Genomic DNA, 72,089 nt, shown 5'->3' with positions numbered 1-72,089 from the left:
AAAATTGTTTTTGTTTTTCTAAGCATAGTAACAAACTAAACCCACCTAACGACATATTTTCTGTCTTACGAAAAAATTGGACAGTCAAAACAGGACAATGTATTCTCCAATTTTAGTATATGTGCTGCTGAAGCAAGCACTGACTATGTATTCTTATTGTCAGAATTACAGATTCCAGTAAAAACAGTATTCAACAGTGCTGGTTCTAGAATTTTACTTATTTTATTAAAGTTAAGTCCTCCGTGCAACAAATCGGAATGATTAACTAAAGCTAATTCCGAGCAGAAAATGGAAAGTGATGATACAAAATATTAATAACAATAAAAATAGTTATAAGTTTAAGGGCAAGCTTACTATTCTTGAAAGAATTGTAAGTTCTTCTTTCATAATGAACTCTTTTTTTTCTGTTAAATTCTTTCATTGGTGCATTTTAGGTATACATTACATCCATATTCATCATTGGGAACTTATACCTTTACAAGATGCATCTTGATTCTTATTTTTTCCCCATTCCCCTGCCCTTCATTCAGCCCCTCCAGGCCTCCCTATTTGTAAAGGCTTTGTTTCCAATTATTTCTTATCTCATATTTTTCTCATATTTATAAATTATTAATTTTATTGATACATTTTAGGAATACAATGTAATGACAATTCATCACTGGAAATTTGTACCTTTACATAATATATCTTGGTTCTTATTTTTTCCCCACTCCCATGTGCTCCATTCAAGCCCTCCATCCCTCCCTATTTACAAAGACTTTCTTTCCATTTTTTAATTTCCTCATATTAATTCCATTATCCTCTTTCCATTCCCCTACCCCTCCCACTTCCCTTCCCTTTGCCCCTTTTCTTCCTATTTCACATTATCTTTTATAACTTTTAGACCTTATTTACACTTTCAGTTTCTCACATTGGAGAAACTATTTGGTATTTACACATGTGTCCTATTTATTTCACTGAAGAGTATTGCCTCAATGTGCATCCATTTAGCTATAAATGTTTTTAATTTCTCATTTTTTATGGTTGAGTATTATTCCCTTTTATTAAAAAAAAACCCCACATTTTCTTTATCCAGTCTCCAGTTGATGGACAATTGGGCTGCATCCAAGTTTTAGCAATTACAAATTGTGCTGCTATGAACATGGGTGCACATATATCACTGTGGTATGATTCTTTTAGTTCTTTGGGGAAGATACCCAACAGGGGAATAGCTGGGTCAAATGGGACTTCCAGTTATAGTTCTTTGAGGAATCTCCATACTGATCTCCACAGTGGTTGCACCAGTCTACACTCCCACCAGCAATGGAGCAGGGTTCTTCTTTAAACACAGGCCCACCAGCATATATTATTGGTTGATTTCATGATAGCAGTCATTTTTTCTGGAGTGAGGTGGGATCTCAGTTTTGTTTTCATCTGCAGCTCTCAAGTGACCAGTGATGTTGAACATTTTTTCATGTGTTTATTTGCTATTTCTACTTCTTTGTCTGAGAAATGACCATTCATTTCAGATGTCCATATTTGGGTTGGGTCTTTAAATTTGGTAGGTCTGATTTTTTTAAGTACTTTATAGATTCAAGACAGTAGACCTTTGAGGAACAGCAGGTGAAAATTTTTCCCACATTGTGGGTTGACTCTTCACGTTGTTGGTGATTTCTGTTACTTTGCAGAAGATTTTTAATAAGAAGAGATTCCACTTGTTGATTGTTTGTGCTAGTTCATTGGCAACTGAGGCTTTGTTCATAAAAGTTTTCCTACACCAATGTCTTCAAGAGTTCTTCCTAAACTCTCTTCCAGCCAGTTTCGTGTTTCTCTTTTAATATTTAGATCTTTAATACCTTTATACTATAGTTTAGTACATGGTGGGAGACATAGGTCTAGTTTTAATCTTTGGCAAGTTGAAACCAAATTTTTCCAGAAGCATTTATTAAAGAGGCTATCTTTCCTCCAGTGAGGGTGTTTGGCTCCTTTGTTGAAGATGAGCTGTCTGAGTGTGTCTGGAGTTGTTTCTGCATCTTCTAACCTGTTCCACTGGTCCTCAGGTCTGTTTCTATGCCAGTACTGTGTTGTTTTTATCACAGTAGCTTTGTAGTATGGTTTCAAGTTGGGGGTTGTGATACCCCCTGCCATGTCTCTGTTACCTAGAATTGCTTTTGTAATTCTGGGTCTCTTCTTGGTCCAAATGAATTTTTGGATTATTTTCTCAAGGTCCATGAAGTATGCTGGTGGGATTTCAATTGGGATTGCATTGAATCTATACAGCAGTTTTGGAAGTATGGCCATTTTCACTGTGTTGATCCTTCCTACACAGGAGCAGGGCATGTATTTCCATTTTCTGATATCATCATCAATCTTCTTTTCAGAGTGCTGTAGTTTTCAGAGAACAGGTCTTTGATTTCCTTTGTTAGGTTGATTCCTAGGTATTTCAGTTTTTTGGTTGCTATTGTGATGCTATTGTTTGCTCTATTTCTCTTTCAGTGAGCCTGTTGTTCATGCAGAGGAAAGCTATTGATTTTTGGGGGTTGACCTTGTGTCCACCTACTTTACTGAATTTGGTTATTACATCTAGAAGACTTTTCCTGGAGTTCTTGGCATCATCTATATAGAGAATCATGTCATCGGCAAATAATGAGAATTTGATTTCTTCATTTTCTATCTTTATTCCTTTTATTTCCTTTCTCTCGTCTAATTGCCATGGCTAATGTTTCCAAAACTATAGTGAACAGGAGTGGTGATAGTGGACATCCTTGTTTTGTTCCTGATTTTAGTGTGAAGGATTTCAGGTTTTGACCATTTAGTATGATATCAGCTGTTGGTTTTTCATAGATTTCTTTTATCAGATTGAGGTAGAGACCGTCTATTCCAATTTTTTGTAGGGTTTTTCTCATAAATGCATGTTGGATTTTGTCAAATGCTTTTTCTTCATATATTGAGATGATCATATGGTTTTTGTCCTTGACTCTATTGATTTGCATATGTTGAACCATCCTTGCATCCCTGGGATGAATCCCGCTTGGTAGAGTGTGTGATCTTCTTTATCATCTTCTGCATTCTATTTGCCAGTGTCCTATTGAGGATTTCTGCATCTATGTTCATTAGTGAGATTGGCCTGTATTTCTCTTTTTTGGTTGGGTCTTTCTCTTCTTTGGGGTCGAGGTGATGCTTGCTTCCAGGAATGAATTTGGGAATGTTGCTTCCCTTTCAATATCATTGAAGAATTTAAAGATTAGTGGGAGTAGTTCCTCTCTAAATGTCTTGTAGAATTCAGCAGTAAAGCCATCAGTACCCGGGCTTTTCTTAGTTGGTAAGATTTTAATTATGTTTTCTATTTCTTTGATGATGTTGGGTTGTTTAGTATTTTTAGGTTTTCTTTATTCAACTTTGGTAATTAATGCATGTCTAGGAATCTGTCCATTTCTTCTGTTTTCCATCTTACTGGCATATAGGTTCTCAAAGTAGGTATTGATGATCCTCTGGATTTCTGCTAGGTCTGTTGTAATTTCATCATTTTCATTCCTAATTGCCTGGATTTGGGCCTATTCTTTCCTTTTTCTGATAAGGTTGCCTAACGGTTTGTCAATTTTCTTTACTCATTAGAAGAACAAACTCTTGGCTTCATTGATTTTTTGTATTGTTCACTTAATCTCCATTGCATTGATTTCTGCTCTGATCTTTCAAATTTCCTCCCTTGTATGAGCTTTGGATTTTTCCTGCTCTTCTTTTCCAGAAGCTTGAGGTTCAGCATCAGGTTGTTTAATTGGGCTCACTCTGTTTTTCAAATATGACTATTCACTGTTATAAATTTCCCTCATATGTCTGCTTTCATTGTGTCTCATAGATTCCAATATGTTGTTTTGTCATTGTCATTTAATTGAAGGAACTGTCTGATTTGTTCTTTAATTTCCTCTGTGACTCATTGGTTATTCAAAAGTGTGTTGTTCAATTTCCATGTGTTTATGAAATTCTTGAAGTTTCTTTTGCTATTGATCTCCAATTTCATCACAGTATGGTCTGATAATATACAGGGGATAACTTCAATTCCTTTCCACTTACTTAAACGTATTTTATGAATGAGTATGTTGTCTATTTTGGATTACAATCCATGTCCAGCTAAAAAGAATGTGTATTCTGATTTTGTGGGGTGGAATGCTCTGTAAACATCTGTAAAGTTCATTTGTTCAAGAGTTTGATTGAGTTCTAGTATTTTGTTGTTTATTTTTTGTCTAGTTGATCTATATATTTGTGACAGTGAGGTATTGAGGTCCTCCACTACTATTGTATTAGTTCTTATTTGATTTTTCATGTCTATTAGCATTTGTTTTATATAGTGGGATGCACTATTGTCTGGTGCATATATATTTATGGTTGTCATCTTTTCCTCTTGGATTGTTCTCTTACAAGGATGTAGTGCCCTTCTTTGTCTCTCTTAATTGGTGTTGGTTTGAAATCTACTTGGTCTGTAAAGAGGATAGTTACTCCTGCTTCATTCGGGTTCCTGTTGCATGGAGTATTGTTTTCTACCCTTTAACTTTCAGTCTCTGAGTTTCTTTTTGAATTAAGCATGTTTCTTGTATGCAACATATTGTTGGAACTTGCTTCTTGACCCATTCTGCCAGTCTATTTCTTTTGATTGGTGAACTAAGACCATTAACACTGATGATTACAATTGATATGTATTGACTTATCCTGGTCATGATTTTTTCTTTTTGTTGCATTCTCCCCCTTTGCATTTAATTTCTTGTTGTGCCCAGTGGATTCGTTCATTGGGCTTCCTGGGGTTGTGATCCTCATTGTCATTTGGTAAGATATTGTCTAAAGTTTTTGGAGTTCTGGTTTAGTATTCATGAATTTCCTCAGGTGCGCTTTGTCATGAAAGTATCCTATTTCTCCATCAATTTTGAAAGATAATTTTACTGGGTACATTGTCCTGGGTTGGAGGCTGTTTTCCTTTAGGGTTTGTAGTAGGTCAATCCAAGCTCTTCTTGCCTTGAGTGTTTGTGTTGAGAAATGTGCTGTGACGCTGATAGGCTTTTCCTTGTGTGTGATTAATTTCTTTTCTCTCACTGCTTATAGAATTTTGTTCTTCTGTTGGGTTTCTGGAATCTTAACTATTATATGCCTATGTGTAGATTTTTTTTAATCAAGTGTAGTTGCAGTCCTATATGCCTCACTTATCTCTATGTCAATTTATTTTCTACTTCTTCAGAAGTTTTCTGCCATCACTTCTGTGAACATTTATTTATGTCATCTGCAATCTGTCGTATTTCTTCATTGACTCTGAACTGTCTTATGTCTTTCTTCTCTGCATCGTCTAGCATCTGCTGGATTGATTTCTTGTGGTCCCTTACTATTTTAGAGAAATTTTTCTTTTCCTGGTCGCTAATTGCAACCTTATCTTCTGTATCTGAAATTCTGTCCTCACATTGGTTCATTCTGCTGGGTAAACTTTCAGTAGAGTTTTTAATGTCCTAGAAATGTGTTTGCATTTGCTTTATGGATTCCATTTGTTTTCTCTGTTGGGATTCTATCATGTTCCTCAGCTCCTCTATTTTTTATCTGTCTCCTCTCTATATATATTAATCATGTTTTGCAATATGGGTACAACCTCTGCTGTTATCTGAGAAATTATTTCTGATTTCACTTTTTCTAGATCCTCTTTTGTTGCCAGTTTCGGGAGTTCAAGTGGTTGAGCATCAGAGTGTTCCATCTCATTTCCCTTTGGGGTTGCTTTATGTGATCTGGAAGTCTGATTTTGAGACTTGTTTATGTGTCTTCTCATTTCAGTGGGGGTGCTGGTATGATATTGCACCCACGTGGCTCACCTCCTTGGTGCTGGGTTTGGCTCTGCTTCTTGGTACTAGGGGCAGTGGTATGGTAGCCCAGGAGGCTCTTTGTAAGCACTGGGGCAGCTAGAAACTTTTTTCATATTTTTAAGAGTCATAATGAACTCTTACTCTGTAAGGAAACTTCAAGTTAAAAATCTGTCAATTTGAAGATTAAAATTATTCACTTTGATGATGCTGAAATTCAGACAATAATTATAAGAAGAACACAGCTCAACAAGCAACCTGATGAACAGCGTATTTAGGCATTATTTTTTGTCAGGACCAAACCAATAAAAAATAATGCAGAATTTTACAGTATTAAATAAGGGTGGGAATCAAGGCAGCCTGCACTCTAAAGTCATAAAAAAGTTCATCAAAACTTAATCTAATCTATTCAATATTTAAGATAAACTTGCTAATTATTTAAGTAAATAAGAACATTATATTTCCCTTTTTAAACCTTTCTCTATAGAGCTCCCCCTGCCAAAGCACATGCCAGGATTTGAAGGGGATCATGAGAAGCATGGTCTGAACAGGATACACCAAAGCCCTAAGAGCCACTTCAGCTTTATTTACATTTACTCTAAATTGATCATCATCCTCCTGCTCGAGTTCCTTCTGTAGTATACACTCTTGACAGTCTCTTATTTGGCTACTTTGAAAAATAGTGTTGTCATTTGTGTGAAGGAAACAAGTCATCCTGTCTGTGATTCAGGCCTCAAAAAACAGTCTTCCTTTATGGGAAGAGATAAGACAGCAATACTGTCGGAGCATGCATTGAGTTTCTCTACCTTAATTTTGTATAATTCATTTCAACAAGGGCACGTGGAGCATTTACCACTAGCTCTGTCACATTGGGGGAAAAAAGTACAAGATCAAGTTCTGACTGCCAAAGAATATATAGGGAAGGTCTTTAGGATTGTTCCTCAACTCTGAGCCTCCTATTGTAGATGAGTGCACAACTATGCTACCTTCCAGCTTCTTTCCAAACCATATATATATATTTTTTCTTTTTTCCTTGTATTTTTTCTGTTACTAGGGATTGAACTCAGGATCTTGCAGTTGGGAGGCAAGCATGGCACCACTAAGCTAAATCTCTGGCAAGCTACAAGTAACAGTAAATAGTCAGTAAATATATATATATATATATATATATATATATATATATATACACACACACACACATACAGATAGGCCAGCATTAGGACAGTGATAGTATACTAGTTACATCTTTCTATATCATGGAAAAATCTTATGTATCTCTGCCTTGGAGCCAGCTGATCATGGACTGAAATTCAGCAAATTAAACTCCCCTCCTTTAAGTTGTGGGTGTCATGTACTGTGTCTCAGCCACAAGAAAGCTGACTAATCCAGCATGCATATTTCCGTTTTTGTTTCATGTGTCCTAATGTATTCTTATAAAAGCCATAATCAAAATGGATTATAGCCTACCCTAACAGCCTCATTTTGATTTAATTACCTCACAAATTCAATATCTCCAAATATAGTCACATGCTGAGATGCTAAAGGTTAAGGCTTCAAAATATGAATTTGGGTGTGACACAATTCATCCCATAACACCTTATTAACAGGTATTCAAAGAATATGAAACTAGTCATCTCAATGATCAGCATATATACTCTATCAGAAAGTTAAATCAATAAACTAAGAATTCTAATAATAGTTAAAAGACAACTGCAACACAATGAAACATATAAGGTATTGTTAGAGCTCAAGAAAAAGAAAGAATAACTCCCATTTTGAAGAGGAATCAACAGATTTCATGATGCGCGTGACATATGAAGACAAGCCTTAGGCACTATTAGTAAGAAAGCACTGGGGTACATGCCTGTAATCCCAGGAATCTGGGAGGTCGAGGAAGGAGGACCCCAGATTCAATCCTAGCCTGGGCAATTAGTGGCTTGAATATTAAAAAGGGCTGGGGACATAGCTCATTGTGAAGGCCCTGGGTTTGATCCCCAGTGCTGAAAGTGTTGGCTGGGTGGGTAGTAAGAAGGGGAGAGGAAAGGTTTTCTTCCTGTCTTTGATTACAATAATTCTCAGTAGACTTTGCTGCCGTATCCTCACCAACTGTTTTTATTTTTCTATTGACAGCTATTACATTTCAACAAGTATATTTTTCCTTTATAAAAGTTTATTGTATTCATTATTGTGATAATTAAATTGACTAGCCTATGATGGTCAGTTGTTTGGCCAAACACCAGCCTAGCTGTTTTGTGAAAATATTCTGTAGGTGTGATTTGCGATTAACATTTATAACTAGATGACTGTACTATTCTCGTTGTAAAAGAAACTACTCTCAATAATTTGTCTGATCCTCATCCAATTTATTGAACACCTAAGACCGAACTCTGGCTACTACAAGAAGGAATTCCAGCTCAGCTATGCATAGACACCTGCTTGGTTTCCAGCCAGTCAGTCTGTCCAATGTATTTCATATGGTCAATGCTGTCAAAATTTTTGCCTGAATTTTCAGCCTCCTCTAGAAATTTCATACTTGGAAACTTCCCCAATCAATCATGTGAGCCAATTACTTAAAATAAAGCTAGATGAGAGGGGGGTGGTTCTGTTGCTACTCTTTTTTGGAGAATTTTAACTTATATAATTGTCAAATTAGTCTGGACATTTTTTGTGCGTGTGTACAGTACTGTGGATTGAATGAACCCAGGACCCTTCCACTGAGCTGCATTCCCAGCTCAATTTTTAAAATTTTATTTTATTGAGTTTAATTGTCACTAAGTTTCCCAGGCTGTGCTCCAACTTTCAATCTTCTTTTCTCAGCCTCCCACAGTGCTGGAATTAGAGGCCTGTATCAGTAGGGACAGCTAAGCTATAATATTTTCATTAATTATTATTTTTATTTCATTTGTATTTTGATATCCATTTGCAACATAAGAATTTTAATTTGCATCTGTCCCTTGTGATATTGAATCCTGAGGCTTGTTTTGATGACTCTTCCAAGGTGATTTGGTTTCTGTGGGGTTAGTGATCTGCAACTGTGGGCTCATGTTTAATAAATTTCATTATGTAGATAACATGCAGACCTAAATTGAGAGTGTTTTCTCCTTTTTAAATATATCTTATTGGTGCCTATTCATTTGACAAACTACTAGGTGAACATTAGGTACTACAAATATGTATAAAAAAAGAAAAGGGATCAAGTGATGGGCAGAGGTGAGAGGGTAGGAAGGGAAAAAAGAAATTAAGTGTATTATGTGCGTGTGTAACTCCTCATAAGGAATATAAACATTATGTACTGCACATGTGTATTTAAAAAATCATAATATTAAAAATACTAGGTTTCAGTATGGTATTTTAATATATATGCAAATAAATTTGATTACTGTATATCCATTGCCCTATTACCTCCCTTACACACCCCTCCTGCTCCTCCTTATTCCCTTCTTGTCTCATAATAGTCTCCTTTCTGTTTTCATGTCATCTTTTCAGACACTGTATTTTATAGAAAGCATGTGATTTGTTTTTCTGAGTTTTACTTCACTTAGCATGTTGATCTCTAGTTCCATCCACTTCCTGCAAATAACGTAATTACATTCTTCTTTATTTTGAATAATACTCTATTGTATACATATACGCCATGTTTTCTTTATCCATTTATCCACTGATGGGCACCTGAGCTATTGTGAATTGTCCCTTAATAGATGTGGGTATGCAAGTATCCCTATAATTCCTTTGGGTGTAGATGAAGAAGTTGTTTCCTTCTTGACAGGATTTTTATATTACACCTGCTGGGAGCCAGGTAATGTTACCAAAACAGAGAACCTTCCACCTCCTTTTTTATTGTTTCTTTTTTGAAGTTGCCCTAAAATCTCATATTCAGAAATCTCTATCTTGTGTTAAAGGCCCAAGACTTAATTTTGGGATCACAGAGCTTATGTCATCACTGACCTCAGGTAATCATATTTCTGTGTCTTCTGGTTATATATTTTTGAGTAAACAAAGACTTCCTGTGATGATTAATCCTGATTGTCAACTTGACTGGACCAAGAGATGTCTAGGATATCAGTGAAACACACTTCTTGCTGTGTCCGTGGAGGTGCTTCCAGAAACAATCCACACACAGACCAGTGAACCGAGGGAGGAAGACCTTCTCTGCGTGTGAATGACACCATGCTATAGGCTTGCATCCTAGACAGAATGCAAAGGGTAGGAAGGAGGACATTATCCTGCCTTGGAAAGCTTGATTCTGCTTGAGTAAATGTGCCTTTTGTTACGGTCACGTCCTGTGAACTTCAGACTCCATCTTCAGCCTTTCCATGAAGACTCACACCAGCAACAAATCAAGGAGCATAGAGGTCTTCAGCCTCAGACTGGCACTGCATCCTTGGTGCCTCTTATCCAGAGACATCTTCCTCTTGGAGTGAGGAGCTGCTAGATCCTCTGGTTCTGTAGCATGCACATGGCTATAGTGGACTCTCTTGCTTCTGATCCTGTAAGTCTACCTATTAAATCTGCCTGCATAATTACGTATGTGCACACACACACGCACACACACACATTTTCTACTGATTCTGTTCCTCTACAGGACCCTAGTACTCTCCCTTACTGTCTATGAGTGTATCACCTCCTATGCACACACTTAACTTTTGCAAGATCTAATTATTTTATAGCAAGTCCCCTCATAGTATCTGGCATGACATATATCCAGCAGCACATTGTCAACACTGAATATTTTCTTAACAAATTATGCAGATAGTTAATGATAATTGAGTGATTGTGAAAATAAATATAATTTAATGATTATTGAAAAATCTATAGAGTTTGTTTAAAAGGAGTTTTTCAATACATTAAATTAATTTCTTTAATGTTTTAAACTGGTTTCTCATGGAACGTCAGAGAGTTCTGGGCCTGTATTTAAAATAGTTGGAGGTTGAACAAAATGTAACTGTAGAATTTTATAAATTGAGCTTTGGTTGATTTAACATCTCAAATAGCAATACTGAGGGTTGTATTTATCACTGGGGCCTTGCAGAGCCAAAAGTCTGCTTGAAACATTTTTATATTTGGAGGAATCTTATTGTTGGTGGCAGGAGGTAAAACAATGCTCTGAAGAACCATCAGTCAGGAGCTATGACAATTTTTCTTGTCTCTGAATCACAGATCCATGGAAACTAGAGTTTGAAAATGACCCAATAAGTCATCCAACCCACCCCTTTCTGAAAAAAGAATGAGTTCTTCTAGAATTCAAAAGAAAGCGTCTTCTTTCATTTATTTTTTAAAATTCTTTCAGGCCTCTCTTTCCTTTTTTAAACTATCTTAGTTATATTATAATTTGTATGGTATAACAATATTTCAAAATGCCAAGAGTTAGGATGGTAGTGTTTTGTTAAACTTTTTAGAATAAATTATAAATCAAGAAAAAAATTTTGCTGTGTGAAATTCACAAAGTTTATATCATCTTATGTTACAAGGCACCTTATGTCTCAAATAAAAGCAAAATTGACAATTATCCCCAATAGAGACTTTTTTACATAAGAAATTAATTATTCAAAGTTTTCCTGAGCATAAATAAGATATATTTGAAACTTACAATATCCACTGTAGCATAACTTCAGAGTAAACACAAATGAACATATTCACTATCTTTTCAGGCCACAGTCAAAACAGCAGTTTATTTCCTCTTATGATTTACCTGGATTCCCTGTATTTCCCCCAACCACTCTACACTTTTAGTTACTAAATGTCCTTCTAAAACATACATCTGATTTTGCCACATGACAGTGAAAACCTTTTGATGTCTCTAATTCTCTACCAAAGTTTAAATAATTCTGTCTAAAATATGTCTTCAACATATTTCTAGTTTCATTTTCCTTTCCCACCTACAATTCTATAACCACCTACTGACCTTTAAATATTCCCTAAATCACATTTTAGCTCATATCTTCTTTGTAAATCACTAGAGTCCCTTAGTTGAAATTAATCATCCACCATGTCCTCGACTAATAATAACTTCTTCTTCTATTATAGCATTTAGCATAGCGTCATGTTTGAGTTACTTAAAAGTGTTAGCTCTACTAATATGAGTGTGCTTGATTATAGGAAATTCATCAACTTTTGTTCCTGTTATAGGACTTAGCTTTATTATCAGTTTGTTGTTACATACAATTGACTGCCTGTGCTGATGGTATAGGGATTTGGACAAACATAAAAATATACTATATGTTATAAATGTATATGGTTTTTGGAGTCAGAGGAATGGAGAATGAAATCCTGGATTAACTATATAATAACTATTTTATAAGAATTTACTTACCCTTTCTTAGTTTCAATTTCCTCATCCATAAAATAGACTTATCATTAGACTCATAAAATATATTGAAGATTAAAATTAAAATTTTAATTAAGATTAATTAAAAGATTAAAATATAATGAAGATTAAATATCTGTGAAGATTAAAATATATTGCTATGTAAAATTTTTAGCACTGTAAGTGACAGTAAGCACCCAAAAATATTAGCCACTGTTATTATGATTTGCATAATTTCACATTATTAGCATTTAAAGTAAAGCACTATAAAAGAGAATTGAAAAAGAGTACAAATATCCAAATAGTTTTAGAACTTGCAGACATTGCATGGCAACATTGATACACAAAACTGTCATGTGACATATACCTGTAGAGATCACATTTATGCTGATGGAAACCATGCATGGAAGACAAAAGAAGGCCCTGTCATCATGTAAGAATGTGTCATTGACATACCACCCATCTCATCTCATTCCAGTCCTGTGTTAATTTACAACTATCTCTACAGATTTTGCATAGAATAATATTTAAACAAATGTACCTCATGCAAGATGTAGGTATCAGTTTCAAATCTCAAGAATCTATTTGAAATGAACAGTTTTCATTCATACCTTACCTAATCTATAATTCTTTTCAGGAAAACTGCTATTATATTAATTCTTTATATGAAAGTTTTACTATTTCTGGAAGTTCAATTTTATTATCCTTAATTTATAAGCAAATAAACCCTGTAGCATTTGCCACACAGAGCCTTCCAAAACAAGTCAATGGCATCTTATCTTAACTACTCTTATCTAATAAAAAAAAAAATCCTACTCTAATCTTTCTAGGACCTTGCCATTATTGAAAAAATAATAAGAGGGTTTTTTTTTTCTCCTGCAAGCTTTCCTTGGCACAAAGTAAAAAAATAATACTAGAGCTCCAATACAGGTGAAAACTACTTAATTTACAGAAATATAGTTCACTTGTCAATTGTGAAGTTTTCAAGGTATGAACAATATACTTCTCAGCTTTCCTTTTGCCCCTTCTTGATGTCTAGCATGTCATTGACTTATAGAAGGCAGTCTAGAAGTATTGGCTGCATTATAAATATTTAAATTTCTCTCTCTCTCTCTCTCTCTCTCTCTCTCTCTCTCTCTCTCTCTCTCACACACACACACACACACACACACACACACACACACATACACCCAACTACACCTTCTTAGGCACAATTTTCCAGTTGTCTTTATTGAGTGATGTTATAATACCACTAGTAGAGTCTTCATTTCAAAGATCAATTCATCCAATCTTAAATAGAATAGAAAAAAAGCTTCTTACATATAGACACTACTATTCCATAAACATCTGTAAATCTAATTGAAAGGAGATCTTCTCCTCAGAAAAATCTTCCTACTTAGCTCTCCTGACATACCCATGAGTCGGTCCTTTTTCTCTTAGCTCACTTGGGATCTGATTAAAGTGTTTCAAAAGGGACATTTCAAGTAGCTAAATTTACCACAATCACAGTGGAAGGTTAAAAAAGGAATATTTTGAAAGTATAAATCTTGTAATACTCTTCTAAACTTCTGCTGAAATGCTTTGTCCAATTACTTGGCAATTAAATTGTTTTGAACTTATCTCAGAGGGCCTTTCCAAAATAAAAGTCTCCAGAACCTTATATTACTCATAACCTGTTTAAAATTCTGGCCTTAGAAATCCATCATGCCAATCCAGAGAATTGGAGGATTAAAAAGTATGTTCCTGCCTTGAAAAGAGACCATGAGGTATAAGAAAAATGAAAGAGCCTTCCCCCACAACAACCAATCCAAATTACAAAATGGAGATGGTTGTGTGCTAACATCAATAGCCAAAAGAACACATGGTATAGGAACAAACATGTCATCCAGCATCAAAGATGTAAATTAGTTCTTTTGAAGTAGCACAGATATTTCAGGTTGTAAATTACAATGTCAAATTAGATAGAAATCTTCAATATAGCCCAGTCACAAAATCATGCAGAGTTCTTTTGGACTCAATACTGCGAAAGATTGTATCACTCATGTCATAGAACAGACAGATGTGATGTGACAGTATTTTCCAAATGAATGATAGGTTTGCACCTGGAATACAACGTTCACTTCTGAGTCTTTTGGTGCCCAAAGATCTAGATAAATTGAAATAAGTTCAGAAAAGTTAAAAAAAAATGATTAGAGGGATGAAAAAATTGATGGATGGACTGAAGTCAAAATGATTTGAGATTTCTTTCTCTCCAAAGACCTTGAGGGAGAATTTACTAAGGAAATTCTGCTGATACCAAAAAGTTCTAAGTTTTGGATTAAACAAACACAAAAGAAATTAGGGAAATAGTGATCTGTGATATTTTGGACTTATACTAGAATAATAACGAGACTTGTGAGACCATTCATTATATGTGAAAACTTTTCATCTCTAATTAGCATTAAGTGCTACTCAAAGCATAGCCCAGGGAATTGCACCATGAGTATCCCATTAAATGCAGAATATCAGGTCCCAAACCAGGTTCCGAGAGGATTTTAACAAGATCCCTGGGTAATCTAGGTATCCACGTTAAAATTTAAAAACACAGATAACTTATCAAAAGAATAGGTTTTAAATGGAGCACAGGCTAAATTTTTACTCTACCACTTACTAGGTATGTGACAGTGAGTATGTCACTTAACCTCTGCCTACATCAGATTTTTTTTTTTTTTGTACTGGATATCGAACTCAAGAACTTGCATTTGTGAGGCAAGTGCCGGAACCACTTGAGCTAAATCCCTGGCCCCTGCATCCGATTTTTCATCTGTAAAAGGAATATAATGTTGATATCTGAGCATGATATTGAAGATTATTGAAATAGATACAAAATACTTATCAGTGTAAAGAGACCAGCAAATTATAGCTTATACAAGTGGTATAAAGGTCAACTGTGTATAATGAGAAAAAATGAAAAATGGAGGAAAAGAAGAAAGGAAAGGGAAGAAGGAAAAGGGAAGAGTGAATACTTCATAAAAAGATTCTTCATAAAAGATTACATTTAGATCAGTGAAAGCAATTTTTCAACTTTAATTAATAAAATCTAGTCCTCACACTCTGGCACTTTATGTAATGAGTCAATCCTTTTCTGTTCTCTCTTTTGGATAGTTAAATCTCCCCTTGCTCATATTCTGTGACTGAAACATTCTCCCGTGTGTCACACCTAAGAAACCATCCCATGAAAGATGACAGGAGACATACTGAAAACTTTGGAGTGGGGAAGTTGAGAAACTTTGCATCCACTCTTCTCCCAACACTCATGCTAATGGCAGTTTGAAGTAGGCTTCATGTGTGTGCAATATCACCATCTCAATCTCCTTGTGTGTGTTTCAAAATAAAAAAGATACTCAAGAGCTGTCAGAAAACACTAATCTCTGAACATTCTACAGCGTGAAATTTCAGTTTCTTCTGATGCCTCATTGTGGAATCCAGATTTAGACTTCAGCATGGATCATGAAGGTTTTAAACAAAACATTATGCTGACATGTCAAAGTGGTAAGGATGACTGCATTCAAGACTGATGGCAGAGGCCTCAAGAGTATCACAGCAAGGGAGAGAGATAGAGCTCAACTCCAAATACAGCAAAGATAGCTCTGCATTAATAGCTAATGAGTAAAATGTGGAGAGCAATGAATAAAAAAAATCTGCTACTAAGAAGAGGTATTAAGATTAGGGGAATTCTTTCTACACTAATTTAAGATTCTTTCTAAAAATAAGTCAAGGTGGGGTTGATGAATTTGATCAGATGTCAAAGATAGGTAAGCTTCTTTAAGCTGACAGTAGGATTCTTGCTAAAACTGAATTATGTGTGCTGAAGACAGTTCCCAGGGTTGAAGACTAGTTGAAAGGAGGGCTCAGAGAAGCCTGACCAAAGCTTGATAAGGAGAGGGTCTTAATAAAGGAGATAAGGATCCAAAGTCCACACACACTCACAAACACACACACACACACACACACACACACAAGCACACAGAGGAACACAAATGCACACAATCACACAGCCTACAGGGAATTTCAACTCCCTACAGTGCCACCAGGTAAACTTTCTTCTTTTGGAATTTATCCACAAATGTAAGTGAACACGAAGAAAGGTCTCCTCTTTTTATTATTACTTCCTATCAATTTTACAAAATATTGGCTTTCAATGTGAATAATATATTTTGAACATACCCATCCCCTAGTTTTGAACTATTACTTTAGTTAGAGAAACTAAGAGTCAGGCAAACAGCATAACATCAAAATCAAAGAAATGACTTGCTACTTCTGGTATTAACCAAAACAAGACACAATAAACTACACACACAAAGCATGAGCACAGCTGAGAGAAGCTGGGAAAGGGAACATATGAGAAGCAGTACTGCTGTGTGTGTGTGTGTGTGTGTGTGTGTGTGTGTGCGTGCATGTGTCAGAGACAATGGCAGAGAGACAGAAACAGAGAGATTGAAAAGTTTTAATAAAATTTAAAATAAGAGTATGTGTTTTAGTCAAGTCTCTCAAGGTTTTCAAGTTCAAAAATTTGAGAAAAGAAAATGACACCAATTTTCCCTCATTTTGTAGTACATTTCTACTGGCATCAAATGAATGAGGTAAGTATAACATTAAAGTTAATGCTGTTAGTGTTTTTTGGATGGTTTTGCTTATAACACCTGTATCTGTACAGCAATGACTATTATCACAAATCAGAGGACTACAAATTTCTTCTTAAAACTATAAGTCTTACCATTTTTGAAACATCCACTTGCAGATTAAAAAATTTTGTTAGTAGAACAGTAAAATGTATTCCAAAGAATGGTTTTCACCCAAAAAGATTATTCCCTAAGAGATTCCCATTTAGCTTGTATTTGAAAATGAATTTCCGTATATTGACCTATATTGTTATCTAAAATTTTAGGGACTATAATGCCAGAAAAAGAATTTCTGGAACAGAATTCTCTAAGAGTAGGCAAGGTCTCTAAATTATTTCTTATTGAACAAGAGTACACTTTTGAGGAAGTCAAAATTTGCATTAAAATAAAACTGAGAAGCATACGTTTTGTTGGCATGGGACTGCACAGATAAATTCTAGGCCAGTACTTCCTTTTAGAAAAAGTTAATGACTTCAGGCTTTATAGTTCAGACAGAGTAAACCATAGTGAGAGTGAAAAGGTATGCCTAACAGCAGAAGCATAATTAAAACTATACTTGCTAGGTAATAATAAGAAAGAATAAGTCAGAACAGAAAATGAATTGTGTAATAGTCTCTTCTCTCACTGCTACAAGCTCAGTATTTGTTTCCTATTGACAGTTATGTAACATAAACTCGATATCCATTTGAATATTTGATATGCATGATAAAGATACTGCAATAAAGGAGTTAATTTAAATTTAAAAGTCAAGTTAGCACTCAGACTGTTGAGTGTAAATAATTCTTGCTTTGGTTATGCTTTTTTCCAAATCATTGTTTCAGAGGAAAAGAATTCAATACACATAGCTGCAGGATTTCTCAATATTTATCTGAATATTAATGAAAAAGGAAAACGGTTACTTTTCTTTCAAGATTTTAAGTAAGTTGATCACTAGATTCCTTAAAGGCAAAACACTGTGTTCAGTGGGAGATGGGATATGGGGAGGAGCCAATGACAGATCCCTGCCTGGCTTTAGAGTGGGTGCTGGAAATAAAGAATAGATGTAGGGTTAAGAAGATAGGAGCTAATAGATAATGTGAAATAGGAAGAAAAGGTCCAAAGGGGAAGGGGAAGGGGAAGTGAAAGGGGGAGGGGAAAGGAAAGAAGGGAAAGGAATAACTATGAGAAAAGAAAAAATAGAAACAAAGTCTTTGTAAATGTGGGATGGAGGAGTTGAAGGGATGGCAGGGGAATGGGGAAAAAATAAGAAGCAAGTTATATCATGTAAAGGTACAACTCTCGAATGATGAATGTAACTGTTGTATACCTAAAATGTACCAATAAACTTAATGAAGAATTAAAAAAAAAAAAAAGACAGGAGCTACTGGAGAAGGAGCATTCTTGACAGGAAGATATTCCTACTTTCACCTTGATATGAAACCTGCCCGGTGCAGAGGAAGCCTTAAATAAAGCTTATTGTTTCTACTAGATATCTTTTTTTACTTACATCTGTTAGATTATTGTTGTTGTCTACTACTGACTTCCCAAAGATATCACAAAAAGAACGTGGTCATCAAGCAACACCAAATGTATTGTTTACTGTAATAAGAGAGACCATTTTATTGAGTCATTTGAATGAAGAGGATAAACTTAGGACATCTGTAGGTTTGGGGGTTTATTTGTAAAAGCAGGCCTTTCAATGTTGAGAACCAGATAAAAATTAGGTTAAGGTTTTGACATGATAGCTTAGGATTAGTGAACACATAAATGTAAGAGTTTTGAAAGGAAATTTTTATGGTAAAGTGAAGCTTGATGATCCCAGTTGAGAAACTATTGAAGAGTTCGGATAATGGACTTTCAGGAAGTAAATCTGAAATAAACCTTATAGTATTTGCAATATTGTATTCCTGGGCAAGAAGCTCTTGGGATAATAAAGCTATGTTTATGTCGACAGTAAGCTAGTGGTTGAATGGTTTCAGTTCTTACTGATCCAAGGGACTTAGGCTGATAGTCTTGGTGTTAAAGATGGGACTGTAAGGTCATCCATATGTTGTGAATCTATAACATTTTTGTCTTTATGAGCTTTCAGAAGTGAATCATAGTTCTCACCACTATTCATAGCATTTGATAAAGAATAGGACATATGCAGCTTCTTTGATGCTGGTCATGAGTTTTAATAGAAAAACAATTCAAAATATGTGGCCAGATTTACCCAAGAATAATTCTCCCATTTCTAATATCCTGCAACTCTCAACACACTATTAGTGCGAGATTAAGATTCCACAGTATATTTTTAGTCATGTGTTGGCTCACAGAGTTGTGCCTTGGTCTGTTTCCTAGGGTTATAAATGAATACCACAGACTGGGTAATTTATAAAGAAAAGATTTTTATTTTTTCAGCTCCGAAGGCTGGGAAGTCCAAAGTCAAGGTGGCATATCTTGTGAGGGCTTTCTTACTTGTAGAGTCTCTCCACAAAGTTCTAAGGTGGCAGAGACATTGCATGGTGTGATATGATAAGCTAGCTCAAGTCTCTTCTCCTCATCTAATAAAGCCAGTTTCACTGGATTCATACCCTAAAGTTCTGGCTTCCCTTAAACTTATTTCCTCCCCATCTTCAAATAGTATAGTTGGAATAATTTTTCTGCCTTTTTCATAACTTAAAATTGAAATTATATTTCAACACAAGCTTTCTGAGGAGACATATGAACCATAGCAAGTTGGTATTTATTCCTAACGCTAGAGGTATAATCCAACTCTGGTACACAGGAACCATCAATGGCAATAAACTGATAAATATTTCTTTTGCTAAATAATAATCTATATAATCAAAAAGTGGTGTAAAGGAGAAAAGAATTTGCAAAATCCTGTTAGTCAAATATTTATTTTGTGTAGGAAAACAAACATACAAATTCCCACACCAAATACAAGGTATAGTTGCTGGAATTTGAAACTCCTGGTTTCTTAGAATACTCATAGCAGCAAAAACCCCCAAACGCAACACAACTGCCAACTGCAGTAACTGAAATAGAAACCACACAAATTATGCTATCAGGTCTTAATGGAGTAATTTAAAAATCAACAAAAACAAAGGTTTGAGATCTCCAGAAATTTGAAAATTGAACAATCCAGTTCTAAATAATCCATATATTAAAGAAAAAAATCTTGAAGTTAAATAATAATTTTAACTGAATGAATAAAAAATTCAACAAATTTGTGCTTTGCAGAAAAAGCAGGGTTTCCAGGCATGTTTATACCATTTAATATTTATTCTGGACAAGCACAGAAGTCTTAAGGCAGAAATCTAAGTCTATATCTTTAAAAACTAGAAGAAAAGCAAGCTAAACCTGAGGTAAGCAGGAGAGAGAAGAAAGAAGAAATTAGTGCAATTAGTGATTTTCCAAAATAGAAAATAAATGAAAATCAGTGAAAGCAAAAACTTATTTCTTGAAAAGATAAATAAAATTGATAAAATTCTGGCCAGATTAACCGAGCAGGTAGGTGGAATGCAGTTTACCAATATCAAGCTAGGAAGTCACTATTGACCACATAGATATTATCACAAAAATATAGTAATACCATGAGCAATTCTTTAAAAGTATGACTATCAGCTCATAAATTCTAAATCTTAGACATAATAGAAAGGTTTCTCAAAAGAAACAGCTTACCAAAATTTAAAAATAGGTAACTTAAACAGGTTTGTAAGTATTAAAGAAATTGAATTTGAAGTAAAAATCCTCTCCTTCAAAAAAGAAAACTTCAGGACAAAGAAATTTTTGAAAAATGTCATTAAATATACAAGGAAAAACATCAACTTTTGTTCACATTAACTTCACCAAAAAAATAAAAGAAAATGTATCTTGTCAATCTTGCGCAGTCAACATTATTATCCTGGCAAAACCAAGCAAAGATCTTATCAGAAAAGTAATGAAAAGAATTTCTCATCAACATAGACACAAGAATCTTCAACCAAACATTAACTAATTAAATACAGAACTATATGAAAATGACAATTTATGTTGAACAAACAGATTTCATCACAGGAATAAATGTTTGTTTCAACAACTGAAACAGTGCAATTCATTAACAAATAAAGAAAAAGACCATGTGACTATTTTAATAGTTAAAGAAAAGCATTTGATAAAATTCAACATCAGTAATGATTTTAAAAACAAAAACACCTCTCTACAATGGCTATAAATGGATAAAAGCCTTCAAAATAATTAAAATGCATTCAGCAAGTGATAAGGAAGATTGAATGCTTTTTCTCTGAAATAAAGAACAAAGTTAAGCCAGATTCAGTGGCATATTCCTGTAATCACTGCTGCTTGGGAATCTGAGGAAAGAGAATTGCAAATTCAAAGCCAGCCTGGGCAACTTAGTAAGACCTTTGTCTCAAAAAGAACTATTGATGTAATTTAAATGACAGAGCATTTGCCTAACATGTGTGATGCCCTAGGTTTGATACCCAGTACAATCCCCCCCCACACACACACACAAACACACACCCAGAGTGACAATGCACTCTCTCACTACTTCCATATAAATCAGGTTAGATGCCCTAGCCAGTGCAATAATAAAAGAACAAAAGGAAGAAAAAAGTCTCTATTTACAGATGACCCAATTTTTACATAGTAATTAACAAAATATATTTTGAAAGCTCCTAAAAACTAGTAAGTAAATTTAGCAAGGTCATAGAATGCAAGCACAATATATAACAGTTCATCATGATTCTTTATAATAACAGGGACCAATTGTACTTTGATTTTTTAAAGACATTATGGTGCTAAAAGAATGAAATGCATAATTATAAATCTCACAAAATATGTGAAGAATCTGTATGCTGAGAACTATAAAATACTGCTGAAAAATGAAAGTAAAAGGTAGATAATTGAAAAATATATTAGTTTTCCTGTTGTTTGAACACAATACTGGATATCCACAACTTAAAGGAGCATGTTGCCTGGTCTCCCAGGCCTTCTTTTGAAATCTGGATGGAAGGCTCTGTGACCCTATAGTTTCTACATTCTATGTGCCTGAAAACCAGCACCACTTAGCTTGGCCCCCTTAGACCATGTTTGGAGTAAGCTTGGAGTGCCTGTATGCCTGAACTTAGGGAAACACTTCCCTCTGTGGCCCTGAATGACCAGGGCAACTTGGGGCTTACTTCTCAAAGCAAAGTCCTTCAAAAGTGTTGACTTTTCTATACCCTTGAACCTGTAAAGGGTGGGGTCTGACCAACTCCTGAGATGTCTTGTCCTGATTCAAAGTACTTGACTTCTTTTTAATTCTAACTCTTCTAGCAATTGTGCTTTCTTTGCCCAAACTTTTCATGCATTTTCTTTTTGGCAAAACAGGAAACATTTTATATCTTTTGGCACTACGTTTTGTTCTAGACTTCCACTATACATATGGCTAAAAGCATCTAGCAGTGCCTATGCCAGAGCCTGAATATTGACCAATCTTGAAATTTCCTCTGCCAGGTAAGTAGTCCAGTATCCTTAATCTTATTTTCCTGCAATTTCTCAGGACATAGGCAAGATTTAGATACCACTTCTGTCAGACTATAACACACATGGCCTCTAATCCAACTGCCAATGAAGTCATTATTCCCTACTGAAACTTCTTGAACCTGGCCTTACTCTTTGCACTCCTATTAGCATACTTGTCTTCTGAACTCTGACCAGAATCACCCATAGGCTTTGCTGACACCATTTTAGAGCTTCTCTAGCCCACATCTCTAAAGCTTTCCAAACTCCTTCTGAAAACCAGTTCCAAAGGCTTCTAAACCACAGGCCAGGTAAAATCATAGCAATGATCCCAATTTTCCAGTACAAATTTTCTGTATTAGTTAAGCTTTCTTGTTACGGGGACACAATATTTGACATCTGCAACTTAAAGTCATAGAGGTTTATTTTGGCTCAGAATTTAGTCCAAAGTTGGCTAGCTCTGATGCAGAAATGGTATGATGGAAGGACATGGTGGAGGAAAGCTGCTCGACTCATAGCAGCCAGGAAACAAGGAAGAGGAAAAGCCAAGGACAAGTGTTCACCCTATAGGTTATGCTGCAGTGATCCACTTCTAACTAGACTCCATCCAACAACCCATTCAGCTACTGAATTTATCAGTGGATAAACCCACTGATGGTAGCACCCCCATGATCCCACAGTGGGGGTCATTTCAGACCTAATTCATAACAATTGGTTGGTCTAGACCTACTCCCAGTACCAAATCGATATTAGTTAGGGTTCTCTGTAGGAGAATCAACAGAAAATGTCTGTGTAACTATGGAAGGGGATGTATTAGGAAGGCTTATAAGATCAGAGGTGGGAGACTTTACAATGGCTCTCTGCATGCTGGATAGCTGGAGAATCCATCAGCTGCTCACCCCAAGAAGATGGAAGTTACAGAACAAGAGGAATCAAGAATGCAGCATCAGTCCAAGGTTGATTGCCTGGAAGATCACCAGAATGTTGCCAGTGCAAATTTGCATTAGAATGTTGAAGAAGCTGGAGGCTTGTGTCCAAAGGTAATGGCAAATAGTAAAGCTGTTCAAAAATGGGGAGACTTCCTTCCTTTTTATCCCTTCCAGTTTCCAACCCTTTGGTAAGCTGCTCCAGGGTGGGTCTTTCCCCTTCATTTTGCTGGCCTACATGTGAATTGTCCACAGACACTCAGAACTGTGCTTTAGTAATCTGCTAAACTGTTCTTAATCCACTCATGCTGACATGGCTTGATTAATGGTCACAGAGAGATATTCTGTGTTCACAGATTAGAAGACTCAATACATTATTTCAGTATTTCTCAATTTTATCTATAATATCTATATATCCATATAGTTAATGCAATCTCAAATTTCCAAACAATTTTAACTTATTTATAAACTTATTCTAAAATATATATGAAAAGCAAAAGAAACAACATATCATGATTTTAGAAGTAAAAGAACAAAGTTGGAAGACTCATACTACTTTTCTAAAAGAATTAACATACTGTTATAGCAGTTAAGGTAATGTGTTACCAGTGAATGGAATAAAACATGAAGCCCCAAAATAAATTCATTATAATGTAGTCAAATGATTTATTTTGATAAAATTTCAAGAGTAATCAGGAAAGGATAGCATATTGGCTCTTAGATTTCATCACCAGAACAAAACAACTGACACCTGCAACTTAAAGAAGTTTATTTTTGGCTTATGGTTTCAGAGGTTTCATCCATGGTTGGCTGGCTCCAAGGCAGAAATATCATAGCAGAGGGTCATGGCAGAGGAGAACTTTTCACCTCATGGCAGCCAGAAACAGAGATCAGGAAGTCAACCAGAGAAAAAAGAGCTAGGGACCTGATATATTCCCCATGGTCATGCCTCCATAACCCACCTACACAAACTCAGAAATGTGCTTTACTAATCTCCTAGGTGTCTTTAAAGTTAATTAAGTTGACAATCAAGATTAACTATCAGAGGTAGTTTGCTTAGGCAAAAAATTCTGAAACAACTCAATCTTTATATGCAAAAATTGAACCTTGGAATGTAATCTACACATCTCAAAATGGGCCATGGAGATTAGTCTAAATCCTATAGGTAAAATATTTAGACATAATTATAGGAGAAAATCTATGTGAATTTAACTTTTGCAAATACCATTAAGGAAGATTCTAAAAGCAAGATTTATAAAATAAAAAATGTATAACAGATAATCAAAATTAAAATATTGTGCTTTGTTAAAAGATATTGGTAAGATAATTAACAAGACAATCATATCCTTGGAGGAAATATATGGAAAACAAATAACTAATAATATACTTGTGTGCACATATGTAAGGAAGTCTTACAAGTTAATGATAATAAAACAAGACAATTTTTAAAACGGAGGGAAGAGGATAAAGTTTTAACTCAATACTTTACCAAAGAAAATATGCAAATGAAAACTAAGCATATATTTTCACAGCAATATAAATCATAAAGGAACTACAAAGTAAAATCACAATGTGTGATACCACCACAATTATTAAAATATAAGAATAGCTAAAATGAAAAAATAAATAACAATACTAAATGTGGTGAAGAGGAGGACCAATATGGAGGGAATATAAAATAATGCAGAAAGCAAAGTGATGAGAAAATAATGTTGGTAGGTATGTATAAGTACTATATAACAAAACACTCCAACACTGAGGTATTTACTCTAAAGATTTATAATAATACATAAAGTTCACAGAAGATTCACTTCTAAGGTACAGAAAATGGAAATATTGCAAATAATTGTAAAAACAAGCGCTGTATGAACAATAATTATTGAAACAAATGGTAGCCCATCCATACATTAATATACTACTGAAAAATAAAAAGGAAAATACTATGGGCTTATACAATGATATAGATGCATCTTAAATAGTCAGACTAAAAGGGTTTCACATGATATAATTGTAATTAATTACACTGTATTCTGGAAGTAAGCAGACCATTGATGCCAGCATTGGGTATGAACGGAGGAGATGATCACAAAGGACCAGCACAAGGGAACTTTAGAGGTGGCAGACCTGTTGCGTATGGCACTTTGGAGATGAATACATGATCCTATGCTTTTTACAATACTGATAAAACCATGCATTGCAAAAGGGGATATTTGCTGTTGGGAATCTTTCTTACAATGGCAAAGGAACTCCAAGATGAAATACAGACTCTGGCAATTGAATTTCTGTTAAGAATAAAATATGTTCAAACTAACAGAGGTGGAAAAGAGCTGGCCTAACTTTCAAAAAGTTTATTGCTTAGATTGGCCAACTTTGCATTTAAAGCTAATGATGAAAATACAAATATTACAAAAAGAACAAAAATAAAAATAATTGGAGTCCAATATAAAGCTGTTGAGTCAGTGACATGTCGCTTGCAATCGCCAAGCCTAGGGGCAGCTGCCACTTCACCTCCTTAACGAGCTCTCCCATCACAACCCTGCCTTGCTTCTTAGCTCTTCTCATCACTGGAAGGGTAGGGGCGCAGGGTACAACCTCAAGTGGAAGTAAGCAACATGTCACTTGGATTGCGCTGTCCAAATACAGGCTGGCCTCTTGGACTGCCAGAGGGATTCCCTGGAGCTTTACTGCCATGTCATGTGTCATCCACAGCCCCAGCTAGTGAAGCTCATCAACCTGGCTGTTCTCTTGGTCTCAGTCTCCTTCTGGAGGTCACAGAGATACCTGGTTGGGGCAATCCAAGTTCATAATTCTCAGGTTTCGTATATTAATGCTATCTCTTCTCAACCTTTCTGGCCTGTATCTAAAGACTCTTCACACATATGACTAAATTAGAAAAAAAAAGTTGAAGGAAAACATTTTTTAAGCTAGACTGTAGACAGAATGAGACCTTTGAACTAGAAAATGATAATTCTATCTGTGTTGCTTCCATATTGCTTTTGCATAACCCAATTCTATTCATGTATACCTAACAATAGTCTTATTACAATTCTCCTGTAATAAAAATTCACACAAATTCAAAAATATTTCTAGGAAAATCATAGCGTAAAAAGGACTGTAGTAGCCTGTTTAGGACCTTGTACATTTCAGAAATTTTAAAAGAATTCATCATTCCAGAAATTTACCAAAACATCCCATGTATATTCTTTAAAATCACAATATTTGTATGCTCATAAGGATTTTGGCAGAACACTTCAGCACCTTGATTTATTTATAGTCTTATTATCTATCTATGAATTGTCTGCTCAGGAGCTTCTAAATGTTCAGAAAGTGACATATTCAATTAATTCAGCAAAAAAGCCCTAAAAGATTAGGGAAGAAAGGTTGTAGCAGTAGCTATGTTTGTTTTTTGGGGGGGTTTTTTGGTACTGGGGATCGAACTTGGGACCTTGTGCTTGTAAGGCAGGCAGCAAAACAGCCATAGCTATTTTTAAAGATTGATTTTACTATAACAATAGGTACCTGCAACAGCTCCCAGCACAGAGGAGGCTTCCAGGTCAACATGCCACTGCTTCCCACACAGAGTAGGAGGCTTCTGGGCCAATGTACCACCACTCCCAGCACAGAGGAGGAGGCTTCTGGGCTAATGAACCATTGCTCCCAGCACAGAGGAGGTGAGCTGTGTGGGCACAAGAAGCACTACCCCCAAAGTGAGAGGACACATAAACAAGCCTCAAAACCAGACTTACAGATCACTTACAGCAACCCCAAAGGGAAATGAGATGGAACACTCTGGTACTCAATCACCTGGACTCGCGGAACTGGCAACAAAAGAGGATCTGGAAAAAATGAAATCAGAAATACTTCCTCAGATAACAGCAGAGATTGTGTCCATAGTGCAAGACATGATTAATAAATCTAGAGAAAACACAAAAAATAGAGGAGCTGAGGAACATGATGGAATCCCAACTTTGGAAACAAATGGAATCCATAAAACAGATGCAAACACATTTCCAGGAGATTAAAAACTCCACTGAAACTTTAGGCAGCAGAATGAGCTAATGTCAGAACAGAATCTCAGATATAGAGGATAAGATTGCAATTAGTGACCAGAAAAAGAAAAATTTCTTTAAAATGGTAAGAGACCACCAGAAATCAATCCAGCAGCTGCTAGAAGATACAAAGAAGAATAACATAAAACTGATTGGAGTCTATGAAGAAACAACAGAAAGTATAGATGATATAAAAAAAAACTTCACAGAAATAATGGCAGAAAACTTTTCAGATATTTCAGACAATATCCTAGGAAAGACAATGAAGATCACAACCCCAGGAAGCCTAGCAGAATGAATCTATCAGGTGCAAAAAGGAATTAAATGGAAAGGGGGCAAATCCAACAAAAAGAAAGTTATGACAATGATAAGTTAATAAGTTTCAGTTATAACCATCAATTTTAATGGTCTCAATTCACCAGTCAAAAGAAATGGACTGGCAGAATGGGTCAAGAAGCAAGATCCAACAATATGCTGCATACAAAAAACACACTTAACTCAAAAAGAAACTCATAGACTGAAAGTTAAAGAGTGGAAAACAACACTCCATGTGACAGGAACCTGAACAAAAGAAGAAATAGCTCTTTGCAGATCAAGTGGATTTCAAACCAACACTGATCAAGAGAGACTAAGAAGGACACCACATCCTTGTAAAGGAAACAATACAAGAGGAAGAGATAATAATCATAAATATCGATGTACCAAACACTAGTTCACCCAACTATATAAAACAAATACTAACGGACATGAAATATCATATAAGCACTGATACAATAGTAGTGGGGGATCTCAATACCTCACTGTCACAAATAGATAGATCAACTAGACAAAAAACAAGCAACAAAATACTAGAACTCAAATTCTTGAACAAATGGACTTAACAGATGTTTACAGAGTCTTCCATCCCACAAAATCAGAATACACATTCTTTTCAGCTGCACAATGCGTCATTCTCCAAAATACACAAAATACTCACTCATAGAACATATTTAAGTAAGTGCAAAGGAATTGAAGTTATCCCCTGTATATTATCAGACCATAGTGTGTTGAAATTGGAGATCAATAGCAAAAGAAACCACAAGAATTTTATAAACACATGGAAATTGAAAAACGCACTTTTGAATAACTAATGGGTCACAGAGGAAATTAAACAAGAAATCAGACAGTTCTTTCAATTAAATGACAATGACAGTACAACCTATCGGAATCTATGGGAAACAATGAACGCAGTCTTACAAGAGAAATTCATAGCAGTGAATACTCATATTAGGAAAACAGAGCAAGCCAAATTAAACAACCTGATGCTGAACCTCAAGCTTCTAGAAAAAGAAGGCAGAACAAACCCAAAGCTCATACAAGGGAGGAAATTAGAAAGATCAGAGCAGAAATCAACAAAATGGAGACTAAGAGAACAATAGAAAAAATCAACAAAGCCAAGAGTTGATTTTTTCAAAAAAATAAACAAAATTGACAAACTCTTAGCCAACCTTATTAGAAAAAGAAAAAAAAAAAGGCTCAAATCCATGCAACCAGGAATGAAAAGGATGAAATTACAATGGACCCAGCAGAAATCCAGATGATCATCAAGATGTACTTTAAGAACCTATATGTCAACAAGATGTAAAACACAGAAGAAATGGACAGATTCCTAGATACATATGAATCACCAAAGTTGAATGAAGATGATCTAAAAATTCTAAACAACCCAATAACAATCAATGAAATTGAAAATGTAATTAAAAACTAACCAAGAAAAGCCTGGGTGCTGATGGCTTCACTGCTGAACTCAACAAGGCATTTAGAGAGGAACTACTGCCACTATGCTTTAAAATCTTCAATGAAATTGAAAAGGAAGCAATACTCCTGAATTCATTCATGGAAGCAAGCATCACCTTGACCCCAAAGCAGAGAGAGACCCAACTGAAAAAGAGAAATACAGGCCAATCTCACTAATGAACATAGATGCAAAAATCCTCAATAAGATACTAACAAATAGAATGCAGAAAATCATCTAGATAATACAACCTGACCAAGTGGGATGCATGCCAGGGGTGCAGGGTTGGTTCAACATATGCAAATAAATCAATGTAATACACTATATCAATAGAATCAAGGACAAAACCATATGATCATCTCAATAGATACAGAAAAAGCATTTGACAAAATCCAACATACATTTATGATTAAAAGCCCTACAAAAAATTGGAATAGATGGATTCTTTCATCAATCTGATGAAAGCCATCTATGAAAAATAAACAGCCAATATCACACTAAATGGCCCAAAACTGAAATCCTTCATAATAAAATCAGAAACAAGACAAGAATTTCACTATCATCACTCCTGTTCAATATAGTTATGAAAACATTAGCCACAGCAATTAGACAAGAGAAAGAAATAAAAGGAATAAAGATAGGAAAGGAAGAAGTCAAATTGTCATTATTTGCAGATGACTTGATACTCAATATAGAAGACCCCAGGAACACCACAAAAAGTCTTCTAGATTTAATAATGAAATTCAGTAAAGTAGCTGGATACAAGGTCAGTACACAAAAATCAATAGCTTTTCTGTACATGAGCAACAGACTCACTGAGACAAAAATAGGGCAAACAATTCTTTTCACAATAGCACACAAAAAACTGAAATACCTAGGAATCAACCTCATAAAGAAATCAAGGAACTCTTCTCTGAAAACTATAGCACTCTGTAAAGAGAGATTGAAGATGAAATCAGAAAATGGAAAGACACTCCTTATTCCTGGGTAGGAAGGATCAACATAGTGAAAATGGCCATACTTCCAAAACTGCTACATAGATTCAATGCAATCCCAATTGAAATCCCACCAGCATACTTCACAGACCTTGAGAAAACAACCCAAAAATTCATTTGGAACAAGAAGAGAACCAAAATTGCAAAAGCAATTCTAGGTAACAGAGACATGGCAGGGGGTATCACAATCCCCGGCTTGAAACTATACTACAAAGCTACTGTGATAAAAACAACATGGTACTGGCAAAGAAAGAGAACTGAGGACCAGTGGAACAGATTATAAGATGCAGAAATAACTCCTGATACACTTAGCCACCTCATCTTTGACAAAGGAGCCAAACACCCTCACTGGAGGAAAGATAGCCTCTTTAATAAGTGGCACTGGAAAAATTGGGTTTCAACTTGCCAACAATTAAAACTAGACCTATATCTCTCACCATGCACTAAACTAAAATCTAAATGAAGTGAAGATCTAAATGTTAAAACAGAAACACTAAACCTGCTGTAAGAGAGGTTATATAGAACTCTTGAAGACATTGGTGCAGGAAAATATTTTATGAAAAATACCTCAGGTGCCCATGAACTAGCACAAATAATCAACAAGTGGGATCTCTTCTTACTAAAAAGCTTCTGCACAGCAAAAGAAACCACCAACAGTGCGAAAAGACAATCCACAATGTGGGAAAATATTTTCACCTGCTGTTCCTCAGACAAAGGTCTACTATCTGGAATCTATAAAGAATTTTAAAAAATCAGACCTCCCAAATTTAAGACCCAATCCATAAATGAGCACCTGAAATGAACAGAAATTTCTCAGACAAAAAAGTAGAAATAGCAAATAAACAAATGAAAAAATGTTCAACATCACTGGTTATTTGAGAGATGCAAATGAAAACAATGTCTGAGATTCTACCTCACCCCAGAAAGAATGGCTGCTATCATGAAATCAACTGATAACAAATGCTGGCAGGGTGTGGGGAAAGTAGAACATTGTTCCATTGCTAGTGGGAGTGTAGACTGGTGCAACCAGTGTGGAAATCAGTATGGGGATACCTCTAAGAACTAGGACTTGACATCTCATTTGACTCAGGTATTCCCCTGCTGGGTATCTTCCCCAAAGAATTAAAAGAATCATACCACAGTGATATATGTGCATCCATGTTCATAGCAGGACAGTTTGCAATAGCTAAAACTTGGGAACAGCCCAAATGCCCATCAACTGGAGTCTGGATAAAGAAAATGTGTTTTTGTCAATAAAATGGAGTACTACTCAGCCATAAAAAATGAAAAATTAGAGACTTTTAAAGCTAAATGGATGCACATTGAGGCGATACTCTTAAGTGAAATAAATAGGACACACGTGTAAATACTGAATAGCTTCTCTAGCGTGAGAAACTGAAAGCGTCAATAAGGACTCAAAGTTATAATAGGTAATGTGAAACAGGAAGAAAAGGGGCAAAGGGAAAGGGGAAGTGGGAGGGGTAAGGGAAAAAAAGAAGGGAATGGAATTAATATGAGAAAATGAAAAAATGGAAACAGTCTTTGTAAATAGGGAGGGTAGGGGAAGGGAGAAAAAATAAGAACCAAGTTGGATTATGTAAACGTGCAAATTTCCAATGATGAATGTCATTATATTGTATACCTAAAATGTACCAATAAAATAAAATTTTAAAAAATACAGTATACCAAATTCCAGGAGTGTTTGATGAGAAAAGGAAAACTTCTTCCCTTCTAGGAGAAAAAAAAACTATAGGTACAAAATTACACATATGTATATTCTGTACAATTTAATATGAACCTCTGACAAATTGATCACAATAGTATGCTTGAATAGCCAAATCTTATCTACTCTGTAGTGTTATTTTTAATATTTCTAATTTTTGCATTGTCTCTCTGGGCACATTGAAACAATCTTTTGTTTAAGAATCATATATTTATCCCTGTAGTACCAGCTACTTATTAGGCTAATGCAGGAGGATCACTTGAGTCTAGTACATAGTTCCAGGCTAGCCTGGGCAATATAGTTAGACTCAATTCAAATAAATAAATAAATAATCCACTCTTGCCTCCCTTATAAAAAAACTATATTTGAATTTTATCTTAGTGAAAGCACCAAAATTAGAGAAGCTTTCAACACAAAGTAGTCCTTCAATATATATTTTATGATTGAATCATAGAAGCAATCTAAAGAAGCACAAAAATCTTAATATAAACATGACCAAAATTTGGCTCAGTGGGATGAGGAAGAAACAAAATTTCTTCTGTGAAGTGGAATTTGTTGAGCTTACTGCTTTCTCATTCTAAACTCCATCCTCCAAAATTTTGAGTGGCTCCTTTCTGTCTCTCTGTGTATTTACATTTGTTTCCTTCACTGGACACTCCATTCTCTGAATCAGTAACTGCATCTTGTTCACCTTGGTTCTATCATACTCTTCTCAGTGATACGCAAATAGCAAACATTCCATTAGCAATTATTTAGGCTTGACTCAACCCTAGTGCTAGTGGCTCATATGCATGCCTGGTTTCTTTCCAAATTCAGGAAATCCCTAAACATTTGCCTCTTTTTCTTTTTAGCTTTTTCCAAGCATCTTTTGGGTACAGTTTCAGGTTAACTGATTTGGGATATGGAGAAGTACAAAATCTCCCTAAGGCAGAACATTTTGCTAAGGCAAAATCCTTCCTAGGCATCAGATGAATGGAATAGTGCTTTGGTACAAAACAAATCAATCATTTTATTTCATCTTGAACTTGTGGACACTTTCAGGTTACAGCCTGTGGCTTTCTTCCTCCCTTGATTTCTATGGAAGAAACTGCCACAGCTTGTCCTTCATCTTTTCTGAAGTCTTTTTCTTTGGCTGCAGGTAGGATTTTGCCTACACAATCGCAATTCTTGCTCTCCACTGTTTGCAGGGAAGACTTAGCCAACTCTACCCTCTTCAGGAGATTCATCTTGGGCTGCTTCCTTTGATTTGTGTATGTGCTGCCGAAGCGAGCACTGCTTCCTTTGATTTGAATAAGCTATGGGAGCATTTCTGTTTTCATCTTCTTGCAAGGAATTTAGGTGATCAGGTTTCAGTTTTATAGCTAAACCAGCTGTCATTCAGACAAACCTTCAAGAGATGCACAGAATAACTCCAGCTGTTTCACGGTAGTGGAGATCCTGAGGTTCCAGTTAACTAAACCCCTGAGGGGATCAGAGAGACTCTCAAAGGAAACACCAATGAGCACATGGTGATTTTTAGCTATCTGTTTGTTTATATCTTATAGAATTGACTTCCTATAGTTTTTTAGCTAACTTCAGTCACAGATAATGAAGGGGTAAGGTGATGAGTCAGAAAAAGAAGAGCAGGAAATAAATAATTAAAGGAGCAAAAGAATCTTGGGTGCAGTGTTAGCAAATTCCCCAGCAAGAATCACATATGTGTGCTCAAATCCTTTTCAGGTTGAAGATGAATAAATCTTCAGTAGATTGACTAAATAAAAGTATAGGGATGGTCCTTAGACAAAAAAGTTAGTTGTTTCAAAGGTCACCATCCTGGAGTAGATTACTCTTGCCCAAAGAAAGAAGAATAAAGGAGTCTAGAACATAATTCTTTGTAGTTCCATGGATTCTTAGTTTACTCTTCCATCTCAGCAGGAGACACAGTAGTGTGTCTTCCTCTTTGAAGAGTTCTTTTTATTTACTCCTTTCAGGTAAAGCTATGTGTTCCAGAATATGGTCAGTTCCTCTCAAGGTAAGTGCCTTTGTTTTACAGGTTCCCAGAGAATCCACAAATAAACCCAATGTATTACTAGCTTCCCTCAGAAGCCAGAGAATCTGAAGCTTCACAAAATAGAAAAGTACAAAAGACCCTCTGGAACACTAGTGTAGCCTCATGCTCAGCAGATTTGGTTACTCAACAATAGAAATCCAGGGGGAACTGGCTGGAGAGAGAATTTTGCCTTCTCCCATGGCCTCCCTGCCACCAAATATGGCCATGTCCTAGGAAGGCAACAAGACATCAAGAAAGATATTCCATTGAAAATTTATCTTTGTTTTCAAGTCAGAATCTTAACCAATCAAACAATCACAGAAAATGTTTACAGATTAAACAAACAGGTTTATTATCTGTAACACTAACAGAGAGCGCTGGTGACTAAAGAAAAGGATTTAAATCACCTGACCCACCCAGACTAACCTGGAATTGTGAGAATTGTGAGAGTTCTTATTTTACCACATTTCATCTAAGAATGATTGGGAAGAAAAGTGACTTGGTTGAAATATAATTTGTAAGGAACGCACAGACCAAACCAAAACAGGAAATTAATGAGATTAATTTTCTCACCTTCAAGTGATTGTTGCAGATGTTTTCACAAGTCTCGGGACATCTGCTCTTCATCAATTCTAGCAAATACATGGTGTCACCATAGAGCTCAATATTACCTTTGTATTTATAACCTGGCAGTTTTCAACTTTTTTTCCCTTCCTGCTTTGCTTCTGCAATTTTTAATTCACAAGGAATTAATTATCCCAGGCATATTTTGTTCTATGGTGGTCGAGATGAACTCCTTTAATTCAAGGCATCAAAGATGAAGAAATTCATGGTCCGCTACAAGCAGAAAAAGATGCAAAGGACTTTTATTAACCATCTATTTTATTTGAGGTTTTTGTTTTCTCTTTTATTAAATCTGATATTTATTTGCTGAAACAAATTAAGCACTTGGCAATTAACTTGGACCACATATCCATTCATTCCTGGAAACAATTTAAGGAAGCAAGGATTGTTTGTTAAATCAGTCCTCAACTTACTAGTTGTCTTAGACTTCAAGGAAATGGTTGGGATGGCTTCTAATAATAATTCCATCTTTGAAATTCCTTAATATTCAGATACTGAAAAAATGTTTTTAAATTGAAGATCTGTTATTTAAAAACAATTAAAATCACAGATATTAGAAAATTTTATTTGCAGATTTTCATAGGAAGTTCACACCTAACTTTACAAACTCAAAATACTATAAAGAACATTAAAAATCTGAGTCCAAGAAACAAAACTTTAACTTATCAAATGAAAAAAGGATTTGACACAAGGAATGTAAATATATAAGAGAAATTTTTACCTTTTCTTTTTGTGATTTAAGTAAAAATACTAAGAATGAGGAAAGAAGTATGTCTATGTGTTGACATGTAAATATAATTGCAAATGTGTCCCCTTGTTTAAATTACCTAATATGAATAAGTGCTTTTGTCTTCCAGGTTTGTGTGGGATCTCTTAGGTCAAATGTCAGCTCTGTCCTCAAAATGGCCTCTTAAAATCCTGTCTCCCCTTCCTCCAAGAGCAGGTGCATGAAATAAACCAGCAGGCAGTCAATTTGAAATTGCATTTGTGAGTCCTAAATCATGACATTCAGTCTTGAAGAGAAAGAAGAAAGCACAGATGTCTTTTCACCAAAGGACCTATCTCTGTGGAAAAAAAGAAAGGGGGAGGAAGGCAGGAAATCTCAGAGACACAACACATTCCTGGTTGCTCCAGCTGAGCAATCCCACAGACCTTCTTTGTATCTCACAGAATGGAGACCAGACTCTCACAGGCATCCTGGCCAGGATCGGGGCTGCACATCCTCAGTTCTCTGCGTTCACCCTGGTCTCCTGAAATGACAAAACAGTCACATCATTTTATGTCTGATCATTATGAATCTCATTTCCTGGGTAAGCAGGGAAACATTTTATGCTGTCAAGAGAGGAAGAAGGAAATCCTGCTGAGGTGTGCAGGTGGGCCTCTCTGGGACCATGCCCTAGCCAGCAGTATCCAGCACTGTGTTCCTTCTGTATACTCCAATTCTCACCTCTTGTGTATCCTCAGATAAGCTCAGCAAGCTCCCTAGAGTGAACATTTGAACAACCTTTAAAGGAAGCTAGTTATAGAAATAGAAATGCAATTTAAACATCAAGGTTGCAGACCTGCATATTCTTCCATCTTAAAATGTAAACTTCAGGATATTTTCTACATTATGCTGCTGGTTTCTGTTTTATTTTAGCTTTTTCCAATATGTTTTATCTTTTTGAAAAATACCAGAAAACAAAATGAAAATAAAAGTCACATGGAACCTTTGCTCTTTTTTAAAGAACACAATCTAAAAGGGAAAGCCTCACTCTACCAATCCCATCCACCAAAGTTACATTGCCAACATTTGATTCTTAGCTTCCCAGGTGTTTTATTTCTTTTGTATAAAAATATTTGTGTGTGTGTATATATATATATGTATGGATGCATATACATCTCTTAATAAATGCTCATATTCACATATACTTCACATAATTTCATATTTTATCTGAAACCTATTTTATTTAACAAATATTAAGAGAATATTTTTATAATCTCAGCTCTTATACAAGGCATCAAGTTTTAGACTAATCTTCAAAACTGGGAAAGATTTGAATTCCTAATAACTTACTACAGTGCTTCAGCCACTTAGCTGTTTTCAGGATTTGAAACAGTAAGAACAATTTTGAACACAGAAAGATACACACATATTTAGAGAAGCAAACCTAACACAAGTAAGCCTTAAAGGCCAAGAGGCTTGCCAGGAAACAGTATGTGCAGAATCTTTAGAAAAGTTTTATTTTCATAATCCATTCTAATAAAAATACACATTTATACTTTACTATTTAAACAATAGTTTTCACAAAGGAATATGTTTCAATAGCTATCTAAGAAGAAAGGTGCACTTAAGTTATCTAATATTTTTTCCACCAGAACTTGTCAGACAATTAGAAACTGACGTCTAAATTTGCTTCATTTAATAACAGTTCACAATTTTTTTTCTTGAAAGCTAAAAAAAATCAATTATTTGCTCTTAAAAAATCTTATAGCACTTTTTCTTAATTTAAAAAAGAGATAAACAAATTCTGCTCCATTAGACAATGCAATATTATTCAGTTATAAAATGAAATGTACTCTGAAGCCGTTAAAATGCAAATTGTTAAATGAGAGAAGCAAGTCTGCAAAGCTACATGCTGTACCATTTCAACTACATGATATTTTAGAAAAGGAAAAACTGTTCACACATTAAAACTGTCAGTGATTGCCAGGGAATCAGAAGTGAGGAGAAAGGGTAAGAAGGTAAGTAGGCATAATACATGGTATTTTTAGGGCACCGAAGCTATTCTTTATGATACTTGGATGGTGGTTATGGGACATCATGCATTTGTCAAAACTCATGGAATGTACAACACAAGGAATAAACTCGTCAGGAATATCTGTGTTTTTAATTAGCAGCAATCTGTTGGAGTTATACTTTAAATCTAAAATGTCCCCCAAAAGTTTTATGTGTTTGGAAGGTGGCTGGATTATGGAGCTCTACCCTCTTCAACATATTCATTCACTGATGAGTATGATAACTGACTTTTACCGTTCAAAGGTAGGGCCTGGTTGGAAGGGGGTTACAGGGGCCTGTGACCTGGAGCATGTGTTCCTCTCTGCAGCTCCTCCATTCTCTGTCTGGCTCCTAGTTGCCATGAGGTGAACAGCTTCCCTCTGCCCTGCCTGTTCACAGTGACATTTCTACCTTGGAGCCAGCTGAACATGTGTGGACTGAAACTGTGAGCCAAAGTGGGTGTTAGGTATTTTGCCCCAGGGATGAGAAAGTAATTAAGGCAATTGGTTATTCACTTTTAGTTAAGTGTACCACACTAATCAAGATGTTAATGATAGAAGAAACTGTGTATGTGGAGGGGGATTAATAGGCAAACTCTCTTTGCTTTCTATCCAAGTTTTCTGTGAACTTAAAGCACACTGAAAAATATAATATATTAATTTAAAAATGAAAGAAATAGAAAAGCAGCTTTAAGGTGAAGTGCTGGATTTCTGCAAGCACATTGCTCACTATTATTTGCAATAAATAAATCATTCCCCCACTTTTAATTCTCTAATTGAACTATTGATTATCTATTTTCTATCAAATTTTTTTATAATAGTTTATTTTTATGGGGAAGTGTTAGTGATTGAATGCAAGGTCTTTCACACGCTAAATGCATTCTGTACCACTGAGCTACATCCTCAGCCCTACTATAATAATTTTTAAAAATAGTTCTCTTTGGGATTATCTTTTTTTTTTTTAGTGACATTGAATTCTTTATTTAATAAAATTTTTTTGAATGCACAGTACTGCCTCTTCCATTTTTAGGACGAAGTATTAACAAGTTTCAAATATCTCAATTCTTAAAAATCATATGTTTTTTAAAATAAGACTTGATTACCAGAAACAATATCATGTTACAGTTTTCATATCACTACTCATTTCCATTGTTTGCCAATTTATCTTTGATGCAATCAGGGAACAATTAAGCTTAGTCACTATATACCTATTTTAGAATCTGAAGAAATTATCCATCACAGGTATCTAATGATATATATATATTCATGTGTATTTAAAATTCAGAAGGGAAAAAGTAGTAAACTACTCTAGTTATTTATGACAAATATTTATGTATTCAAAACAATAAGAATTAAGACTTCCAGGTGAACTGACTATATAAAAACTATTTGCAACACATTCTTCTGTAGATTAAAAATGCTTTATTTCCCTGCTTGCTAAAAGGTGGAATTACACATTGGAAATTCTTTAGAAGTGAGTAATTCATTAAAAGAACAGCCACAAAACTTATTTTTTTTAAATTTACCATAAAAAACTCAATCTTTCTCTTCAAAACTTACAGCATTAATCCCTACTTGACCAAAAAAAATTTTTCTTTGAGGCAGGGTCTCACTACATAGTTCAAGCTGGCCCTGAACTCACTATGTAGCCTAGGCTGCTTGCAGCAATCCTGCCTCCTCCCAAATGCTGGGATTACAAGCATGCACCACCACGCTCAGCAGCAAAAAATTTTGAAAGGGCACCAAGTTCATGATCTAGACATGCATAAATAAAGACTTGAATGTATCACTGTCTTAACCAAATTTGGCAAACCAGAAGAACAGCCTGAAAGAAAGAAAGAAAGAAAGAAAGAAAGAAAGAAAGAAAATTCTTATCTTCTATGTTTGAAAACACGATTCTGTAGGCCTATTGCCCTATAAAAGGAATGCAAGAAAAGGGGAAGTAGCATATTCTTATGTACATTTTTTGGTATTCTGGTTGTCTTTCAACAACTCGTTACAGAGAAATATTTTTTATTTGAAGCCATAAATTGCCCTCTGCACAGCAATGAAATGTCTTACGATTTTTAATAATGTACTTTACATATAAATAATTAAGTTTAAGTGCAAAAGAGTTTTCAGTGACTCCTAAATTTAAGGGCATAATGTTAATCTGATTATGAATTTTGAATGGTTGGTGCTTTTCTTTCAACCGTAAAATGATTTTCTTCTCTTTAAACCTTAAAATGTACCAAAATTATTTGGTTTTTTTCCTCTATAGTCCTACATTTCTATTTTATGATATTTGTATCTAGAGAGGTGTGTTTAAAATATTATAAAAAAACACAACTGAGGCTTTATATGATCTATTAATCCATAGTATAGCAGTGTTAATCTTTGATCTGGTGTATCAATCAATATCTTTGATGAATAAATGTCACAGGTCATTTCTTTATAAGAGGATTTAGTGAGAGGACTAGCAATATGGAGAGAGATTTCCTTCTACCCCCATCCTAGAAATATGCATATTAAAGGCAGTTAAAAACTAAAAATATTTCAAAGATTTTCTGTCAAGGTTAAACAGGGTAACTAACAAAACCGACAGAGAAAATTGTGAAAACTTACATATGTCTAGTTAACATAGAACAAAAATGTTTATAATTTTTAAAAAGCATTAGTTGCTAATGAGCAGTATGCAGAGTGTTCACAATTTGGTGGCTGGCCATGGTTTTAATTTTTTTCTTCAAGTTATTTCTATAGCAGACATATTTTTGAAGTCTACCCACCCCTGAGTTCAGCAATTATACTTTGAGTGTAAAATTGTATGCCCTTGACAACATGTAAAAAGCTACAAAATGCCACCTATACAGAGATTAAAAACAATTTTTAAATATTCTTTACCAATTATTGATTGGATGGTTTTACTGGGATACATATTTCAGACCTTCAGCTAACTGGCTTTTATTTTTAAGCCCAAATCGATTAATATATTCACAGCCAGCTATTTCAAAAAAGAGTGCAATGGTAAGGCATTAGTAAAAATAACATTAGTAGAAACAGATTTTGCATATGTGAAAAGGTAATTTATGAAATACATTAATCGCTTTTTAAAAAGAGAACCTAGTTGTATCCTAACATGGTACTGAGAATGGGATCTTTGAACATTTTTTTATAGAAAAATTTTATCTAGATGGAACCAAAGTCTTTTTAACAAGAAAACAAAAATAAAACCAATCCTTGTAGGAAAAACTGTATGGCTGTGTGAGACAAATAAGCAAACATAACATTTTATAGTGTATTTTGCCAAAATTTTAAAATAAAAATGCCCACACTCTTTTGTTAAAACATTAAGCCTCTGTCAAAAATGTATTTCTTATTTTAGGATACAGGATTGAAGGACAAGATGATACTTACAAGTAAAGAAAATTTACAAGAAGAAAACTTGACAAAAGTTTTTCAATTAAATTAGTGTAACACTCAAACTTGACATAAAACATAACAAAAGAAACAAGATTGCAAACAAAAATATTTATGGATTTTTCGAACATAAATGAAATGTTTAGGCAGTAGGGCTCATGCTGGTGGCTAGCAGGAAGTAACAGAGTGTAATCTACTTGGAAAAAATTTTTAATGTACAAATAACAAGCCCAAATGATGGGCTACAGCAACTTAATCATCACTGCCATTTTTCTTACTTCCAAAGTAAAGCCTTGATTAGACCATTCATACCCTATATTACTCATACCTCTACTTTAGAGATTGAGGAACTATGTACAACAAATGAATTTATTTTTGCCATAGGGATAACATACTGTACCTCTCTGCCAATGTCACTTGAAAACCTTCCATTGTCAAAACAATTTGACAGCAGATATAAACAAATAAATATGCAATGATCTTCCATTACACTCCTTTAAAGACACATGCTAATTCATGCTGTTAACCTTAGAATCACAGTGTATAAAATCCAAATGTAAGCAATTGAGGTGTCTTTCAAAGTAATGCTGGATCCCTCATTTTAATTACAATCCCACTATGACCAGTAAATTCATCTCATAGGCCCTATCATGCATTAATCATTGAGTGGCAGGAGTTAATGAAAACTTTTCCTGTTACAAGGCCCATTGCTGGCAATGGACAAACCAAAACCACCAAGGAAATCATTGTTACTGTACAATACATGAGGACCTGGAATTTTTCCAAAAGTTAAAAAAAAATTTAAAAATGGAATTATATTTGACATTTCCTGACACCTGCATTAATACTGTATGCCTAATAAAAGCATGTCAGTTGCGTGGACTGAACCAGCAATCAACATGTGCCCAGAATGCACACAAGTAAAAATGTAGTAAAAGGAAGTAGTCTTCATTGTCTATAGGTTACTCCCAGTCAAAGGTTAATGTTCAAAGACTGAATGATCAAAGCGCTCGTTTTTTCAGTAGGACTATCTTCTGCTAGGAGGATGATAACAGTGGCATCAACAAGTATCATCATGATACCACCATTTTGTTTTCTTTGGATTCTTGTTACATGTTTGCACATAGAAAGAATTATCTGGTGGTCATCTCTGAGGAGAGACAAAAGGATATCGACTACTAAATTTAAATAGAAGTTGAAATTTTTCTCCTTTGTATAAGGTACCTGGTGCACCTTCCACGGCTACAACCCACTGTGTGATTGAATTTTGAACACTCTTTTCATTTAAAGTCATCCCAGGAGGTGGGTGGGTCATTCTTCAAAGCCAGCAGTTCTTTCTGTAGTCGTTTCTGCATTGACACCATGATCAAGATTATTTTTTTTTAAGAAAGGAAAAGCAGAAGAAAATTATTCCTGAACCAAGTCACAAAATTGCTTGAAGTTTGGAAAGATACAATGGGAAAAGAGAAAGCATTCATTATATTTGAAGAAGCCTTGGGTTGAGTTAAGGTGGTTTTTCATTTGACAACAGCTTTGTCCTATTTATTATATAGGCATTAAACTAGACTGTCCAGTTTAAAGTCTGCTCATTTCAGCCAAAACACTTCAGGTAGACTGCATACTGGTAATCTTTCTGCCTGTGGTGGACTAGTGCTGAAATCTAGATTCTAATGACTGGCTCAGGCATGCCTGAACTGGTGTCAGAAAACAGACCCAGCTCCCTACCTGCACCTTTATATAAATAAACATCGCAGGAGATGACAGCCAGGAGTAAGATAACGGGAGATGAAGTGCAGCACAGGTCGTGTTTCAATTTAAGAGAGCTGTCAAAATGGGGATGAGCCTATGTAGTCCTAAAACGGAGATTGAGGAAAATATTCCCTGCTATAAACCACTCAAGAACAACATAGAGAATCTTCTCCTAGACTCCTGCAAGTAACAGAACTCAAAAATAAATAGCTGGTTTGAAGAAGGCATCTTTCCATTCATTTGCCTTTTCTAAGATAATGTTCTCTATTCTCAACAATCTTGCCTTCCTAGCACCATTTGTGTCAGCCTCATGCAATTATGCAATTTCCTAACTGGGAGGAACAAAATAGGTTGAATTTTTAATTAACAAAAGAGTTAGCTATTGAATCTTCACTGAAAATCAAATTTCAATTTACCCAAGAGTATTTTATTTTCTTGTCTGTTTATTTAAAATTATAAAATACCAAGACATAGAAACATCTTAAGTGTCTATCAGTGAATGTTAAAATAACACAAGTATAGTAAACATATGCAATGGAATATTATTTAATCATACAAAAGAAGGAGATTCTGCAGTAAGTGACAACCCTTGATGTCACACTATGGTAAGTGAAATAATCTAGTCACAGTAAGACAAATATTGCATGATTCCACTGACATGGGATATCTAAAAGTCAAACTCACATTAACAGAGACTAGAATGGTGGTCACCAGGGCAGAGGAGCAGGAGGGAATGAGTTCAAGTGCTATAATTGGTCACTTACTCATGTAAGATGAGTAAGTTTTAGAGATTTACTGTGCAGCATAGTATAGTCAATAATACCCAACAATAATGTACATTAAATATTTAGGAGGGTAGATTTCATGTTAGATATTCTTGCCACAATAAGGTAAAATGCTTTAAAATGTGAATATGAAATGACTTTGCGAACAGCAGAACTGTGCTGTCGCAGCGCTTAGGACACGTGTCTCTGGGGATGATGCTGGTGCTGCTCTCCACCTTCCCAGCAATCAGCTGTCTGCCTAGTTATGACAGTAGTGATTCCTATGTTCCTGTCCATTAACTTGGGAAATCTCCTCTGCCTTAATTTGGGGATAGCAAGTTTTTTTTTCTCTAAAAATGCCAGAATCAGTTAAAACATAGTGGTATGGTTTGGATACCCCCTAGGATTCATGTGTTGGAGACCTAATCTCCAATGTGACAGCACTGGAAGGTGAGGCCGACTGGAGAGTCAGCCAGTCGACTGGGCTGCGAGAGTGGAGCTCTCACAAATAGAATAATGCTACTATAAAAGTGGCTCTGGGGGTGAGTTTTCTATCTTTTGCCCTTCTGCCCCTCTCCATGTGATGACATAGCCAGAAGGGCTTTATCACTGCCAGCACCTTGGTTTTAGACTTCCCAGACTCCAAAACTCTTGGTCAATAAATTCCAGCCCATTATAAATTACCCAGTCTCAAACATTAGGTCATAATAGCACAGAATAGAGTAAGACAAGCAGGTACTACAGAAAAATATTAGACCCTATGTACTTTTTGGCAATCACACAAAAATGCTAACATAGGTGTTAAGGGCAACTCAATATTTTTTTCAGTCATAACCAATTTGCACTTACTTCTGTAGAACCTCAATGAAATTATTATTTTTTAAATCCCACTCTTAAAAAATCTTAGACCCAGTTCTGGCAGAGACTTTAGAGATTAATATAAATCTCACAAGTTCTTTCTAAACCAGAATTTGTCATTCACAGCACTACTAATATGGTGAGCCATTTAACTCCACATTGTATGACACCATCCTATGCATTACATTCCTGGCCTCTACCCAATGTCAGAAGAATTTTCCACTGGTGTGACAGTCCACAACGTACTCAGATACTTAGACATTTCCCCAGGCAAGCAAAATCACTTGGGTTAAAAAGTATTGTGGTAAACCTTCTCCAAGTATTTTCATTCACAATTTGCTTAAGCAGATATAGTAATAGAGAAATTACTATTGGGTGAAGATTCCAATTAAACATTTATGACATTGGGCTGCAGCCCTATCAAGATGACAGACATGTCATTTGGATCACTGCCCTTCTCAGTCCAACACCAATACTTCCACCCAAAACAACACTCGTCTTTCAAGACCCAAATCAAAGGTAAGATTTTTATGTATCCTTTCTTGACATCTCACTAAAAATGTAAAGGTGACTGCTCTCCTTTTCGCACTTTCATTCACTATAAATATATTTAATAAACTCCTGCTACGTCCATAACTCTGCTGCATCCAAGTCAACACATTGTTAGGGTAGGTGAATAAATGATCCTCCTAGGACTCAAATTGCACACTTCTTACATTTCCCCTGTAAGTTTTTAATTATTGGAATTTGAAACAACTTTGTTTAATCTCATTCTCTGGTTCCCTTGGAAAGACACTCAGAGGCTGATATACACCTGCAAAAGGTTTATCGAGGAGTGCCCTTGGGAAGAGTGTCCATTAGGGAATGAAAGAAGAAAACTGGTTGGGGAAGAAGTTGATTTAAGTGTCATTTCCACAGGATTCTTTATCTCCCTCCTTCAAAGTTGTTCCCCATTGAGGCATGGCCATGGGTCTTTATGCTACCCTACATGCCAGTCATTGAGTGTGGATTCCCTGTGGAGACACTGTATCTGGGCCAGGAAACTCCCTTCAGAGAGTGCAGTTCCCAAAGGGCCATCAGCAATGGCCAGCTGGCAGCCTGACACTCACTGAGTGAACCTTTCTGATGTGGTGGTCCAGTGGAACATCACAGTCTCAGATGTAGCTAGTCAGGAGAAGCAATATCATGCTGTGATAGCAAATTAAACTTAAAAATGTGCTAACTTCACATAACATGGTTTATTTCTTGCTCACAAGACATGTTTATCAAAGACATCAGTCATCCAGGTAGTGAATTAGTGATCCATGCTCCTCTGTTTATGTCTTCATCATTTCCCCATGTGACCTTCACAGCTGTGCAAGAGCTTTCCACTGTCTCAGTGTTAAGGTGACACATCACCTACTCACACCTTACCAGTCAGAATTCATCACATGACTTTAGAAGACTGGGAAGGACAGGAGAGCCAGATGAGGGTCACTACCAGAGGTAAATCCACATACTCTCTTGGGATACCAGGACAATTTACATTCAAACATCAGCTAATCAATAATAAGTACTTAAGTACTTCCTGATTACATTTCTATGCAAGTGCTATATTAGTATCATTGACAAGTAATATATAGCAGAACAATAGAGCATTAAAAATCTAGAGGGGAGGAAAGAAGATTCTATCTTCAATAAAAGAAAGTTACTCAAGATTACATAGAATTAAGAGTTTAATTGAGAATGTTGATGTTAAGTGGTTAAAAAAATACAGGGCAAAGATATCAAAAATGGAAAAAGTCAGAATAGACTCTATAAATAGGAAAAAATTGAGTTGAATCCAAAAATTAAAAAACATAAAAAGAAGAGAAATTTGCCTCCACAGTTAAAAAAAAGATTTACAGGTATAAGGCCCTGGGTTTAATCCCCTCCCCCCAAAATATCCACCTCCTGACCTGCTACAGTTTGAATGTTCCCTCCAAAGCTGCTGTTAGAATTGCATTGCCAATGCTGGAAATGGGTCGTGAGATCTTTAAGAGGCAATTATGTGAACTTACCATCACTCCCAGCACAGAGGAGGCTTCTGGGTCAATGTGCCACAGCTCCCAGTGCAGAGTAGGAGACTTCTGGGCCAACCTACCACCACTCCCAGCAAAGAGGAGGTGAGCCTCATGGGCACCAGCAACACCCCTCCCCACCACTACCCCCCCATAGAAAAGAGAAGACATGTAAACAAGCCTCAAAACCAGACTTCCAGATAAGCTAAGCAAAAAGAAAGGGAAATGAGATGGAACACTGATACTCAACCACATGGACTCCATGAACTGACAACAAAAGAGAATCTGGAAAAAATGAAATCAGAAATAATTTCTCAGATAACAGCAAAGATTGTGTCGATAAAGCAAGACATGATTAATAAATCTACAGAGGACACAGATTAAAAAAAAAAATAGAGGACTCAGGAACATGATGGAATTCCAACATAGGAAGCAAATGGAATCCATAAAACAGATGCAAACACATTTCCAGGAGATTAAAAACTCCATTGAAAGTCTATGCAGCAGAATGAGCCAATATGAGGACAGAATTTCAGATGTAGATGGCAAGACTGAAATTAGTGACCAGGAAAAGAAAAATTTCTTTAAAATTGTAAGGGACCACAAGAAATCATTCCAGCAGCTGTGAGATGATGCAAAGAAGAATAACATAAGACTGACTGGAGTCAATGAAGAAACAGGAGAGAGTACAGATAACAAATAAAAACCGTTCACAGAAGTGATGACAGAAAACTTCCCAAGCAGGGGAAAAGAACTTGACATAGGATAGGTGAGGCATATATGACTCCAAGTAGCTGTGATAAAAAAAAAATCTACACATAGGCATGTAATAGTTAAGATTCCAGAAACCTAACAGAAGAACAAAGTTCTACAAGTAGTTAGAGAAAAGAAACAAATCACATACAAAGAAAAACCCATCAGAATCACAGCAGACTTCTCAATGTAAACACTCAAGGCAAGAAGAGCTTAGAATGACATGTTCCAAGTCCTAAACGAAAACAGCTTCCAACCCAGATTGATGTACCTCCAAATTACCTTTCAAAATTGATGGAGAATTAGGATACTTTCATGACAAAGAGTGTCTTAGGGACTTCATGAATACCAAAGCAGCACTCTAAAAAATTTCAGACAATATCCCAGGAAAAGACAACGAGGATCACAAGACCAGGAAGCCCAGCAGAATGAATCCATTGCAAGTGACAAGAAATTAAAAGCAAAGGGGGAGAATCCAACAAAAAGTCATGACAATGATAAATCAAAACTTATCAGTTATAACCATTAATGTTAATGGTCTCAACTCACCAATCAAAAGAAATAGACTGGCAGAATGAGTCAAGAAGCAGGATCCAAAAGAAACACACTTAATGGCATAAAAGAAACACGCTTAATTCAAAAAGAAACTCATAGACTGAAAATTAAAGGGTAGAAAACAATACCCCATGTGACAGGAACCTGAAAAAAAGGAGTAGCTATCCTCTTTGCTGATCAAGTGGATTTCAAACTAACACTGATTAAGAGAGACAAAAGTCATCACATCCTTGAAAAGGGAACAACCCAACAGGAAGAGAAGACAATTGTAAATATCAATGCACCAAACACTATTGCACCCAACTATATAAAACAAATACAGATGGACATGAAAAGTATCCACTAATAAAATTGTGGTGGGGAACGTTAATATCCCGCTATCACATATAGATAGATCAACTAGACAAAAAATGAACAATGAAATACTAGAACTCAATCTAATTCTGGAACAAATGATCTTAACAGATGTTTACAGAGTGTTCCACCCCACAAAATCGGAATACACATTCTTTTCAGCTGCACACAGGTCGATCTCCAAAATAAACCACATACTTGCTCATAGAACATATTTGGGTAAGTGCCAAGGAATTGAAGTTATCCCCTGTATATTATCAGACCATAGTGTGAAGAAATTGGAGATCAATAAGAAAAGAAACCACAAAAATTCCATAAACACATGGAAAATGAACAACCCACTTCTAAATAACCAATGGGTCACAGAGGAAATTAAAGAAGAAATCAGACAGTTCCTTCAATTAAATGATAATGACAAACAACATATTGGAATCTATGGGACACATTGAAAGTAGGCTTACGAGGGAAATTCATAGCAGTGAATACTCATATTAGGGAAACAGAGCTAGCCCAATTAAACAACCTGATGCTGAATCTCAAGCTTCTAGAAAAAGAAGAGAAGGACAAACCCAAAGCTCATACAAGGGAAAAAATTTGAAAGATCAGAGCAGAAATCAATGCAATGGAGACTAAGAGAACAATACAAAAAAATCAGTGAAACCAAGAGTTGGTACTTTCAAGGAATAACCAAAATTGACAAATCCTTAGCCAACCTTATCAGGAAAAGGAAAGAAATGCCCCAAATCAATGCAACTAGGAATGAGAAGGATGAAATTGCAATGGACCCAGAAGAAATCCAGAGGATCATCAATACCTACTTTGAGAACCTCTTAGCCAATAAAACGGACAGCATGGAAGAAATGGACAGATTCCTAGATAAGTACGAATTACCAAAGTTGAGCGAAGAAGACCTAAAATTTCCAAACAACCCAATATCAATCAATGAAATTGAAAACGTAATTAAAAACAACTAAGAAAAGCCCGAGTCCTGATGTCTTCACTGCTGAATTCTAGAAGACATTCAAAGAGGAACTACTGCCACTACACTTTAAACTCTTCAGTGAAATTGAAAGGGAAGCAATACTCCCGAATTCATTCCTGGAATAGCATACAAAAAACTGAAATACCTAGGAATCAACCTCATAAAGAAATCAAGGAACTCTTCTCTGAAAACTATAGCACTCTGTAAAGAGAGATTGAAGATGAAATCAGAAAATGGAAAGACACTCCTTATTCCTGGGTAGGAAGGATCAACATAGTGAAAATGGCCATACTTCCAAAACTGCTATATAGATTCAATGCAATCCCAATTGAAATCCCACCAGCATACTTCACAGACCTTGAGAAAACAATCAAAAAATTCATTTGGAACAAAAAGAGACCCAGAATAGCAAAAGCAATGCTAGGTAACAGAGACAAGGCAGGGGGTATTACAACCTCCAACTTGAAACTATACTACAATGTTACTGTGATAAAAACAACATGGTACTGGCAAAGAAAGAGACCTGAGGACCAGTGGAACAGATTATAAGACGTAGAAACAACTCCAGACACACTCAGCCATCTCATCTTCTACAAAGGAGCCAAATACCTTCACTGGAGGAAAGATAGCCTCTTTAATAAATGGTGTTGGAAAAATTGGGTTTCAACTTGCCAAAGACTAAAACTAGATGTATATCTCTCACCATGCACTAAACTAAAATCTAAGTGGATCAAACATCTAAACATTAAAACAGAAATACTAAACTGGCTGGAAGAGTGGTTATGTAGAACTCTTGAAGATATTGGTTGGAAAAAGGTTTTAAGAACAAAACCTCAGCTGCACGTGAAGTAGCACAATCAACAAGTGGGATCTCTTCTTACTAAAAAGCTTCTGCACAGCAAGAGAAACCACCAATAGTGTGAAGAGACAACCCACCCTGTGGGAAAAATTTTCACCAGCTGTCCCTCAGACAAAGGTCTGCTATCTAGAATATATAAAGAACTTAAAAAAATCAGAGCTCCCAAATTTAAAGACCCAACAAATATGAGCATCTGAAATGAACAGACATTTGTCCGACATAGAAATAGAAATAGCAAATAAACATATGAAAAAATGTTCAACATCACTGGTCATTTGAGAGGTGCAAATGAAAACAACGCTGACATTCTACTTCACCCCAGAAAGAATGGCTGCTATCATGAAAACAACCAATAACAAATGCTGCCAGGCATGTGAGGAAGGAGGAACCCTACCCCACTGCTGCTGGGGGTGTAGACTGGTGCAACCACTGTGGAAATCAGTATGGAGATACCTCAAATAACTAGGACTGAAAGTCCCATTTGACCCAGCTATTCCCCTGCTAGATATCTTCCCCAAAGAATTAAAAGAATCATACCACAGTGATATATGTGCGCTCATGTTCATAGAAGCACAGTTAATAATAGCTAAAACTTGGAAACAGCCCAAATGCCAATCAACTGGAGACTGGATAAAGAAAATGTGTTTTGTTTTTTTTTAATAAAATGGAGTACTTCCCAGCCATAAGAAACGAGAAATTACAGACATTTATTGCTAAATGGATGCACATTGAGGTGATACTCTTAAGTGAAATAAATAGAACACACATGTGTAAATATTGAATAGTTTCTCTAGTGTGAGAATCTAAAAGTGTAAATAAGGACTAAAAGGTATAGCGGATAGTATGAAATAGAAAGAAAAGGGACAAAGTGGAAGTGGGAGGGGTAGAGGAAAAGAAAAGAAGGGAATGGAATTAATATGAGAAAATGAAAAAATGGAAACAAAATCTTTGTGAATAGGCAGAAGTGGAGGGGTTGAAGGGAGGGCGGGGGAAGGGTGTAAAAATAAGAACCAAGAGTGGTTACATAAAGGTGCAAATTTCCAATGATGAATGTCATTATATTATAAGCCTAAAATGTACCAATAAAATAAAAAATTTTTTAAAGAGGCAATTATGTCATGAGACCTGCACTGGAACGAGTGACCTAATGCCATTATCAGGGGAATGTGTATTATTGCGAGAATGGTATCCTCATAAGAAGGGATGAGTTTGGCCTCATAAATGATGAACTATCTTCTCGCAGACTGAGACCCTATTTGCTGAGTAGCAAAAATCATTGAGGTGAAAATGTGACATAGCAGAAAGCACTTGCTAAAGTTGTTGGCTGAACTACATTCTTCCTATTTCAAGACCTAACCTACTTTCATCAATGCATTCCAAGAGTGTATCTAGGTCCTTTACACTACCAAATTGCACCATGGGCACAATTCCTGATGTTACTGTGAGTCCTCCTTCACACTTCCCTGAGGGGCCCCAAAAGAATGAGCAACCTGACTATGGCCTTTCAATAGAATCACCTCAGAATATGTAGTAAAACTTCACCTATCTGTTTTTGTTGAGGAAAGAGAATAAAATTGTACATCTGCTCTTCCAGGTATGTCCTGTGTTCTATAACTTAATCCTCACAATCTCAAGGTGGACAATTTTATCCCAATTTTATGTACAATAACACTGATGTTTAGTGAGGTTAAATCACTTTTCCTAAGGTTACAGTTGGTTACACTGCTTGTCCCAGAAGAAATTCAAATTTGTATTTGTCTGTTGCTAAGAGTTATCATCTTTTTACTATAAAATTCCCAAAATATCAATAATTCTATCAACCTTTATAGGATCACAGCTTTACTTCAGAATTTTTATAAGGTGAAGCTTATTTTGAATTTCAAAGTAGTTTAATTGCTAACATTCCTAATAGAGCATTTCCTGTTGTGTCTGCACTGTCTGGAGTCCCTGGGCCACCTTCTCTCAGATGCCATATCAGGGAATAACAAACATAATTCACTATGTGGCTGTCAACATTGGCTCTGCACTAGTAATCTGTAAGAAATTATTCCAAGACCACCCAATATGTTGAACTAATCCTCCAGTTGTTTCTGACCTGAGCATTACTCACACCAGTGACGGTAAGGTAAAATATGTTGAGTTCCATTCTCACGCTGCTAGACAATGCTGTTCCTTTTGTATACTTTGAAAAACACGTGCTCTAAAAGCATCTGCCCATATTGCTATGGAACAGCAGTTCTCAATGGACCATGCTTGAGATGAATGGAAATGCAGGATATGTCTATGACATAGAGCAAGACACTAGAGATTAATGAGACCAGATGTTCCTAGAAGTTATATGGAAGGAACAATGGAATGCTTCTCTACTCTTGCTATGGATGTTTTTTCCTCTTTTGTTTTCTGGAACAAACTGCATAATGTAATAAAGTCCATAAGCAAAGCTACTCTATATAATTCAAAATGTGTTACATTCAAGTTGCTAGGTGACCAGATAAACAATCTGGGACCACAGAAGGAAATTCCAATTATCTGTCTTCATCAGTTCAATAAATAAATAATAAGCAGAGAGGATGAGCAATTAAAAATTTTTAAAAAAGAGTATTCCCTATGATGAATGTGATCATTATGTATATCTAAAATATACCAATAAAATAAATAAGAAAATAAAAATAAAATTAAAAAGAATTTAAGAGAAGAAATGGTGCATGTCACACTCAGCAAAAATTGTAAATTTTGGTAGCACTGTACCGAGTGGAGAGTAGGCCAGCATTAAATGACTACTGAAAAGGAATTTGAATTTTGAGCTAAAATAAAAAATGATAAACTCACATCCAGAGCAGTTTTTAATCTCCATAGAGCTGCTTTAGAAAATGGTCCTGTGGGTGGCCTTGCCCTTGAGAAGACAGCCTATCCTGAAATCCCCAGTGATGGGCATCTCATTCCTGAAGGCCCAGTTCCATCCAAAGCAAAGCAATACCCCAAGGGCCGAGTCAGGGAAGCTATCAATACTTACATTTCAGTCCCCTGCACATCTCAGAAGCCAAAGGGAAGAACAAGTAGATGAGGAGGAAATGCAATCACCTCTCTCACCTGATCGAAATCCCCTCTGTGGTAATCACCAGGCAGCTGCTGGGGAGAGGCGCATTTAATCTAAATGTAAAACAGAACGTACTGTTGACTGTCCAGGCTTCAATCTACTGATGGGAAACATGTCATCCTCTTACACTTCCCTTCTGTTCCCTGGAAATGAATCAGTATGTTTGGCTTTGAACCTCATCAGCACACCCCTGTTTTCACTTTCCCCACAAATAGATAAGACAACTGTAATTTTGACTGAGAATGAACACCCTGCAGACACAATGACTTGTGGCAGATAATCCAGTTGGTTCCAAAAACGTGATGTGAGTGATGTGAAAAATCAATCTGCAAAATAAAATTTCTTCAGGCACAGCACTGGCTCAGCAAGCACACACATTAAACAGTTCATGCACAACACAATGCCAATGCAGGTAACCCACTCAAATAAGGTCAGCTGTTAGCGTCATTATGATAATTGTGTCAAAATGGAGGAGAAGGCTCAGGAAAAAGGTTTAATTTTTCCTTGTGAAGAAATTTAGGGGGATTAAGAGTTAGAAAGGGAAGCTAAACCTGCATTTCAGAGAGCAGTTTCTAAGGGACACTACCTCCACAATAATGCCAGGAAATTCATCTACTCTCTCTGGAAACTGAACTTCATATCTAAAAAATGTTGCTTTTCTATATCATGAGAAATAAATCACTAAATACTTTCTATATTCTCTCTCTTCTCTGCAATAATTAAAGTTTTATTTGAAGCAAAAAGAAAACTCCAATCCCAGTGACTCCTTTCATGGTACTCCAGCAATAACACAAGCATGACCCTCCCCTCAACCTGTATGAGACTAGTAAGTTTGAAAAGAATCAACTGGATGTGCTAGGTTCAACTCCTCCTCTTTTCTGGGCCTATCTAGGGGTGACAGAATGGACACTTAGTTCTGATTCTCACGCTAGTAATCTTGCTGGCCCAGACCTGTCAAGTAGAGAGGTACAATGTGGGTTGCAGCATTGTGAAAACATTTCCTTCCACTCCATCTCTGATTCTGAGTGTAGCTCTGACCCCTGATCTTTATGACTGCCATCTCTCTGCATCCCCACACTTCACTTATTTTCCAGAAAGCAGTAGGAATTCTCTGTAAATAGCACTTATCGTACCTTCACGGTCAGGCTTATAATAGACCACTACCCTAGTCTAGAATCTGTGACTGCTTAGAGCTGCCCAGTCCTGGGGTCCAGTATTAGGAAACTCACTTGCTTTTTACACTAAGCTATATCCTACAACTTCCCTTTATTGATAATGTAACTGATATTTAAGTGTCTCATCTGCCTTATTTCTTGCCTCATTTTCCAATTAATAGCACTGTTAGAGAAGTATACTTTTCAATTAAAATCTCGAGTTATATTTTCATAAAAAAAGAAAAAGACATATACATATTTAGATGTAAATACACACATATGCAGGATAAAAAATTTGACTCTTGATTAATGATATTCTTTTGATTGATGTATGTGTAGTCACACACATTAATTTTCCAGATCTGCTTTGTTTTTCTGTACTTCATACAATCATATTGGGAGAACAAATTAAATTGGTGTGGACTCAATCTGCTTTAAAGAAATGGTCATTTGATTTAAAACAAGAAACATTAGAGAGTTAAGTAGGATAATGGAGACAGCTAATAATGATGCTGACATAGGGCCTACCAGAAACATTCCAGGAAATAGGACCTATTGTGCCCTGCTTATAAATGAGACTTTCCAACCTGAGAATCTATAAATTCTTCACTAGATTTTTGCCTTTTTGTTTCCCTTTCCTAATGAAGCTTTTTCTAATGTAGCTGCCTAGCTTAAATGAGAAACCCTATTAGCAAAGTTTTTAATTAACTTTTAAAACTGTTTCAAGTTAAATATCTGAACCATATCTATGACCATGAATTTGCTTATGTCCCTGCCTTTTCTCTACCAAAATTCCCTAGAAGTATCTGACTTGCCAAGAGGAACATATGAAAGGTGGAGGCCCCATATGACATCAAAACAATTGAGGCTCGAGTAGCTTTGTGATCAGCTCTATCTGGAATGCTGCCTCAGTTCTTTGCTTCTCTTTGGAGTTGACACAGCCATTGTGGGTGGTATTGAGAACATCTGTTCCCATGATTCCCAAGGAGTGAGTGTCATGAATCACACTTTTCAAATAGACTTCAGTTTTACTTTAGGTCTTAACAGTCCCCAAAGATATATTAAAAATTCATATCCAGGGTATTGGTAATAAACAATGTTTTGTGGCCTAAGGATGACAAGAGTTGCCATGTAACTTCAAGGAAGCAAAATACATGGAGATTTTTCATGGCAATGGCATATTATTTTATTCTCCTTTCCTCCACAGAACTTAACATTACTTGGGAAGTTCCCCAGGAGTCTAAAGCTCATAAAAGCTATTTTCTGGGGTGAGGATGTAACTTGCTCAGCAGGAGGCTCTGGTTAAATCCCCAGTACAGCTCACACACACAGAAATCTGCTAGCAATGAAATTCAAATTCTATCCTCTAAGAAAAGTTAGATGTCTTTTTAAAAAGGGTTTGGGGAATAGAGTCGTTATATTTGCAGAAGTTTATCTTGAGAAGTTTATCTAATTTCATGAAAACAAGAGCTGTAACCCCACCTAAATTTTGGAAGTTCAGTGCTCTTTGAGTGATACAGAAATATCTTGGATGCAAGTATTTTATTTACATTGCATTAAAACAGCAAAAACAATGAACTACGTCAGGTTGCTTAGATTCTGAGGATCTGAAAGGGTGTAGGGTTAAACACCAATTTTTTGTTTACAATGATTTCCTTCTCCTGTTGTAATTTATGTTATAAATAAATTATAAGCCACATCATTTAACCTATCAAGCCCTTAACCCATCAGTGTCTTGTCTGATGTGGAAAGGCAGCAAAATATAAAATAAGATATAAAGGGTGTTCCTGCTCACTGCTCTCCATATTTCTTTCCAGAATAGGATTATCACTTTTATCTTCTCTATTCATGATACCACTTTATATTTTCCCTAATTTGGGGGATAATCATAATAAGAAAGTAAAACTTTGACCAAATTGATATTTATATAGACTTTTAAAGTTTTTAGAATAACTTTATTTGACATAAAATTTGTAAAGATACAGATTATTCTTATATGCCCATTTTAGTTTCCCCAGTGTTAATATTTTATGTTACCATGGTACATTTGTTAGAGCTAATAACAAATATTGGCAACCCATACAAACATATTTATTTCATCCTCATGTCTCCTCAGCACCCTCCAGTTTGGGACAATTTCTGTTTTTCATAATATTGACAGTTGTTTACTAAGTTTAATTACAAGCAAAAAATTTAACATTATGAATACGCTTAATTATGAATATAAAAATTTCATTGAAGAAATTTTTTAAAATATTCCAAAGAGATATCAAAAATACAAGAATGAGAATATACGGCAAGGATTGGAAAATGACTCCAAGTGCTAACAGAACTGTCTCTCCAATTTCCCATCTTTGTTCTAAAAGTGTATATCAGGGGCCAGGGATTTAGCTCAGTGGTTCTGCCGCCTGCCTTGCATGCACAAGGTCCCAAGTTCGATCCCTGGTATCAAAAAAAAAAAAAAAAAAAGAGTACGTTGTCAGTACTAAAAGTGTATTTCTATAAAAGTTTAAACAGGAAGAAATAACCTGAAAAAGGGACTAGAAAAGGGAGTGACTTACTTCCCTGATCTATTTAAGTCATTGTGAAGACCAGAGAAACTGGTAACACTGTGTGCAATACTACTGAGCTATCCAATTATCAATCTACATCACAAAACACTTGGAACTAAGGTAGAAATAAATTTACTTGATTTTTTCAAGATTCCCATACTCATGCCCCAAACGTGAAGTCTTCTCCTCATACAGGAAAGGCCATTTTTTACAAATTCATTGAAATTTGCTTCGGAGTGCTGTGATTATTTTATATTTGCCGTTGGGAAATTTAGAGAAATACCCTAGATCACAATCAGTTTTTTCAGTTCTCAGTGAGCCTCTTTTCCCATGACTGGGTCTAGACATGTTTTCAAAGGATTTTTATTTCTAATGTGGATGTGGTCATGTACTTGATTTTTATTAAGAACGAAGGCACACACCCACCCACAATAAGAAAGCAGGTCAATAGGAGTGACTTATTTTGCTGCACGTATTCCCACTAGAATGTATGAGTTCAAGATAGTTGTTCCCTATCCTCATCAACACTTTTCATTAATAGTCCTTTTCACTGTAGCCGCTCTAGTGGGTGTGCAGTAGTTCAGTCCTAGCTCAGTGTATGGGGACAGATGGTTCCAGAACCTCACCCATTCACACATGGAGATGCCAAGTCAGTTTTTGAAGTGGTGCAGTATTGCACATAACCTACACACATGTCCCATATACTTTAATCAGCTCTATATCACTTACACTGCTGTGTGTTTAGAACGACCCAGCCCCAGTTTATGAGACCTAGTCCCGAGGTATCAGGAGACCAAAGAGAAGAGGGCGAGGCAGATCCAGTATCACACGGAGTGCAATGTGTTCGGGACTTCCTGATGGAAGCTATTCTTTGGTGGCAGCAAAGTCAAGTGGATTCTCATGATTTGGGTCAAAAGTAAAGGCCTATTTATCGGACAAGACAAAAGTGACTTTATCCTGTACAGAATTTAACTGGTTTATTTTAAGCTAATATCAAAGAGTCAAGGCTTTCCTGGTGTCATAGTCTGGTTGTGAAGTTACACATTCTCTCCAAGATTTTGTCTATTCATAATATTCTAGGAAACTATATATAGTATGCAGGAAAAAACCAATAGGTTTACTCTCAGACAATCATAAAAGTTCAGACTCAGAAAGCTGCAGTAATGTCAAGCTGAATCCATACAAAATGCTGTGTAAATCGTTGTTATGCTGTATTATTTAAGGGAAAATAACAAGAAAAAAACGTATATACATATTCAGTACAAATGCCATTGTGTTTCTGAATATTTTCCATCTACAGTTGGTTGAATCTGCAGATATGAAACCAATTGATAGAGAGCATCAACTATATCATGTTTCTGAAAAATTCAAATTTCCCTGTTAACTAATGACGCTAAGCACCTTCCTATGTGTTTATGGGCCATTGATCTATCTTCTTTATGAAGTGTTTATTTAAATATTTTTAAAATTTTTATTTGACTGTTTTTAGTAATGAATTTCAAGAGTTTTTAATATTTTTTATATAAATCGAAACATGAAATTGTAAAAACAGGAATGGGATAGAGATACCTTACTCGTGTTGGCACTGCCTTCCAAACATAGGATTGTAGAAAAAAAAGAAGCAAAGCAAAATCAGAGGATTCAGCTTGAAGAAATCTAGGAAGAAAACAAATAAAAAAAAAAGTGAGAGGAAGAAATATAAGTAAGTTAACATTTGAAATCATAACCTTACTGCAACTTTCTCATATCTTTCCTGTAAGTCACACAGTCTCCTGAGACATTTCAAGTCAATAAACTTCACAGTGTTCCTTTACATATCCATTGATCCTCGGAACTGTCTTTATACATGAAACTTTTTTCATAGTTGATCTAAAAAAAGCATTAAATGATAGGTAGAATAAACCATCTTTTTCTGTATCAGAAGCATTGTTTTCTCATATTTAGTGCCGCCTTGCACAGACTGTATTTTCAAAAAATGAAATTTTGTGCCAACTGTCACTTCAGGCTCCAAAAAGATTTGTTTTCTTTACAAAGCAATTTTTAAGCATAAGATCACAGTCTCCATCATTTATATCCTTTCCCTCCTAAGATACAGATGGCATTTGGGGCTGAGAGGAGGTGTTTTGCATGTATCCATCAAACTAATCAACTTGGATTATCAGTGAGTGTTTCAGGTATACTACACAACACCGCGCCAGTCAGTATTCTGCTGGAAACTTTGAAATGACAGAGGTAAGAATACATTATACCACATGGGGGGAAACCCCAGATGATACAGATTGGGTTGGTACTTAACTGTGAGATTTTTTTATTTTTCGTACTCAACACATCTGAAAGTATTTTACTGGCAGTACCAACAACAAAACCCAAAGACACAAGTGGTTTATTCTGAAGTTTCTAATAGGCAATTACAAATGTAGAGACTACACATATAGTCTTGTCTTGTAAACTTTATTTTACACAAAGAAGTGACAGTGAACCATGAACACTCTTTTCTCTTAAGCAGTTATCTGAATTAATTCCTTATGATGTAGGAGAAAGTTAGAGGAACCTCTTACACCAAACATGTGTACAGACTCTGGAAAAGCCAGTGCTATGGGCTGAGGGTGTGACTCAGTAGTAGAGGGCTTGCCTAGCATGTGGAAGACCCTGGGTTTGATCCTAGCACAGGAAGGAAAGTAGGAAGAAGGAAGGGAGGGAAGAAGAGAGGAAGGAAGGAAGAGAAAGATGGAAAGAAGGGAGGGAGGCAGAGAGGGAGGAGAAAAAATCACGCAAAGAAAAGCAAAGAACAAAAGCAAAACCAAACCCCAAACACCCCAGTGGTCCTATCATCAGCATCAGAGTGGGACTTGCTGTTTATCTTCTTCATTTCTGGCATTTCTTCCTCATACTCAAACTCACATCCTCCCCTGCGCCCCCAGCTCTCCCATTCTTTACATTGCAGATATGGGAAAGGAAACATCATGATGTATCAGGAGTTCTGTGATGAGAAATTTCCTTATGCTATGACAAACATTCAAAAACATATTGAATTAAACACAAAATAACATGAAAGTAGGCTTTCAGACACTTTGTATTAAGTGTTCAATCTGGCCCAAACTGACTAAGGAACTTGAAACTAATCATTTCATCTGAATATCCACTCTTTTATATATATATATATATATATATATCTTAGAAATGTGGAAGCTGAGTTAAATGATTTTTTAGTTGCTTTACCTCCAATATTCTAAGATTTTAACATTTTTATATTATCAAATTATACAAATTGTACAAGTAAAAATATTTTTTCTCAAAGTGTATTATTTGCTGCAATGACACTTGTGAGCCTATGGGCCTAGTGTTATTTCTGTAATTCACACACTGAGAGGTACTAGTCTTGCCCCTCGTACCATCCCCATTACAGCCCAGCCTGGAGGATACCTATCACTGGGCAGTAAAGAAGGCAAAGTTCATTTGACCAAGACTTTGGATTCTGAAGATTCCACATAGAATCATCTCCTTCTGCTTTGAATCCTTCTACTGATCACCTTGGCACTTTGCTTTCTAATTTTCTAACTATGCGAGTTTTCATAAGTGGGCATGATTCACGTAACAGAGCAGGGAAGATGTCATTTGCTCCTTTTGAAATAACATCATCTATAATGTTCAACAGTCACAAGTGGTGCATTAACAAATATTCTAAAAGAACATTTGAAAATCTAAAATAGTAGGTAACTCTCCTGGTGTGTCAAGACAGAGAAATTGCCTTTGCCTTCTAGGGAGCAATTATTAATGACTCAGAAAAGTGGGAAAGATGCCTCTAAATATAAAGTCCCATAGACAGTTCGGTTCCTCTGATGTCCTGAATTGCTGAAAGCCTTTCAGCTGAATGGGGTTCCCCACCTTATCTCACGTGAGTGTTTTCACTGAATGGACCCTCTCTTCTCAAAGTAAAAGGATGTACAGGTAAACCTTGTAATATTTTCTGGGTATTCTTAACCCTCCCCAAGAGACTCAAAGGATTGAAAAATAGGGAATATTCAAGCAGCCTCTGCAATTATAAAGTGCAGTAAAATAGAAGAATTTAGCAGTGGTAGCAGCATAAACGAAACCTCCACAACCTCTAGAACAGGAGGCACTGGGTTGATAGCTGGGCAGCCAGAAAATGAATAGAAACCATTTGGGTCTTTATCAGCCAGGGGCTGAGTGAGTCTTGAGACAAAAAAGCTGTGAGATGTGATGGACTTTGGCAAATTGCTTGAGATAAGAAGGTGCACTGCGTGGATTTAGAAAGCAGGTTAGTCAGATACAGAAAAGAGCCAACATTAAGAAAAATGTAAAATTTTCTTCCACAAACTCTAAAAATGAGTCATCAAACATCAGACTCTTTTAAACTATCAAAAGTGAGTTGGAAATAAATCATTGAAGGAAAGAAAATAAGATTATGGACTTTAATATAGCTATCAGGAAAACACAGGAAATTGTTTTTTTATTATCTCAAGACTGAGTTCTGAGTGACACAAACTTAGAATGAATGAAAATATATCAAATGCACAATCAAATGAAAATGCTCCAGCTTCGCAGAATATTCTTTTTGGCACTTATCTTTCCCAACCAGCATTTAATCAACTGGACTTCTTTTTTTAAGGAAATAACTTATTGCGATGAATGGGTCCCTTACGAGTTTATATTTCAAGGTTGGCAGTGGTGCGCTTTCTCTGCCTCACGCGGAGCCTCCCAGTGCGTGCTGCACAGCCCTCGTTCTCCATCCGTGCTTCCCACAGCCCTCGATGACATTCCCTTTTGAGAAGCTATTTCTAAATCTTTTCATTGGCCTTCTTTAAAGCCAGCCTCAATCCCCGTCACATTTTGAAGATATTGCTTAAAGTTCCAAAGCAAAAAAAGTAGAAAATAAAGATAAGCCGTGCTGTAGCTTGTGTCTAGCTGTCCCTCCAAAGCCTTATGGGGTCATAGTTGAGACTTCTTCAGAGGTGGCTGGATCTACAGTGTGTGGTGCTGGGATTGATTCACAGTGCAATGATAGGCTCAAGGGCACTAGGACTAATGGTGTGAGTGCTACCACCCTAAGCAGTCTGAATAAGATAAAAGGGGCAGAAAGAAGCCCTTGAGGACCCTTGTTGCTTTTGCTACCTTGTGCCTGCCATGGACTGTTTCTCCCCTGCCTTGCAGCCAACCAATTATGGACTGAAACCTCTACAAACAGTGACCTAAATAAAACTCTCCTCCTAACTTTGGGTGTCTGATATTTTGTTTCAGCAGTGAGAATAGTAACTAAGACAAGCAACAAGTAAAGTAGGCATTTTAATAAATCTTTAATGTCCTAGTAGTGATGGCTGCTGGATTACATGTGAATGAGAAGGGAGCCTGATGAATTCTTTACCATTTACTTCCTTTCTTTGTACTTTGCTGCTAAGATGTCAACTCAATCCACATGGCACAAGCTTAAGGGACTTACTCCATCATGGAGTTCTGGTCTTATCTTAGTAGCCTCAGTCCAAGAAGCCTCCTCTTAGACAATCTTAGCTCCTGTTTTACTTTCTTAGTTCTTAAAAGAAGAAAAGTAGCTCCTTATCAACCAAATAAAATTCTGCCTTGATTGTGAAGCAACCACCTTTGTCCTTTCCTACGAGACACTGACTGCCTAGAAATCCCAGCTTCTCCTTTGGATGAGTGTATTCTACCCCACTCAGTTTACTTGACACCCTAGTCAATTATTAAGATTGAAAATTTGCATATTTAGGATTGTATTTTTATATGCAATCATTTAGAGGTGTTTGTGTGCCACACACTGCACTAGACATGAATCGCACTATGGTAAAAAGTGCCTATCCATTTGGTGCCCGAAAAGAAAAAGGTTTTAATGATACTAAAGGAATGAGTGTAGTGGGAGATAAGAAAAATAAATGAGATCTACTTCAAATTGTGTGCCTGGTGGGAACCTACCTAAGAACTGAGATACTAAGGTTAAGAAGAGCCACTGTGGACATGAGGGATAAGTGACAGCATTAGAAACACAGTGAAGCTCTGCAATGGTCTTCAAGTGGATTGGGTAGCCTCACAGTTGCTCTGGGACATAGTAGCACAATTTGCTTGGGGCTGCGCACAGATCTTGATGACTCCACTGGATGTACGAGACCTGGGCTCCTATACCTGGGCCCAATATCTCCCCTCAGTTGGGACTGCACCTATCACATGCTAGTGCCTGGGGCCTTATGCCCCCAGTTAGGCTTTCAAAATGCCAGTCTACTAGGCAGCTTTTCTCTCTTTCAAGGTTCATCCCTCCAATGGTCCTTCAGCCATGCTCGCTTTCTAAACAAGGTACTTCTAGGCTTCAGCTCATTTTCAAAACAGAAGTTTTCAAGTCCTTCTTACTCAGGAAACCGCATTGCCCAGTCTTTGAGGCACTTCTAGGGAACTATTTACAGTTTCAGGCAAATATTGAAAGCTCTTGGCAATAAGATCACAAATTTGTAAGAGAACATGTGTACCAAATAGTTTCCCTGGTGTGAGAAACTGAAAGTGTAAATAAGGACTAAAGGTATAATAGATAATGTGAAATAGGAAGAAAAGTGGCAAAGGGGAAGGGGAAGTGGGAGGGGTAGGGGAAAGGAAAGAGGGGAATGGAATTAATATGAGAAAACAAAAAAATGGAAACAAAGTCTTTGTAAATAGGGAAGGTTGGAGGGGTTGAAGGGAGGTCAGGGGAAGGGGGAAAAAAATAACCAAGAGAGATTATGTAAAGGTGCAGATTTCCAATGATGAATGTCATTATATTGTATGCCTAAAATGTACCAATAAAATTAATTTTAAAATAAAAATAAGAATGAACAATATTTTTAAAGGATAATTTTTATTGAGAAATAAATTTGCTTTTTACATTGGAAGAGTTAATTTTCGTGCTGCTTTTAGAGAAGATATTTTTAATAAAATGTGTTTATAACATAGAGAACAATTTAAAAGCATAGCAGTTACATTTCAGGGACAAGAATTCAAGGACAATTTTAAATATATTCAGATAGAGTTATCTTTCTCCAGAAAATGAAAGTCATCATGAAAAATTTGAGTGTCACAAAAGAGAATTTCAAATTGGTAGGTTGGCTTAGGAAAAAATGTAGAATGAGTCATTAATGCAGTTAGAGTTTTTGCTTCAATTTAAAAACAAAGAATAACAAAAGGATTAGACAATGATAATCTCAATTTAATACTTGCCTGCTGCTGAAAACTTCAAGAATATTTAAAATTTTCTAGACATGCAGGCCTATGTACTATGTGCATTTAAGCTGCAGTTTTCCTCTCTTGTTGTTCTGGGAAACCCGAGTCTTGGAACTAGAACCCTTGCCTAGACTTGAGAAGCTGCTTGACTACCCTAAGTGCTACTTCTGGCCAGGAATTTCTGTTTGACTGTCTGAGCTTTATCATCATTTGGGCTGCTTGCTCTTCTGGTTTTTATCCATTTTCATTTCCTTCACCCTACATATTATCTTTTTAAATTATTTTTTATCTCAAAGCCCCGGACCGAAAATGGAAAGATGCGAGACAACACATCAAGAGCTGATTTTCCTCAAATAAAATCTGGACATAGAATACAAGGAGGAAGTGAACAAGATACCACTCACACCCCTCTTCCCTTCCAAAGCCATGACCCCATACTCGATTTTGCACACCTCCCTTCAGCCAACCAACCCTGCTTGCTGAAGAGCTTTCTACCCTAAGGACTTCACAGGGAAAGGCCAAGGCGTACAGCCCATCTGGTCACCTCATGCCATCTGCCATGAGGTTCCTGAGGAACAGTGTCTCACTATTGGATGCCATCTATTCATGGATTGAAATTTGTGAAAAGAAGAATAGGATAGATTAATGAAGGGTCTGATGTAAAATCTTCCAAAATAATTGTGGAGCTGATTAGCCAAATGAACATTGCTTAGAAGAGCAAATCACGTCTTATAGGCTAAAGGGCTCTACTCCTTGTTTATTTCCAGGATGGTGAAAAGACTACACCAGTGAATTGCAGCAGAACAGTGTCCAGGCCATGGCAGAGGTAGATCTGCCTGTATAGAAATATCAGAACAGTGGATATGCTCTGTAACCTCCTAGACCCTCTCCTGCTCAGTTTCACCACTAGACTGAAATCATGCCTGACCCCAACATTTCTCAGGCTTCTCACTTCTCTGCACACTAACTTTTTTTTTAACTAATTGTATCAGCATCACTCAAGTGTAAAGTCACATCTTCTCACGTTTAGCAGCCTCACACACAATTTGGAGAGTTAAAAAGAGTTATGACAACTCTATAGGTGAAACTCCAGATTTTATACTACTTTAGTTTGTAAACTATTCTTGAAATGTAAAAGATAATTCTGAGACTTGAATCAGCAGAAAGTCTATGCCTGTGAGCACTGATACCCTAGTTCTAAACCTGTCATATTTTGATATCACTATAATTGAAACTACTTCCAATGGTATAAATTTCAAAGGCTTATAATCCAAAGTGGCTAATTTAATTAATTATATAGTCTATCAGCATACCTTTTGCTTTAGTTTGCTTCTTTGGGAGGAGAGAATAAATGTTTGTGAAGTCTGAAGGTTACCCTTCTCAGCTACGTTGCTCCAGAGCCAGATTGCCTGTGTATGAATCACAACCTTCTCATTTGTTAGCTGAGTAGCTCCAGTTATTTCCTGAATGTCTACATTCTTTGGTTTTCTCATCTGTAATAAGAACAATAATAATGTTTGTGTCCAAAAGTTTGTAGACGATTAAATGGATTAATGTATGAGGAGAACCTAGAAAGATGCTAGGTTCATATTGTACACTCAACAAATGTTAGGTGTTCTTAGTGTCGGTGTTGGAAATAAAGAGTGCTATGTTTCACCGTTTGAACTTGTAAGTTAGAGTAAAAAGCATGTAAATGAAAGAACGGGAAACGTTATTGCCATCGGTAAGAATAAATTAAAGAGGAAGCTCAGGAACTTCAAACTTTAAACAAACATTCAAAATAACATGGTACTGGCACAGAAACAGACGTGTTCATGTTAATTTCTAATTAATAGAAACTGCTAAAAATAGTATGTAATTTAGCAACCAGAAGTTATGTTTTCTTAAGGAAAAGAGCATTTTGTAAATATTCAAACTTAGTATCCCCAAAGGTCAGACATTTTGACTTCCACATTATATTTTCACTCAAAAGAAACCTGGCCTGCCTTCTGTCCAAAGTAACTCCACTGTGCTGCAGGAGCCTGTGGTATCTCCTGGCCTGGTGTTTTCACCCATCCCGGTCCTGCGTTCTCTCTTTGCTAAACTGACCTTTCTCAGCAAAGCATAAGCTCCGGCTGACCAGCAAATCTTTCACATTTTAGACTCAAGATCTTTATATAGTCTTAGAAATTAACGGAAACTCTAAAGAACTCTAGTTGAAATAGAGTATTTCCCTCAATATAAACTATTACCTCAATTAAAATTAAGAAAATAGAAACTATGCACTTATACATTCATTTTAAAATAGCCATAATGAATCCATAATGGGTCACTATTAATAGCATATTTTATGAGAAATAACTCAAAACAAAAAGGTTCATGTACATTTTTACCAATATCTTAAGTATTTATCTCATAGAAAAAAGACGTTTGAATTCTTATATCTGCTTATGCACTTAAGCAGGTACAACATCACTAGTTATGTAACCTTTTAAAAATTATAAATAATATTTTAAGACTTCTTTTTCTTTTTTCGTTTGTTCATTATGCTAAGAAGCCTATGTACAATATTTCCTTACATAAGTCTATAGGTGAAAAAATAGGCAGAAAATCATAATAGTTCAGAGTAGAAAAAAATAAATGGAGCCTGAGATTTTAAGAATGGAGAAGGGACTTGAATTGCACCAGGAATATTCATTAAAACAAAATTGGGAATTAAGTATTGGGAACAAGATTCCAAATAATGTAAACATAAATTGTCTTATTCTGGATATTTCCAAGAGGGCATGAGTTGAGAGGACAGCATATATAAAAGCAAGGTAAAAATAAAATAAAATTAGTCTTATTTTTAATTGTGGAAAATTTTGAATTTTACACTGAAGATGAGGACATGGTTCCTTAAGTAGATAATGTGAATCAAAAGTGCTTTTGAGTGTTGGAATAACATGAAACAAGTATGTATTTAGCTAATAGAAGGAAGATAGGAAAAGAGAGGATTTGCTAAGGAAAGAACAATTTGGGAAGAGATGCAGTAATATAGTCACTGCATAACCACAGGAGAACATTTTAAAGAATTTCAGGTATTATAGATTGAAACTGGATGATATATTCCACTACTAACTCATCCCAGTATACCAGTATCACTAACCAGGCTCTTTTACTATACAAAGTTGAGAAAGATGGGAAATCATGTACTATTAATATCCACATAAAATCTGGACAGCAACAGTTTGCAAAATCCATAGACTGCCCTATAATTCAGTCCACAGGGTTTCACCTCTGTGTAAAAATCTCATGACATTCATGGCTTCAATCCTTGCCATGGCTTCAATCCCTGAGTGGGACCTGTCAGTCTCTTGAGGGCTTACAGTGTGATCAGCTACCACTGGCACTTTCTGCAGTTTCTAGAAATGCTATCATTAGGAAGATTTAACTGACAACACTGATTTTCATCCCAGTCAATATCTGTTGAATACAAGGAATAAGCAGGGAGCGGGAAATTAATATTAGAAGTCAACAATTAGCTCTATGTACAGTGACCTTCTCAATAACAAAATGTTACTGTTTCCTGTCATTTATTGAGTGCTTAGTATGATTCAAATATTTTCCAAGCAAGTGAAACAGAACTGTGTTTTTCTCTTTTAAGCCCCTTTTCCAGATATACTATGTAGGGAGGTTTCTTTCAATCCCATTAGCTGGAATTGAATACAAGATATTCCTAACTACAAGAGAATCTGAGAAGATGAATCCTCCAATCTTGCAGCCTTTCTACTAGAGGAAAACAGAGAGAAGGTTTGTAAATGACTATCATGCCAACAGTCACAGTCCGTCATCATACCAAGGTAGGAAAGCACTATGGCTTTCATTTTCTTTACAAGCCTCTTCCTTTATATAAAAAAAGGAAAATACTTAAGAGAGACTATACATAGAGTAATACAGAATATACAAAAGAATTATAGCATATAGACAGAGAATATAATGAAATTATATGACTATATCTGGATGAATACAAATGTATTAATTTTTCAAACTATAAGTTTAATTTTCTCATTTTAAATAGAATTAAAATTTTCTGTGGCAGCCTAAAAATATTACTGGTTATAAATCTCTGGGCTTAATGAATAAATTGACCCCTCCTATGAACTATGTGGTGAATACATTTGTGTTCCAGCCTCTTCCTTCTTCGACTCTATATTAACTGCTTGCCTGTTCTCTCACACTAAATTTATGTTTTCCCTATGGCAAGACTTTTTTACCTGCAACTCTGTTTTTGATTTAAAACTATGATTTGGAACAATCTAAACCCACCTAAAAAGAACTATAGCTCAACAATCATGTGGTTTTTCCCCCTAATTTTATTCATTTCAACACTAGCTTCATTCACAGTAAATAAGATTATTTCCTAGTACTTAGAAAAATCTCTAGTCTGGGCACCAGTTGTGTCTTTTTTATGACTAACGGATGATTTTTTGTCACAAAAAAATCATTTCTTTAATCTTTCTGGACTAGACCCTGCTTTTTTCACTCGTTTATTGACAAACTTAATCCTCCTGCCTCTGGTTCACTGATCATTTCTGATAGATGTCCATTATCCTTAATTCTGTCTCAGCAGGACTTTAAACATTGCCTGACTCTGGATTAGTCTGCCATGCACATAGTGGAAAAACTGGTGAATAAGACAGAATTCTTAGTTGTGTGTTGGTTAAACTGAAGGAATAAATTTGACATTTAACCATCTAGTGCCAGGTATTTCCTCCCTCCCTCCATCTCCTTTCTTTTTTTCCTTCCTTCCTTCTTTATTTCCTCCTTCCTTTTCTCCATTTGGCCCTATGTTCAGTGTTAGGCTTTTGCCACAAAGTGCTAAAAAGCCTGTTATCTACCAATTTAAAAAAACAAGCAAAAAAACTGTTATATCAAGATCCAAACTTCTCTTATTGGCCTGATCAGCATCATGGAGTCTACTTTGAATCAATCAAAGTCCCTACGTATGTATTGTTCTTATATCGACCAAGCCTAGGTCTCAGATTCACTTTCAAAGCCAGGGGGAAAAGATGGCCTCCTAAAACTATGGGTTGAGAACATGGGTGGGATGGTTCTCCCAGGAAGTGTTATAGGGATCTATTACTATTAAAAAGAATTTTCATTAAGCAAACAAATCTGAAAGGAAATGTCTGTTCAGTTACTTCTTCTTTTATCATCATTCTTCTCTCATTGATCACTTATTACCTAACGATGAATTGCACGGGTACCTGTTTCTGCCTACATGCTTAGATTCCCTTTTGTGCTTGGAGGTCTATTTTGACTTCTAGGAATTTTGTTCCCTCATGAGGGCTGATTTTGTTCCCCTCAAGTCCCCACAGTGCTACAGTGAAACTTACTTCTGTTGTGTTATGAGAAGGAATACCTATAAATCTCCCTAGTGTTGATCAGTAGAGAAACCATCTTTAGGAATGTCACATTCATAACAAAATTCCATGTGGTAATCCAGGTCAGTAACCAGTAAGTAAATGATAAGCATAAATTATCAAGATGAATGATGAAGATCAGTGTGAAAACCAACACTTAAAAACACAAAAACATGAAAATCTTGTCACTAGCATCAATATCCAGGATCCAGTCAGGATGGCAGCAAATGTGTACATTTTCCAGAGCATAAAAAGCTGGATTGTAAAGGTATGTAGGGATTTGTGCCCATAACCTAGGTGCTGACATTTCTGCAATAAGTAGAATAACAACATTAAACTGGATGTTTATATATTTAATAGGTTTATAGAAAGTTACATTGTAATTCTATGGAAAATTTCAAAAATTAGGGGTTTCTTTGTTTTTGTTTTTGTTTTTTATAGGCTACAATGAGTTTACTTTGTTTTCTGCAAATGAATCTAGATCTAATGACTCCAGAGTGAGGACCATTGGAGTTTTGTTGTTGTTGTTGTTGTTGTTGTTTGCCTGTGGTACTGGGAATTGAACCCAGGGCCTTGGTACTGAGCTATATGTCCAACCCTTTATTATGTTTTTGTTTCTCCTTTTGAAACAGGATCTTACTAAGTTTCTAAGTTGCCTTGAGCCAAGGCTGGGCTCAAACTTGAGGTCCTCCTGCCTTTGCCTTCCAGAGTGCTGAGATTACAGGTGTACTCAACTCTGCCCAGCAAGACAAATGGTTTTATGTGATCAAGGGCTATGCCCTCCATTTCCAAGCCCAGAAGGAATCTACCAAGCTGATCCAGAAACCGTCATCTAGGATTCAGGAGCCATAACATTCTTCCACCAGGGCATGTACAATACAGAAAAAGGAATATTTCAACGTGACATTTGCATATTATATGGAATTGCACTGAGAAGGGTTAAAATAAAATGAATAATCTCAGTGCTCTAGGGAAGGAAGACCTCTTCACAAATTTTTTCACACATTATCTTTCAGAGAAAAACAGGGAACTAAAACCCAGAAGAGTGCTGAGACTCAATTCAACCCTAGATTTTCAAATCAGATGAAGCTGTGATGATGAAAATTAAAGAAAATCTAAAAATTTGTGCTTTCTATTTTAATTGCAATAATTTTATTTCCGTCATTAAGAGAGTAAAGAATTTCTCGTAATTAGCAAAAAAGACTAAAAATCAAGAAATATAACCTCATTGTTAGATTATATTAAACTACCTGATGATGTATTTTTAAAGATTCAAGCTTATGGTCTATCTGATCATTAATTTGAATTTTTTCACCCAACAACTATTTCCTGCAGGCATACTGACTTCTGAGAATGTGAGAAGGCTCACAGCTAATGTAAATATCTACTTATAAAACATTTTTTTATTGTCTCCGTACTTTTGAAAATCTAAAGGCAAAAAGCTACAAAAACTAAAAGCATCCAGACTTGTACTGTTCATAAAAATTTGTAATACTAAGATTAAAATTAAAATAAGCATAAAATATTTATTCTTTAGTTACCTGATTATGGATGGATGATGAACGAGGCTATGGAATCAGTCAGTGGAGCTTTGTTACAATCAAATAAATAATTCTCAGAGCCTGTCTGGGAGACCAAGTAACAAATAAAAAGACTCAATTTTCTGAATCCTTTTCCTTTGTCTTCCTACCTCAAGCCCTCAGAGTTTTCACAAGGGAGAACCTAGTCCAGGATTTTCAATTTAGACGGGAGATTCACATACTTTATCTCTGATCCTCATACCAACTTTGTGAGTTAGATATTTTTACTGATTAAGTAACAGAAGTTCAGGCAGAGTGAATACCTGGCTTGAGGTTAGCACTGTTGTGAAGCAGGAGAAGTAAGTCAACCCCAAGTTTGGAGTCCCCCTTGTGCTTACCCTTCTGTTAGGGTACCTCATTATGGGCCTGGGCCCACTCACTTTCTGAAATCTCTCCACCATGTTTGACAACAACCGTGCAAGGATGCTGCTGAGAAAGGTCTGGAGTACATGTCGTATAGTACAAGTGAGTCATCACATATGCCAATGAGATAAAAGAGATCCTACATTCCAATCTGAATTTCACAAATACAGAAGCAATTAGATTGTATGGGTCTCCTGATATGATGCAGAAGAAAGCACATAACAACTTCCAGGAAATCTTCTGCCAAAAGCTCACCCTGAATCCATTCACCCTTCTTGGTCTTCCTATCAAAGCACACAAGGACAGAGGAATGTATTAAATGGTACCATATGATGTACAGCAAAATTCATAATGTAGGACTGTAAAATGCAAATGAGAAAATCACTTGAATAAATAATTGTTAAGGAAACCAAAAGGGAAAGGTAGCCTAGGCATTAATATGAAATGTGGATCAAAAAATTTTAATAAGAATAGAGAAAATTGGGAGAAATTGATCACTGAATAGGGATAACATTAAAGAATTACTATTATTTTAAAATCCAATATTTTGCTTGCATTAGAAGGAAGAGGAAGGGAACAAAAAAGAAGTAAGATGTGTTATGTGCATGTAACAACTCACAATGAATGTAATCATTATGTAGTGCAAACATAGACTAATAAAAATTTTGAAAAAGTCTCTTATCTCAGATCCATACTGAAAAGTTTGCACATAGAATTGCATACAGTCTGGAACTCACTTTAAAATTAAAGAAATGGGTTAGAAGAAGTAAATGGAGGTACAGTGTAACTTAGATCAGCTATGTGTTACTCATTATTGAAGTAGTTTGTTCTATAGAGATGCTTTATATTTTTCTTTCTATTAAAAATATTTGATAATTTTTAAACATAATTCACTAAATATAAAGTTCCTTATACCCTGCCTAGCACAAAATAAGTACTTAATTAATGTTACTTAATATAATTTGTAAAAAGAAAATGAAAAAAGCACTATGTGGGTGGCATTTACATGTATCTATTTACTTGATGCACATGCATCTAAAATGTACTTTAATTTTTAAAAATTTACATTTTTCTTCTGGTAATGCCAAAATGGCTTATATCAGACTAATTCTCCCACTGATAATTAATGTACACTGTAAGCAAAATAGTAAAGAAAGAAAACAATTTGAATATACTGCAGGAAAGCCAAAAGGAGAGAGGATAATATACTAGAGAGGATATAATATTACTTAGGAAAGAAATGAAGCAAAACAGACAAGCACCACATTTAATCACCTGAGGGCCCTGCCTTGTTTTCCATGGAGTCCAGTGAAATAATCT

At 35.9% G+C, this 72,089-nt stretch overlaps 1 pseudogene; it reads right to left on the bottom strand.

Moving 5' to 3' along the window:
- Positions 1–41,483: 41,483 nt before the first annotated feature.
- On the bottom strand, positions 41,484–41,875 carry LOC147826587 (ubiquitin-conjugating enzyme E2 W pseudogene; annotated as a pseudogene).
- Between the last annotated feature and the right edge of the window lie 30,214 nt (positions 41,876–72,089).

This window comes from Heterocephalus glaber, unplaced genomic scaffold (genome assembly GCF_053883595.1).
Source record: "Heterocephalus glaber isolate CG9 unplaced genomic scaffold, H.glaber_assembly_v1.0 deba00001465, whole genome shotgun sequence".
In the NCBI taxonomy this organism is placed as follows: Eukaryota; Metazoa; Chordata; class Mammalia; order Rodentia; family Bathyergidae; genus Heterocephalus; species Heterocephalus glaber.
Note: the sequence above shows the minus strand (reverse complement) of the source record. Positions and strands in the feature narration are given on the sequence as shown.